A 72089-nucleotide genomic window follows, 5' to 3' on the forward strand; every position below is an offset into this window, starting at 1 on the left:
CAACCTCTTACCATTCCCTCCCACGAGATCAATAGCAACTCTTTGGCAAACAAAGTCATCTCAGTCAGTCAACTTTTATTGATCATCTACTCTGTTTCAAGTCCTGAGCACACAGAGATGAAAACAACACAGCCTCTCAGCCTGGAAGAGCTTATATTTTGGGCAGGACACAAATAAAACCTCATTTAATTATAACATGGTAAGTGATAAGTTTATTAAATGCACTGTACACTGGTGGGAAGCGATAATCCCATTGTCCAGGAGAGACCATCTTCAAGGTTAGCAGTTCATGCTTGAGAAGATGGGGAGCCCAGCAATGAAGCAGTAATACAGTGACAAAACCGATATCTAGCACTGGACAGGCACATCTATGACCAGTGTGGTGCCAAGATATAGGATATCCAATTCCTTCAGTCGTGAACAGTTGCTAAATGGCATTTCAGGCAATTTCTACAATAGATTTCCTCCTGACACTGGGAATCCACATTCCTCCAGTTTGAAGGCAAAAGGAAAAGAGTTGGTTTATAGGGCCAGCTTGTACAATTCAAACAGCAAAAACCTATGGCTTCTTTTTGGCATAATTCTCTTTCTTTCTCAACATATATTTTGAGGTAAACTTTATCATAAATTTCAGCTGTTTTAAATGTACAATTTAATGATTTTTAACAAATGTACAGTTATGCAGCCATCACCTGAATGAATTCAATATCAGAACATTTTCATCATGCCAATAAAGATTTCTTCTATGCATTTGCAGTCATTCCTTGTTCTCATCCCCAGCCATACACAATCATTAATCTACTTTCTGTCTCTATAAATTGCCCTTTTTGATATTTCATATAAATAGAATCATACAGTATGTGGTCTTTTGCATCTGGCTTCTTCCATTTAGAATGACTCTGAGATTCATCCTTGTTGTAGCATTTATTAATCCATTTTGTTTCTTAAGAAAATGATTTTTCCTTACCAGCTCCATTTCTGCTCCATAAAACTTACAGTAACAAACAATTACCCACAATTTATAGCTTTAGCTTCTCAAGCAGTCAGGCTTAGGGAGGCTGCTGCCTATAAGAAATGGAGACAATACTGATTACAGCAAGAAAAGGCTTTATTTTCCACCTCTCATATCCACTTTACTACACTGGCCAGCAAAGAAACACCTCAATCTTTGGCTATCATGGAGAACCATCACAAATCATCATTATTTCTTAGAAAAAACAGTGTCCCTTACATATTTCCCTCACCATGCCATGGATAAAGTGTTTCTTAGACTACTTTGATCTTGATTCTCTCTCTCATACACACATGCTCTCTTTTCATTGTGTGTGTATATCCTGTTGAATCTCCAACTTGTAAATGAGAACTCTTGAACTTTTACAGCAGTACAGAATCAGGACATTGCTAGCCAAGACTGTTCTAAATTATCTAACTCTACCAAAGACAAAGCCTGTAAAATTCTTCTGCTCATGTCACAACATCTAAATAGATACCAGTAGCAGAGGCACCATTAATCTTAACATGTTGTTGTTGTCATTGTTTTGGGAAGACTTTAGCCTTTCCGCTGAGCAATTCAGAAAAGACAACAATGTTTTTATACAGTTCCTTATTATTTCCGTCAGTGGAACTGTATCACCACATCATCCCACCATTTCAGGAGATTTCAATGCATCTCCCTTTGTAAAATCATGGAACAAAACAACTTAAGCACTACAGAGACTAGAGCTTTGAGTGCATAATTAGCCAAGAGAATTGTCCAACCTGACTGGGAATCATGAGCTGTGATTAGACCAGCTGTGCTTGCAAGCTAGGACCAGCATTCAATACTACCATCTCTAGCTTCATACCCAATGCATGCATTTGAATTTGCATGACTATTTCAGTCTCCGTGTTAAGAACACTATCCATCTTGCAGTAGCGCCCTAAGACCACTTATGCCATCGTTATGGACAGCTGAGAAACAATGCCATACTCAAAATCTCCACACAAAGTGACTGTGATGGTGCAAAGCCTAATTCTGTGAGCCATGCCAAGGCAAAGTGATCTTGCAGTGCTTCGATAGCAAGTTTGAATCCAAAACAATCTGGAGCAAGAGAAGGCAAGGTTTAAATTAAATAGAATTAAATTGGACAAAGAAAAGGGGAAGATAGAACCTTGTAACTGTAATAAACCTTGCCAATTCAAAGCTGAGAAACAGTGGATGGGAGAAAGAATGTGAATGTAAAACCTCCAAATCTATGAGAATCAACCATGCTCCTCGGATAGAAAACAGGGTTGCAAGCAACACAAAGAGGCTTTGACCTCAGGGTCACTTATCACTTTTCTCCCATAGTGTAAGCTTTTAGGAAAAGCAAGGGCCACAAAAATTGCCCTGCATTTTAGAAAATGTGAATCCGTTATAGAAAGGATTGAGTTAATCAAATTCCTTGGTCCATGGGACATGATCAGTTTGCACAAGGCCCTGGCCTCCTTTTATTTCTTCATTTACTTATTCTTTTTTAAAAAAAATGAATTGTGGTTAAAAAAAACTGCAAAGCACAAAATTTACCATCTTAGCCGCTTGTAAATACAGTTCAGTGGTGTTAAATATAGTCAAATCATTGTGTGATCAATCCCCAGAACTCTTTATCTTGCAAAATTGCAATTCCCATCAACCCACCCCGACCCTTCAGCTCCTGACAACCACCCTTCTACTTTCTGTATCTACAAATTTGAGTGCTCTAGGTACATCCTCTAGGTGATTATATGGTATGTCTCTTTCTGTGACTCACTTATTTCACTCAGCATAATGTCTTCAAGGTTTATCTGTGTGGTAGCATGTGTTGGAATTTCCTTCTTTTAAAAAATAATTTCAACATTGATTTTAGATTCAGGGGATACATGTACTGGTTTGTTACATGGGCATATTGCATGATGCTGAGGTTTGGGATGGGAATGATCCCATCACCCAGGTAGTGAGCATAATACCTAACAATTACTTTTTGAACTCATGTCCCCTCCCTCCCCCTTCTATGTGTCCCCAGAGTCAGCTGTTGCCATCTTTATGTCTACAAGTAGTCAATATTTAATTCCTACTTATTAAGTCAGAACATGCAGCATTTCGTTTTCTATTTCTGCATTAATTCACTTAAGAGAATGGCCTCCAGCTGCATCCATGCTGCTGCAAAGGACATGATTTTGTTCTTTTTTATGGCTGCACAATAGTCCATCATGTATACGTACCACATTTCCTTTAACAAATCCACCATTGATAGGCACCTAGGCTGAGTCCACATCTGCTATTGGGAATAGTGCTGCCATGAACAAATGAGTACATGTCTTTTTTAGAAAGGTTTATTTTCTTTTGCCTATATACCCAGTAACTGGATGGTTGGGTTGAATGGTACTTCTGTTTTAAGTTCCTTGAGAAATCGCCAAAGCAATCGCCACTGGTTTCCACAGTGGCTGAAATAATTTCTAGTCTCATCAACAGTGTATAAGCATTCCCTTTCTTCCACAGCCTCATAGCGTCTATTGGTTTTCTGCCTTTTTAATGAAGCCATTCTGACTGGTGTAAGATGGTATCTCCTGATAATTTTGATTTGCATTTCTCCAGTGATTAGTGATGTTGACCATTTTTCCATATGTTTGTTGATTGCTTGTATGTCTTCTTTTGAGAAGTGTCTGCTCATGCCTTTTGCTCACTTGTTAATGGGGTTAGTTGGTGTTTGCTTGTGGAATTGTTTCAGAGCCTTATAGATTCTGGTAATTAGACCTTTGTCAGATGCATAGTTTGTGAATATTTTCTCCCGTTCTGTAGGTTGTCTGTTTACTCTGTGGATAGTGTCTTTTGCTGTCAAGAAGCTCTTTAATTAGGTCCCACTTGTCAATTTTTGTTTTTGTTGCAATTGCTTTTGAGGACTCAGTCATAAATTTTTTCCTAAGGCTGATGTCCAGAATGGTATTCCCTAGATTTCCTTCTAGAATTCTTATATTTTGAGGTTTTACATTTTAATCTAACCCATTGTGAGTTAATTTTTGTATATGGTGAAAGGTAGGGGTCCAGTTTCATTCTTCTACATATAGTTAACCAGCTATCCTGGCTCCGCTTATGGAAAAGGGAGTCCTTTCCTTGTTGCTTATTTTTGATGACTTTGTCAAAGATCAGATGGCTGTAGGTGTGCAGCTTTATTTCTGGGTTCTCTATTCTGTTTTATTGGTCTATGTGTCTGTTTTGTGCCAGTATCATGCTGTTTTGATTACTGTAGCCATATAGTATAGTTTGAAGTTGGGTAATGTGACACCTTCAGGTTTGTTCTTTTTGCTTAGGATTGCTTTGGCTATTCAGGCCCTTTTTTGGTTCCATACGAAATTTACAATAGTTTTTTTCTAATTATTTGAAAAATGATATTAGCAGCTTGATAGGAAGAGTGTTAACTCCATAAATTGCTTTGAGCAGTATGGCTATTTTTTTTTCTTCTTCATACAAACAGAGGTTTTATTGCTTTTGGTCCACAGACGTGTTTCACATTATCTCATGGAGCAGGGCCCCTGTGTGGGGTCCCTGTGCAGTACTTGGTGGGGCATGTGGCCGGGGGAGACAGAGCAGTATAGCTGGTCAGGCCCAGAAAGAGTGAAGGAGGGTTGGGGGCTCCTTAAAACCTACTGAAAGGGCTGGACATGGTGGCTCATGCTTGTAATCCCAGCACTTGGGGAGGCGGAGGTGGGCAGATCACCTGTGGCCAGGAGTTTGAGACCAGCCTGACCAACATGGTAAGACCCCATCTTTAGGCCGGGTGCTGTGGCTCACACCTATAATTCCAGCACTTTGGGAGGCCGAGGCAGGTGGATCCCAAGGTCAGGAGTCGAGACTAACCTGGTCAATATAGTGAAACCCTGTCTCTACTGAAAATACAAAAATTAGCCAGGCATGGTAGCAGGCACCTGTAATCTCAGCTACTCGGGAGGCTGAGGCAGGAGAATCACTTGAACCAGGGCAGCGGAGGGTGCAGTGAGCCAAGATCGCGCCACTGCACTCCAGCCTGGGCAACAGAACCAGACTCTGCTCCCTCTCCACCCAAAAAAAAAGAAAAAGAAAAACAAACCCAGTCTCTTCTAAATATACAAAAATTATCCACGCATGGTGGAGCAGCTATAGTCCCAGCTACTTGAGAGGCTGAGGCAGGAGAATCCGTTGAGCCCTGGAGGTGGAGGTACAGTGAGCCAAGATCACACCACTGCATTCCAGCCTGGGCAAAAGAACAACAACAAAAATCCTACTGCGGCAGTGGCAGGTGGGGGGGCAGTGCTAACACGAAGAGGAGGTCAGGCTTAGCCCCTGCAACTCAGAATTCCACTTCCTTGTAAGGGCCTCACTTTCCCCACCAGGCCTCAGGGCACATCTGAGGGTCTGAGGTCTGTTGGTCTGAGGGTACAAGGGAAATCCAGCCACTTGGGACCCTGAGCTATTTAGCATCCTGGCCAGGCCCCCTTTCCCGGGGGACGAATTTCCCAGCACTGTCCCCACTGTCCCCGCCCCATTCCTTGGGGAAAAAAAAAAATGTATTTTTCTTTTGTTAATACATCCTGAAACGTTGTGGGTACAGAAACCACAAACTGATTGGCTGACAAAAGAGAGAAGAGGTGAGGCAATCGGGAACCTTCGGAGACCAGTTCCCTCCAAGCCCAGGTCTCTTCTCCCCAGCACAGCTCGGCCCACAGCCTGGACATGCCAGCAGGGACCCTCACCCTACACGTATAGGGATATGGCCTTGACCCCTCCCCCCACAACTCGGTGGCTCAGTCCTGCGATGGACCAAGGCAAGGGGGAAAAACACCCTGCTACCTGATCCCACGCCGCCACTCACACACCCTCAGTTATTGGCAGCACTGAACAAATTAAGAGAAAAAAAAGATGAAAACACAGAAAAAAACAAAAAAACCCAAACAGGGAGATGATGTGGGGAGAAAGCATGCTGGGAGCCTCAGTGGCCGGCCTCCTCCTGGTAGTAAGGGGATATTCAGGGGCCTCCCCTGGGCCAGAGAAGTTTCCAGCACCCAAGGGGGCCCCATTGGCCACTGCACCTTGCAGGCAGTACTTTGGGTCACAAGACCTGGCTGCTCTGGCGGGCACCCTGCGTGTAGCTCATCTGCAGGGACATGGAGGAGTTGTCACTCTTGTCAGTTCCCAGCTTGTTGTCATAGATGCACTGCAGGGTCCCGGGAGCTATCACGCCCAACTGGCTGGCACACTTGTTTGTACCCATCCGGATTCTGATGGCTGAGTGGTCCATGGGGGGCAGGATGTGGTTCTCGGGGTCATAGAGATGCCTCCTCGTGCAGTATGAGGTCATGCCCGACGGGCTGGCATGTTTGCTGGTGTCCATCTTCAACCTGATGACTCACTGGCCAGCCTTCACGGTGGCATCCTCCAAGTTCTGCTCCTGCTTCTCCAAGTACTTGACACTGATGTCCACCTGCTCTACAGCCCCTTAGTCTTGGCCTTCCCCGCCAGGGCAAGAAGAGACACCTGTACCTGCCTCATGTTCCCACTCTCAAACAGGCTGTTAGCCTCGAACAGGCCCATGGGTTCCTGATGTAGCTGACCATGGCCTTGATGAAGTTGGAGAGGTTTTCTAGCTGGTGCCAGTTCTGCATGGAGCGGTTGATCTTGGGGACTGAGCCCAGCTGTAGCTTATTCGTGAGTGTGCATAACATGATCCCCTCCATCTGGCCCTTCTGGATGTCGGGTTCGAAGGAGAGGCCGATGAGTCCCTCAATCCAGCTGTGGATCTCTGCCTCCTTCTGCAGGTCACATTTGGACAGGAGACAGTTCTTGACCTCGCCCAACAGCCAGTACAAGGGGCCCTTAATGAACTGCTTGGAGCTCATGGCTGGCAGGCGCAGCTGCAGGACGGGATGGACGAGACTGGATGGGACCACCACGGTTATTTTAACAATATTGATTCGTCCTTTTTTAAGGCTGAACGATATTCCATTGCATGTATATGTTACATTTGGTTTAACTGTTCATTCATTGATAGACACTTGGGTTGCTTGTACATTTTAGCTGCTGTGAATAATGCTGCTATGAACATGGGTGTATAAGTAGCTCAAGACTCTGCTTTCAACTCTTTGGAGTATACACCCAGAAGTAGATTTGCTGGATTATATAGTCTCCTATTCTTCATTTTGTGAGGAACTGCCATAGTGTCTTCCATAGTGGCTGCACGATTTTATTTTCTGACTAACAATGCACATGCACTCCAATTCCTCAACATCTTTGCCTAGGCCTATAATTTTCTAGATTTCTTGGTGATAGTAGTCATCCTAATGGGTGTGACGTGCTTACCTGTTCCCTTTTATCACCTTTCCCTTGCTCTCTCCTGTTCCCCACTCCCATAAGCAATCATTTTAGTGTTTGTTAAGGTTCACGTGTAAATATATCTTGCTGCTTGCTCTGCAAGCCTTTTTATTATATATAGATGGATTGTTACGTATCTCGTTCCGTTTCTCCCAATTTCTTCTGAGAACTAGCTTTTTAATGTCCATTCGCATTGCCATGTGTACTTTGAGTCCATTCCTTCTCATTGTTGCCTGGTATTTGTGTGTGTCAACTACATTTCAACAACGCCTTCCCCGGGGGTGAAATTGCTTCCAACTCCCCACCATTGCAAACACGGCTGAAGTGACCACACACCCCTATGCATCACCCTGTAGACCCATGTGAGCATTCTTTGGGTTGTATACCCAGAAGCCAGACTGCTGGGGCAGAGAGGACACATATAAGTCACGTGACGAAGAAGGGCAGATTACTTTCCAAAATGGCTGCACACGTCTATGTGCCCAGCCACAGTTTTGCTGGTCATTATGTCTCCCCATTCAAATTTTATATATTTTGCCACTCTCATAGGTGTCAAGTGATAACTCTTTACTTTTACTTTATGAATAATGAGTTTGAGTATTCTTCATGTGCTTCTTAGGCTTTTAGGCTTTCCTGTTCTATAAATTGCCAGCTCAAACGTTTCGCCTATTTTTTTGTACTAGGATGTGGAGTTTTCTTGTTGATTTACAAAAGTTGCTCACAGATTCTAGAAATTAGTCCCTTGTCAGTTTAGACGTGGCAAATATTTTTTTAATATCATAGCTGTCTTTTAACTTTGTGCGCGATATCCTTAATTGAACAGAAATATTTCAATTCATAAATTAAAATGTCAAAATAGGGACTAAAAGGAGATATCGGAAAGTTAGGTGTTACCTATTTAGATGCTTTTATTAATAAATAACGGGACATATGTCAAACTAGCATTAGCAAAAAAACATAATGGCATTCATTATGACTCTCTATGACTCTTTCTCTCTTGCTCTCATTTTCTTTCATTTCTATTTCTCTTCGTATCTGTCTCAGCCATCTCTCCAGACCTGCTCTTTTCACTTTCCCACACATATCACTACAGAGCTGTCCCATATCTCCCGAGTTTCCAACTCCTCAGTCCAGAAGAGTCCCTAGTAACCATGCATCCTGATTCCAAGATCCCGAGATAGGGATTGACAGGTCCAAAACGTTCAATTAATAATGGCTGGAAGGTGGGGTCAGGTCAGTAGAGGCAGGGCTTCAAAACACACTGATTTCCTGGCAGCTCTCGGAGAAAGAGAATCAGAGTGTGTCGATATCATATAAAGATTTCAGAGAGCCATAAAAGTTGGCAAATGAATGGATATGAGATTGGTGTGAAATTTGTCAAAACACTTGACAGCATTTTTTTGCCTTATTCTCTCTCCTGAAACCAGGGGCACCTGGACTTCAGCTCTGATTCCTGTACCAGCTGTGAGTCTCACTCTTCCAAGAATGGCCTGAATATCCTGTTGATGCCCCTGAGAGTTGGAGAATATGTCCCATTCAGACCAGCAGCTCATTTTTGCATCATGATTCCAAAGACCATGTCTCAAAATCTGGGCTCCTGGTCCCGGGCAAAGGTCTGAATGAAGAATAAATTAAGTCTTTCCCATGAAAAGCATTCCCTCTAGGGAATTGTCTGGTCTCTAAAGTCAAACTTTGATTATAATAACAAAATATATATATTCAGTCTCCATTATCCTTTTGCAAATCTGATTCTGTACCTTCTGTATATTAGATGGCTTAAATACATTAGAAATATTTTGCTTTTTTCATATACACATGCAATTAAAAAATTGGTAATATTGTTGAGTTATTGTGAGCCAGGCACTGGGCTAAATGATTAACATTTATAATTGCCATTCAGCTCTTATAATCTTCCCACATAATAGCTGCAATCCTCACAGCGACCCTAGGAGGAATTTTTATCGTCCCAATTTTTAGTTGAGGAGCCTGAGAGGTAAATGATGCAGTAATTTGCCCAGAGTTTGAAAGTAGGGGATGTCAAGCTCAGATCCAAATACATCTCATGTCCAACCTTTGTTTGTCGTCACAAGACAATATTTTATCCTTACGTGTGTGTGTGTGTGTGTGTGTGTGTGTGTGTGTGCTTGTTTCACTGGTCCACTGCTGTTATTATCTGTTTTGGAATATGACAGCTCAAAAGGTTGTAACTAGTTTCTATTTGCTTTATGTTGTTCCTCACATCTCAATTTAGATGTATTCCTATAAAAGGAATGGTGAATCTAGTGGGTAAATAATTCCCAAGAGCATATAATGCCTAGTTTGAACACTCAAGAAAATCTTCTAGACACAAATCCAACACATGAGGAGGTTTACATAAAACACAGGAAAATGTGGAAGGAGAGAATGCTCGATGAACCCAGTCAGATAGAGGAGGCTTTTAGAGTTGATGTGTCGATAGCTGCTTCTGAGAAACAAAGTACAGAACAAGAGGAGAACTCCACCCTCCAAGAAGAAAGGCCCAGTGGCTGTGGCTACTGCAAACAGAATCACTTGATTCCTGATTGTAGGGACTTTTCAGGTTGCCTTTGGGAGTTATTGCAGCAGCGTAGGAAAGGAAAAGGCTCTGAATCCAGAAAGCTCCATGACTGACCGCTGCTTTTGTTCAGCATTAGCTATTTGGCCTTGGAAAATTTACTCTACCTCCCAGTGCTTCCATTTCCCATCTTCAAAGTAATCTTTCCCTTGCAGTGCTGTTGCAAGTACTAGAAAGGATGAAAAATCCTTATGGATGGCACATGGGAGGCACCCGATAGATTACCATCTACATTGTCATCACCATTATTGTGCAATGGGGACAGAGAACATCAGGGACATTGGTGTACCCAGGTAATAATTTTCTGGGGCTATGCACACATGGCTGGGGCTCCTGGGTTCTTAAAAGTTGGCTGAGGCCTAGAAATGACCAATACATCTCTGTCTCCACTCAAAGAGAAAGAAAGGCTCTCCCACTCCCATGACTCTGGAAATCCTTCAGATAAAAGTTCCCTTCTCACTGAAGAAGGAAAATCTGTTGGCTCACGTAACTAGACAGACCACAATAGTGCTGATTTCAGGGCCAGCTGTATTTGAAGCTTAACCTCGAACTTCAGGGATCTCTCTCCTTCCCTTAATTCTGCTTCCCACCTTCCAGGTTGGTTCTACAGTGTGGCAAAACTTTCATGATAAGAAAGGTAGCTACAGCTTCGCACACTCTGCCCTCAGCAAGTATTCCTTTTCCAGTTGCTCCTGGAAAAACCAGAGAGTCACACTGCTTCGACCAGCTTAACTCACATGTGCATCATTGAACAAATTCCTGGGACCAAGGCAAGGAAATTATATTGGTGCGTTTGGACCTGCTTCCCACACACAGTCCTGGGACTACTACTGAATTCAGCCCCACCTAAACCATATGAACTGGGAGTCAGCAAAAGGAAGTTCTCCAAGAAAAACAGGTGCTATTAGCAGCAGAAGACAAAAGTGGATGTCGGCAGGCTAAAACAGCAAATACACAGCATAGGTTTTAAATAACATAAATGGAAACTATAATCACCAATATTTACTAAATGTTCGTTGTGCTCTGGGATGAGCGCTTTTCGTTAATTTCCTCATTTAATCCTTACAAAAGTGACCAATGCATATATTATTACCATTATCCCCACTTAAGGGATAATGAAACTGAAACACAGAAAGGCTAAGTATTAATCACTTGTCTGAGGTCATGTTGCTAGGCAATAGCAGGGTTGAGATTTGAACTTGAGCCATAGGACTTAAGAGTCCACACGTATTCTTGTGAGCTGAATAATTCCCCCACCTCCACACCCCACCCCATCCCTGCTAAGATATCCAGTTCCAATCCCTAGAACCTGTAAATGTTAACTTGCAGGGCTTTGCAGGTGTGATTAAGTTAAGGGTTTTGAGATGAGGGTGTGAGCCTGAATTGTCCCAGTGGGTCCCAAATGTAATCACAAGTACATTTGTAAGAGGGAGCCAGAGGGACATTTGTCAACATAGGAGAAAAGGCAATGTGACGACGGAAGCAAAGACTGGGGTGACGCACTTTGCAGATGAAGGAAAAGGCCAAGAGTGGAGGAATTTAGATGGCTTCTAAAAGCTGAAAAAGGCAAGGAAGGAAACATTCTCATCTGGAGCGTCCATAAGGAAGCTTCTCTGGTGTCTCTTCCTCTACCCTCCCCTCTCCTTTCCCTCTACTTCTCTCCTCCTTTCTTCCTCTTTTCTCCCCTCCAGATCTCCTGACACTGCTTGCATCTGGCTCCCCAAATGGCAACCCCATCTGTGTTAGGCAGAATTCTAAACTGACACCCAAAACTCCCAGCCCCTGGTGCATGGGCCTTGCATAACCCCCAGGACTATGAATACCATGGATTTCCCTGCCATGATTCAGTTATACTGTATGGTGCTTTCACCTTAAGAAAAGGGGTTTAGGCAGATGGCCCTGACCTAATCTGGTGAACCTTAAAAGAGTCTGGGCTCTCCCTGGGAAAAAGATGAAAGGCATGAGAGGAAATCAACGGAGGAAGATTCTCCATTGCTGGCTTCAGAAAGGAAGGACAAGGATTGCAAGTGGCCTCTAGGAACCAAGAACAGCACCAGTCAACAACCAGCAAGGAAATGAGAATGTCAGCCCTACAACAACTACAACCACAAGGTGAAATGATTTACCCAGGCTAGGAAAAGGCAGCGTCAAAATTCACCCTGAGTCTATATGACTCCAAAGTCCAAACTGAATTCAGTTAACAACCTGAGAGAGCTTGGAAAAGGATTCTTCCCGAGAGCACTGGTAAAGGAACACAGCTCAGCCAATGCCTTGATTTCAGCTTTCTGAGACCCTGGGCAAAGAACCCAGCCACACGTAGCCAGGCGTTAGCTGATATATGGGTACTCTTTTAATCTGCCAAATTTGTGATAATTTGTTACAAAATTAAAGAAGACTAGTATATTATTCCTGGGTCTATGCAATCTCTCAATTCAAACACTAAGTACAGTCTTTATGTCCTTGAAGAACAGAGAAAGCTGGTGTGGTGGGGCATGTCTGTAGCTTCAGCTACTTATGAGTCTGAGATGGATCACTTGAGCCCAGGAGTTCAAGTCCAGCCTGGGCGACAGCGAGACTCTGTCTCAAAACAATAAAAATAAATAATAAATAATTTTAAAAATCGTAAACAGAATAAAGAGAATCATCCTGTCCCTGGTTGGGTCAAGTGTCCACCACCAATCTAGACAGCACTGGCTGTTAGGCACAGCTGTTTTTCCACCACCTACATAGCAGTGGTTGTGGATATACAACCTCAGGGATGGGGAACAGACAAGGCAGGCGAGCTGGCTGGTGTGTTCTGCTAGTGCCCTTCCCACTTGAATGTGACCGCTTTCTATTAGTCTAGCTTCTGCCTCTCATGATGTGCATTTTCTCTCACCTAACTAGCTCGTGAGTTCGACAAAGGAAAAAGGTGGTATGGTGCAGTAAGACAAACATCATCTTAGGGGACACAAAGCACTGGGTGCAAATCAACCTGCTTGCCGTGTGAGCTGAGACAAGTCACTTAACATCTCGAGATTGCTTTCTCCATTTGTGAAACAAGAGTCATATACCTACCTTGCAGGACTGTTGCGATAATTAAATGAGATGAAATAGGTAGTGTCCTTTGTGAGTCTTTAAGAAACATCAATTTCCTTCTACCATCTTAATCCATTTTCTATGTCCACCATAGCAGCTGGCACAACAGTATAAGCTTATTCCTGCATCAAATAAAAACAATCCACACACTGATGGAGCAGGGCAACCGATGGCATGGAAGTAGCCTAATTATTAGATGAGCGAGGTGTCAGCAGAGGACAGGGCTGGTAAGGAGTCCCCTAGATTTGAGTTGGCCAAGAAAGTAACAATGAATAACAACATGACAGCATCAGGCCTTAACTGGAAGCATTCTGTACTGTGTGCCGGGCACTGTGCTGAGGGCTCCCTGGGTGTAGCTCATTTAATGCCTATCAAGGGCCGGTCATCAATGTTATCATTACTCCACTTTACACATGAGGGATAGAGATCCAGAGAGGTGAAATGATTTACCCGGGCTAGGAAAAGGCAGGGTCAAAATTCACCCTGAGTCTATATGACTCCAAAGTCCAAAGCTTTTAACTACTCTCCTTTAAAATGCTATGAACATGACGTTCCTTTTTTGGAAATAGATTTCAAGTTGGTGCAAACACCTGTACCCATGGAGACTCCAACTGAATGATAAGATATGGTTTCTTTCATTGACTTCTAAGCTCTCTTCAAACATTTAAATTTCCAGGAATTTTTTTTTAATCACAGGGAGAGAAAAATATCCAAGAAAAGGATAATGGGCTTATGTGTGCCTATTCAAAAACTCCAGAGCAGCTCCATTTCCTTGCCTAGAGGAACACTTCATTGGGGAAGTCTTCCAAACAATTTCTGCTCGATATTTAGTTGTTTAGAACATTAAGACAAAATGAGAAGACTATTTCCTGTCTGCAGAAGCCAACAGTCTCTGATTTTTTTTTTTTTAATCAGTACTGAAACCTCTCCAGTGGCTAAAAATTCTGTGCACTGCTTAAGGTATCAGAGAAAGTCTGTGTCACCCTTGAATATCGGCGTTTCCCCAAGGAACCTGGCACCCTTGTCTTTATTCCTCACCCAGGCCTGGCAGGGGGTCCTCACCTCTCCACCACATGGCTTCTCAGCTCGCCCTGGCTGCTACAAGTGCCCCAAGGCATACTCTGATAGTTTTAATAACCTTGTCCATTCCCCATTTAAGAGTCAGCCATTATTGCTCAAGCCTTTTCAAGCCAGCTGGAAATTCAACTTGGCAAGAATTCTATCCTTGTTGGACACTTCCTCCTGGTTTTTCGAACTTAGTAAAAGGAATTGAGACCTAGCGGGAAAAGCTTGCCTGTAGCTGCTTTCCTTCTAGATTGTGTATGAAATCTCACACAGGGCTGCCCTGACTCTAGGCTAATTAGGCTGTTTTATTATACAACAGAATTAGAAAAAACTAATGGCAATTTTGTTTTGAGACAGAGTCTTGCTCTGTCACCCAGGCTGGAGTGCAGTGGTGTGATCTTAGCTCACTGCAACCTCTGCCTCCCAGGCTCAAGCGATTCTCCTGCCTCAGCCTCCTGAGTAGCTGGGACTACAGGCACACGCCACCACGCCCGGCTAATTTTTGTATTTTTAGTAGAGACAGGGTTTCACCATGTTGGCCAGGATGGTCTCCATCTCCTGACCTTCTGATCCGCCCACCTTGGCCTCCCAAAGTGCTGGGATTACAGGCGTGAGCCACTGCGCCTGGCCTAGGGCACTTCTTTACACCAGCCTCCAGGCCCTTGTCTCTGAGAGTCTGGAGGATCTGCAGAAATCAGAGAGCAACACACAGAGGACTGTGATATGATTTGCTTACATGGATGTCTGGGGTGTGCTTCTGAAGTCTAGGCCCCGTTTAAATAAAGTGTTAAATAAAATCAAAACATTGGCTTATTAGAGTTTGTTAAGTGGTCAGCGAACTCCAATAACTATGTCTATGAGTGCAGGGTTGGGGCAGAAGAGCCCCGTTATCTGGGAAAGTGCCAGTCAAGGTGTGGTCCACCAATTATTGGAGATCAGCCTACCAGGAGGGAGGTACAGACATGAAAATCAGCATTTAGAAATCTCTGTAGTTATTTGACAGTACTCAGACATGTTACAAAAGTACCAGCCCACAACAGATTAGAACTACAAACATTAAAAATGAGGCTTTTATTGGTTTAATGCTTGTTTTCAATTAGTGTTTGAGAAGCGCTGGTACAGGAGACCAGCTGAAAAGAGGAAAGGAAGAGGGGAAGGAGGAAAGGAGGGAGAGAAGAAAGGCAACAGAGGTAAGGGGAGGAAAACTAATAATCTTGGAATTATATAATGATTTATAACATGCGAAGTATTTTTGCACATATTCTATCACTGGGTCTGTCATCCAAGATCTTCCTTCTGTTTTTCAAATACTCCAAGCACCTGTCCGTCTTTTTCCTTTGTTCTCTTCTTTCCCTGGTGTGTGTTCCCCTCCACTGGCTGCTTCTGTGATTATGATACCAGTTCACATGTCACCCCTCAGGGAGCCTTTTCTAGCCACCCAACCTAGGGTATTCTCCCTCATCCATGCCACCCATCGCCCTCACAGGGCCATGTTTATTTTTATCTTCTATGAAATGTAAAATGATCCCAAACTATCACGTTCATGTATTGCCATATTGACTCCAATCCATCTCCCCACTAGCACATGAGTTTCTTCAAAACAGGCATGCTATCTGTGTTGTTCACACCATACTTTTCATGGCTACATAGTGTCTGGCATAGGAACAAGTACATGAATGAATGAATGAATGAATGAATGAATGAATTGAATAATTGAATGAAAGAGGAATGGCTGAATACCACAGGTATCATTGTTTCCATTTAAAATGCAAAGAAAGTAAGAGTTTTAAGATTTTGCCCAAAAGAGTCTTTCCCAAGGATGCACAGCTCCTCAGCAGAACCAGGGCTCCAAGTGAGCCTCCTGACTCCAAAAGTAGTGCTACTTCTACCTTACAACATTGCCAGAGGTAGAAGTTTCTGGGGAAAAATCTATAGAGCCTTGTAATATCCAATAAGTCACATGGGTTGCCTGTAGCACAGTCAGCTTCTGCTGTTATAAATAAAGATCTCTTTGCAATTAAAGAGAAAACACCAAAAGCCCAGGAGATGGAGTAGGGGATCTGCTTCCTACTGGGTTGACATCTAACCCTCGCCTACCCTCCCCTCTGCCAGTTCCCCAAAAGTCCCTTAAGTGCTGTCTATAATTGTAGCCCTGGCAAATGCTAGAACTCTGGCACCAGGCACGCTGGAGTTCAAGTCCTGAATTCTAATCCTTACTTGGGCAACTTCCTACATGTCTCTCCTACTTCAACTTCCTACTTCACGGGGTATGTGTACAATTAAATGCGGTGACATAGGCAGGTGCCCCCAGGGGTATTCAACCAAGATCAATTCCCCTTTCTTCTTCCAGCTGACATCTCGTTAACATCAGCTAATTATACTGATGTCAAGTGGACCGGAGAGTGAGCACAAAATGGATGAGGATTTACAACGCACGCAGCTGCTTTACCTTGCGAATGTGGTCTTTACATTTACCTTCCCAACTAAAAAAATTAGCCAGTCTATAATCTCACATGCAGTCTCACTGCTAAGAAAATGACCTGCTAAGAAATTGATCCTTATTTACATAAAGGAGTAAATGACTGCTTCCAATACTAAAATACAATTATGTGAGGAAATTGCGTTCTTGAAAACTCAGTCTCCCCTTTATTTCTGCTTTTCTTCTCTAGCAGCTTAACAAGGAGAAAGATTATGAGCTTTGAAAACAGATAGACAAGGGTTCAGATCCCAGACCTGCTATTTGTCTTCCTATGTTTAAATCTGAGATTTTCTGGATCTATAAAATGGGCATAATACTTCTTACCTTGATACATTCTTGGTGGGCCTGGAAATTGTGCAGCACAGGCTATAGAAGCTGCTTAATAAACAAGCGCTTTAATTCCTCCTCCAAATATTTGGTCCCAATCACAGGAGAAAAGGTCTGACCACAGAAGCATAAAAGGGTGGGGGAGGGGGGACCATTACAACAGACCATGCCTAGAACATAGTAGTCACTCAATAAATATTTGATGAATGAATAAAGTGGAAGCGTGACTTGTTTGCAACTGTCATAGAGGAGAAAAGTTCATATCCTGAAAGCTGGGATGGTGTCCCAGAATTTCAACTGATGCCATTAGCATTTATTCACAAGAATCCACCAAGAACTAGAATAGTTTTGTCTAAAAGTCTTTCTTTCAGTCATCTTTTAGCTCCTCCCTAGCCTAGTTGAAGACCCCATGATCTAAGGTCAACTGTGAGTGATGACATGGTCTATTGAGTTGAAAGTACCAAAAGTAGTATGTCCCTGTCCACCAAAGCGACTCTGTTCTCCCTGGGGGAGGAGCAGGTCTCCATGGAAGGAAGATTCCAGGCTGCCACCCTCAAAGCCATCTGGCCTTGATTTAGAAACACAGCTCCTTCAAAGCAAGGCCCCACACTGCACCTGAATTTTCAACTGGGTTCAAGCCTTCCTGTCAAGAAAATGATGCCTGAAATGCCATCTTGAAATTTGATAAGAGAAGGAAGAGTTTCAAGCAAAAATTGAAGGTCCTACGAAGAACGCCCACGCTGGAGTTTGCAAAGCTGTGCAGGAATTCAGATCCAGCACTTAGCAGCAGAGATGTAGCTGTCTGTCAGACATCAAGCCTGGTTTGCGAAACTGTCAGTCACTGCTGTGAACTACAAAGTCACTGCGTGAACTGGCCAGGACCCAGGAGGATTTCCACAAAATGAAAATCCAGACAGAGCAATGCCAGCGAGTCCAGGGAACACTGGAATTCTTAATAATCCTGGTGTTCCAGGCCTCCAAAGCCACGTCAGGGCTCCTCTCCCCAAGTCCCATGTCCTCTTTCCCCATCCTCTGGCTTTGGCCTCCCGCCCCTCTTTTCTTTACCAGAGTTTGCATGATTCAGTAAATTCCTCCTGAGCACCTAGCACAGACTGTGCCTTTCTCTCCTCCTTTCTGCCCAAAGTTGTGGCCTTCGGCCTCCACTGGGCCTGATGCGCTACTTGGAGTCTTTCTGCATTTCTGTGGTCAGCACTCTCCTGTCCTCCATACAAGCAACTGTCAATCTGCACACTCATCAGAGCTTCCACCTGGGCACCACCCCCTCCATTTTTTTTTTTTTTTTTGAGACGGAGTCTCACTCTGTCACCAGGCTGGAGTGCAGTGGCACAATCTTGGCTCACTGCAACTTCTGTCTCTCCTGCCTCCGCCTCCCAAGTAGCTGAGACTGCAGGTGTGCACAACCATGCCCGGCTAATATTTTGTATTTTAGTAGAGATGGAGTTTCACCATGTTGGCCAGGATGGTCTTGATCTCCTGACCTCCTGACCTTGTGATCTGCCCACCTCCGCCTCCCAAAGTGCTGGGATTACAGATGTGAGCCACTGCAGCCGACCTCACCTCCTTCACAGTGAAAACAGAAGCCATGGGGCAAGACCTGCCTCACTCATCTACTGCCCAGTTCCCCAACTTGATATCCCTGCTGTTGCGATCACTATGGTGAGAATGTTCGTGGATGCTGAGGACCCCATTCCATCATGTGCTACCGCCTCAGGAAACCTACCCTGTAGAGTCAGTTTTTCCTTCTCTCTCCACATCTTCTCTGCCAGTTTTTCTCCATCAGTATTTAATATACTTCAAGTTATCCCATCTTAAAAACAAACGAGCAGACAGACAAAACCCCTCTTCTCTGTGGGCTGCCCTTCTGGTTGTCTCTTACCTTCTCTGGAGCCTCAGACCTCACTATTGAAACCAGGTGGACACTCATTGTCCTTCTCTTTTCTCTAATAAAATTAGGAATTAAGGATTAAAGCAGACGTGAGTCAGAGTTATTCTTCCCCTATCTGATTTACGTGATTCTGGGCATAGTATTTAATTTCTCTACATCTCAGTTTTCTCAAGTAAAGTGAAATAAATATAAGTTCTACTTATTGGATTGCTGTGCATATAAAATACGGCAATATTGATAAAGAGCTTAGCAGGGGGTCCGGCACATCATAAGCTATCAAAATGTAGCTATTGTTATTATTATTTGATTTTTTAAACTTTGTAATCTGGTTTCTTCCTTTGCCATCCCACCAGCATTACTCTTACCAAAAATTTCATTATCGCTAAATTCAATCAAAGATGATTTTTCAGACTGGGTGCGGTGGCTCATGCCTGTAATCCTAGCACTTTGGAAGGCCACAACGGAAGGATCACCTGAGCTCAGTAGTTCGAGACCAGCCCGGGCAGCATGGTAAAACCCCATCTCTATTAAAAACACAAAAAAAATTAGCTTGGGAAGCGGAGGCACGGGAATCACTTGAACTAGGGAGCCGGAGGTTGCAGTGAGCCCAGTTTGAGCCATTGTACTCCAGCCTGGGAGACAGAGCAAGATTGTCTAAAAAAAAAAAAAAAAAGATTTTTCAGAATTATCTCACTTTATCTTTTTGGCACAATTGGTGTCATTTTGCCCCGTAAAACAAATTCTCCATTCACTTGTTAGCCTCCTTCTAACATCCCAATACCTGCAGATGTCTCTCAGAGTTTCATCCATCACCTGCCTATGTTTGACTCTTGATATTCTCTTAGTAATCACACTTACTTCTACGGCTTCTAAAAACTGACAATGCCTAAATCTAAATCTGCGCTCCCAAACTTCTCCCAAGCTCTAGATGAAAACATCTAACTTCCTGTAGGGCATCTCTACTAAGATGGCTCTCAGGCATTTCCAACTGTCCCAAGCAGACATAATCATCTTCCCTGTGCGTTCCTGCATGGAGCATTCTCACTCAACTAGGTGACCTTCCAGAAACTTAGTGACACCCACTTCCTTCACTCCCCTTCATGTCCAATTCCATTTCTACCTCCGACATGTGGCTCCAGCCACTTGTGTGTCTCCAGCCCTACTGGGGCACTGCCTTGATTAGCACATAATTGTCCCCTGTCTAAATTACTGTCACAAATTTCCAGCTGATCTATATGTCGTATCTCTTCTAATCTGCTCTTTACTCTGAAGCCAGGAAGAGCTGTATTTGCCTCGTCCATTTGAGTCAGACTTTTGAAAATACAGAGAAGCACAAAGAATGGTAAAATGAACACTCATATTCCCACTACCCAGAATTAACAGTGATGTTTCTAAAACTAAAATCTTACCATATGGCTAGTCTGTAAAATGCTCATTGGTACCTCCTTGTCCTTAGGATCAAGTTCAAATTCAGTTGCAAAGTTGACATGACTCTCCACGATTTCCAGCCTCTTCTTACCTACACCTCCCTACTCAACAAGGTGAAATCCAGATCAAAAACAATTACTTGTGTTCCTCCCAAAATGCCAAGCTCCCTCTCCCCTCCAGGCCTTTCCACTTTTGAGGAGAAAGGCATACAAGGATGAGAAACTGCCTGAGTGAGGAGCAGTGCAGAAATAAACATAAGAATGTAGTTGGCAGTCAGCCCACAGAAGTGATGTTCAGAGCAGTACCTTAGATCATACAAGTGACAACATCACAGAATCTTAGAATTGCTCAGAAATTTATTTAAATCCAGCTCTCCTGCATCCACCCCTGAACTTACCCACCATGCCTTCAAAGAACCTATATTTGAAAAGTAGTGAAGAACATGCACTATATGTTTTCCATGTTATGGCTTTTTAATGTACTCAAAGGAGAGTATATTATACATGGAGACAGATGATTATAATTCTCTAAGGCTCCTGGAAGGCAGAAATCTTTCCCCTGACATCTCTCCCAGCGGGTAGAGGTGATCTTTGAATGGTAAAGGAAAGAAGGTCGGTAACTTCAATTAAGTAGTCCTTTTCATGAAGACAGAGGAAGCACCCAAAGGTTTCTGGCAATTCCTTTGTTTTATGGAGATAGTTAAAAGGAAACCAAGAAGGAAGAGAAATCTTTTCACTTCTTGTGACAGGCCTTGCAAATTGTCTTATTTTAAGGAAACACTGCCTTTCTGTTTTGCTATCCAGTTTTAGTAAATAATCCCTAGAAAATAGCACAGCACTTGTAAACCAGAATTCTCTTATTTTAGTCTGTACTGAAGTCAGTCTCCAAAAATACCTACATCATTCAATGCTTGATGCCATTTGGATTAATAGAAAAATTAGGGAAATACCAGTATATTGCACAACCACACAAGCAGAAATATTTATGCAATGGATAGCCAATGTGAAAGAAAATGGATTGTACACATAAGCTGCCTAATCTACAAGGTTGTAATGGAGATTGCTTCAATTTTTGTGGATGATTTAAGATGGAAGCTTTGTTGTTTTTTTTCAGAAGTCAATAGTTGCTAAATGATCACACCTCTGCTTCTACAATGATTTTTGTAAAATATGAGAAGGAAACCAAAGGAACTTATTGCTGATTTTTCAAAGTACTAAGGACAGAGAAAGAAAAGGAAATCTGTGGGTGAGTTCTGTATACATTATACGGAGTTTTTGTTGGGTGATTGATCATCCTCATTACATATGAGAACCACCCACCCCGCCCACCATGGAAAACATTTATTCTGGAACATACCTAACTTTCCAGTAAAGTGTAATATTTTCAAAGTGTTGCCATTTCCATTATGTAAAAAGTCATTGCCTTTTAGAACAGGTGTTTCGGAAAAATTAAACTTGTGTCAAAATGGATATTTTAATTTGTAATGGGAAGTTAACGCAGATGGCTGTAATGAGGGCTCTAAACTATCTTTTAATTTATTATTTAGAACCTTATATCATTATGCACACACCCTCAAAATGTGCAACCCTCCAAGCACAGTTTTGAGCAGATGTGCTCAAAGGTGTCAGTAACACCTAAGTGATGATCTGAACTGTGTGGCAAAGTCAATAGAAGGTTGATGGAAATGTAGATTACAATGGAACAGGCTTTTGGAAAACAATCTCCGTGCGATGTACAGGCTGTGCTATGCAGCGAGGGCATGGGCATGAGCACATAAACACACACACAGAGGAATCATTCAGAAGCACAACGAGGAAGTCAGGGCATGCGGGCTCATCCTTGTTTCTAGAAGCATCACCCATTGGAAGGGGCCGAGCTAGTCCTTTAGATCAATACAGTGGTTAGTATTTAGTACCAACTACGCAGCAGATACCATCACTGGTCCTTTAGAAGAATGATGTCATTTTATTTTCTCAACAGCCATATTTAGTAAATTGTAATATCCCTATTTTACCGATAATAAAATAGAGGTATGCTTCATCGCCAAACTACCATTTGACCTTGGAAAAAGCAGCAAGGTCATTTATTTAGGCATGTTTTCCAACCTCAAGAGAAAGCAATTGGTTTTACGTCAGATTTGTTCACTTATTTCAAGGAGTTTGTAATTGACATACAGAGAATAGCGTATTTTTTATCTCGTTATATTCTTTCTTTGACAACCATATGCTTTATTTGAAAAGCTGAGGACAAATATTGGGAAGAATGACATGGTACCAGGTATTAGAGATGGGTAAGGATGGCAAGAAAATAAGCTAGAAACCTCATCAGGTCCAAATCATGAAAACTCCATGCGCCATCTTCAGAAGGTTGGGCTTTATCCAGAGGATGATGAAGCACCTTTAAAGGACTTTCATCAGTGGCTAGTTGACTTAACTCTAGAGCGAGAAATAAAGATGGCAATGGCCCAGCACCTGTAGCATGAATGCGCATAACTGCCTCTGTAACATGTTTCTCCCTATAACCACCCCCATTTACCTTCAGATGGTTTTTCCTTGAAGCTGGAGCATTTATTTAACTCAAAGCTATTAAATGGAACTATTTCTTAGCGACATCGCTAACACTAGGCTGAATTTAAAACTGTTCCCTCTTAAAAAATTAAAAATCACAAATATGTCATGCCATAATACAACCTTTAAGCATACACAGGTCATTTAAAAAAAAAATTAAAAGTGTGTTCTTCACAAGTGTTTTTTGTTTTTTCCTTCTTTTGGACAAAGAGAAAGTTCCTAATAAGAAAATGGAAAATGCTTTTGGTGTGAGATTACCCAAAACAAACAAACAAATACACACACACACACACACACACACACACACACATACACACTCTCTCTCTCTCTTCTGCTTTCGAAGATTGAATGGAGAAAGAGTTGCTTAAAAGGAGTAGTAGAATATCTAAATAAATAATATCCCAAATATTTCCAATCACCAGAGGGAATTTCCAGTAGCCTGTGCTGCAATTTGCCACAGGCAGATGAGAACCTCTAATTCAGAACATAAGCTGAACCTCCATCTATAAAAAATTCTACAAGCAACAGCATGACCTGGCTAGAATAATGATGTATGACTTGTGGCTGAAAACATTCCACAGCTCAACAGATGGCTCTCTTCTGGGGCTTGAGACAGGCAGGCATCAGGCAATATCCTGACAAGAGTGAAATATTGACCCCAGGAGAAGAAAATCAGAGCCCAGGGAGATGGCATATCTTTTGAGAAGCACCATTTGCTAGGTGTGCCCTGCAGGAAGCTCCCCCTCGACGCAGCAACAAAGCAATTGCTTTGCTACAGACGCATGTCAAGGAGTTCGTAAAACAAAACCATTGGTGCAAGTGAAATTCTACGATTTTTTTTTAACACTGAGATATTTTGATTTTTGTTTGTTTTTCTCTGCATTCAGAAGCTAAATCTTGTTATCACACATCTCGATTCTAACCAAGGTATACTCCTCTGGCATATTCCAGCTCAAATTCCTTACATCCACAGTACAGATCCTCTTCTATACCCGGGAGAAAAATAAACCATGGCTGTTAACTGATGATGAGCCTGTGCCTGGTGCTATAAACAGCCTCACCCACTCACCCAGACAGGCACTGGGTTAGTGCAAAAGCAGGGCTTCCCCCTGCCACCCCCAATCCCAGACATATCCAAAACTGAATTCGCTGTCCTCCCTCCAAAGCCCAATTCTCCTCTTAGTTCCACAAACAGACAAATAACTACACCATCCACCCTCAGTTATCCGATCCAGAAACGTACAACTTGTTTTTGCTTCCTCTGTCTTCCCCAAGTCTCTGGCCAATAACCAAGCCCCATCATTTTGACAACCAAATCTCTCTCCTATCTATCCGTTTTTCAACAGCCACCTTCCAGGCCGGCTCCTCCCAGTCTCAGCCCTAAATCATGCAGCCTGTAGCCTGAGTGATCCTTCCCAGCACAGCTCAAATTGAGTTTCTCTTGCTAAAAGCCCTTCTAGTAGCTCTCCATGGCTTTTAGAATAAAGTCCAAAGTCTGTACCATGACTTAGGAGGCCCCTCAAGTTACAGCCCTTGCTTTTACTGGAATCTTCACTGCTCGCCATCACCCCACCTAACACCGTATGCCCCAACGAGTCTGATGCCATATGGCTCCCCCAATGTACTGTCGGCATGCTTGCCAACCGGCCATTGCCTCAGGCACGCGTCCTCCACTTAACTGCTACTTGCCCTTGAAACTCAACTCAGCTTTCTCTGCCAATAGGACGGCTTCTCTTCCCTCTATGTTCTCAAAATGCTCTTTCAAGTCATAGACCTACCGCACCATGTTGGTGTCTGGGTCCTGGTGGTATTGCATCCCAAGATTTGGACTCAGAACTGAGAACACTTTAGGAACTTAAATATTTTTGAATGAATGAATGAACACTTCTTGAATAACTGAATGAGGTACTGAATTAATAAATTGCATTTCAGATTATTCTGGCAATTGATAGCACATCTCTCTGCCTCCCCATACCATCATACGACTCTCTTCCTTCCTTGTCTCTACTGACTTTGCCACTGATCTGTTTCCTAACCTAGTCCTTCCCCAGGCCCTCTTCATGTGTCGTATGTGTGTGATATCCCTGCTGTCACCCTTGGAATTTCCATAGTGTTTCTGATTTGACCTGCCTTCTTGCTTTGCTATCCTTTTTTTTGAGTAGAGCTAGTCTCAAAAAATCAATTGTTGGTCCCAGTCACTCACTTGTCCTATGCTTGAGTCAGTCACCACTCCTGCCCCACCCTACTCAAGAAATTAGTAGTCAACATTTTAATAAACACTCATAGTTCCCAGAGTCCCATCTCAAGACTCAGACATAATTAGACCGTTTTTGTTCCCTTAAATTGTGGCTGTGATGTTGAAGCAGGACACACACAGCTTTGTGAGCAGAAGTGTCTTCTGCTCTGCTGAGGAATAAAGGTCAAAGCAGGGGTTTGCACATGCCCTTTGACCACAGGTGCCTCCAATGACCACCACCATGGCATCATCGGCCAATTTCTTGTCTTCCTGTAGAAGAGTCATACGGTTTTACGTCAGAGCTCTAGGTATCTGTGCATACCCAGGGCTTAAAATTTTGGGAAATGTTTTCTTACAAACCAACTGTTGCGGGGCAGTGTAAAGGACAGTAATTGTATCCTGCACAGAGGATCCTATAAATGTCTTTGCTACTCTGAGGGCATGCTCAGCAGCCTCAACTGCCGTCCAGTTTGCTGCCAGGAGTCAGAGGCCCTCATGGCCAGGACACCGCAGCTGAGCACAGCTCGCCTAGAGAGTGTTCACACAGCACTGACACTCTGAGGCCTCTCCCACCCCACCTCTTCAGGAACCATCCCCGCCACTTCCCCATGTGTTTTCCACTCACTCAAGTCTTGATTTTTGCCACTCTAACCTTAGTGCCGAGATCTTGGTCTTGAAATTGCCTCTGCCACTCTCAACTTGATGTTTATACATGGACTTCCAAGTGTGTGACATATGGCTTCCCTTTATGACTTTGATTGGCTCATCCTCCAGCTTAAGATTCCAACTCCATAGCATCAGCCTATCCAAAGGCCCCTGGAAAGAGAAGGAGGGCATGGTAGAGTCAAGCACATAACCACCCTGCGTTGCCAAGTGGGGAGCATTTTTCCTGGGGGGGCTCTTTACAGAGACCACTTAATCTTAGACTTGTGTAGACTGAGACCTAAGGCTAGTATTGGAAGACAGCTATATTGCAATTGACTGACAGAATAAATCAGGTGGACTTTGAAGAGCATTCATCTCCTATTTGTGCCACCTCTAGATACCCTGCTACCCTTCCTTAAGGCATTTTTAATTTTAACAGTGTAATTCTTAAAACACACAAGGTGGAACTGAAAACATCACCAGACGTCATAGAAGTGTGAGCCAGCCTTTAAGGAAGAGGATGGACTCTTGATCTGAAAAGCTATTAAAAGGCATTTTTTTTTCCAGTCCCTTCACCTGCCCACCTGATTGATTTTAAGTGAAGATGTAAGATCTCAAGGAGAAGAGGGTGCATAAAATAGAATGTCATTTTTTCTTATCCACTCTCTCACAGATAATGATGCGGGAGTGTTGGCCAGCATAGATAACCAGTGTAAATTAAGGCCGTAACTGGGAGCCTGTTAAAGGCCATCTCCACTTGCTCTTGCCTATTCCCATTCTTGCACAATACACAACACAACTTGAGAGAAGGCCAAAAAAAATTATCTCTAGAAAACTCTAGAGATGGGGGGGAACTCTAGGGATATAGGAGAGAGAGAGAGAGAGAGAGAGAGAGAGAGAGAGAGAGACAGAGAGAAACTATCTCAAAGCTTTCCAGTTCCAGGAGTTACACCTTCTTTAAAATACCATTAGAGTCCCCTGAAATAAACTGCTTTTCACTGGAACTTTAAGGGATTTCTGTTGCTTGCCACCAAGAGTGTCTGCCCATGCCTGCATCTTCCATGTGATCTTTTATCATGATTCGTGTTTTCCTGGGTTAAGCGAGACCTTTCAGCACTCATGTATTTTAACAACAGCCCAATCCTTACAAATGTCCCAGATTCCCAGTGGTTTTAAGACTGACATTTTATTACACAAATTACAAGGCTAGAAACTATAGCCCCAGTTTTCAAGAGCCTATAACAAAATAGAGTTTGAGTCAAATATCTTTGCAGTAAAGGAAGCAGAAAAGAAACACTTTAAGCCCACTGAGAGAATAAAATTGATGTCAAAGGGCCCTTACAGCTATACTTTAATCTCTACCTTCCACATCTTTCCCAATCTTCTGGAATCTTTGATGGTGTTATTTTATTTTGTTTATGCTTTTGGAAGCAGTTGGGGAGGTAAGTGGGTTTTGCCGGATTTGGGAGATAGAAAGTGACCATCAACTTTCTATCTTTGGTGACAATCTTTGACACCAAAATAATAAAATTTGAAGAGGACACTTTCCTTCTTTTCTTTCCTCTGTAAATAAATGCAGACCACGATCAAGTACATCAATTGCAGAAAATGAATGACATTTAAGAACAACGACTAGACTAAGCAAATGCATTGCAAAATACAATATGCCCAGTCAAATTAAATTTCACATCAACAACAAATGCTGCAGAGGATGTACTTACACTAAAAGAAATTTTTCTTGCAAGTCTAGAAACCTTAACTTACCTTCTTGTCTCAAAAGTTCAATTGAAGCTCCAAAGCTGAAAACACTGGGGGGAAAAGCCAAACAAACCAATGTCCCTAAAATGAGCTCCTAGACACACCTTGCCTTCAGTCGGATTCTGCCTCAATTTTTGCGTTGAGGGTTTCTTAACTTTCCATCTCTTCTATATACCCTTGTCCAACTCATCTTCCTAAGAGTCCACTTCCACATTTATCATCAGCTATAACCCGCAAACTCCTTCAGGGCAGGGCCATATCCAATTCATCTCTGTTTCCTCAGAATCCTGAGACCGCATAGAAACTGTTCAATAAACATTCACTGAGATAGAATGTTGGCCACCGGCCTTTGGCCTCAATTCCAGATTTCCCTTCCTGGCTTTTTGATCGCTTTCTTTCTATCTCTAATCAAGACTCAGCTGGATAACTTTATTTTTTAGTTCTCCTCAACAAAAGCATCCACATTTATTAAGATTTTGTTTCTGCTATTTCCTAAACAAGTGCTGCCTCTCTGCTTGTGCTAGACAACCTTTCTGTAACACCTTACCTGTGCTCCCTGAAAGTTACATAAACATACTGAAGATCCAGTTCAGCTGGGCACAGTGGCACATCCCCTGTACTCCCAACTACTTGGGAAGCTAAAATGGGAGGATGGCTTGATTCCAGGGAGGTCAAGGTTGTAGTGAGCTGTGATCATGTCACTGCAATTCAGCCTGGGCAACAGAGTGAGACTGTCTCAAAAAAAAAAGAAAAAAGAAAAAAAAAGAAAAAGATCCACTTCAAGCACCTCATTCTCTAATTGTTCCATGCAATGCTATCTCTGTTTCATGAAACTTCCAAATTAGAAGTTAAAGCAAAGTTTCACCTTCATTAGTTGGTCCTGCTCTTAAAATAGAGGACCATACCACAAATCTCTCCTGTCTGGCCCTTTAGTACAATGCTTATCCAGTGGCCATGGTCCACAAACAGGAAATGGATGTATTTCCATTGCTTCTAGCACAATTCATGGCTTAAAACCTCCCACAGCAACTAAGGAACAAGATAATTGGAGGTTTTCATTGTTTGCCTTGTCAAGTCTTATCTACCCAATATCCAAATGCTCTGATTTACAACAGGCTACTGGGGGCTGGAATTTGAATTGCCTTAGCTAATGGCTTTCCAGAGGCCTAACCATATGTGCTAGAGATAAATTTTTAAAACTCCACACTATGGGCCAGCCATGATGGCTCACACCTGTACTCCCCGTACTTTGGGAGGCTGAGGTGGGAGGATTGCTTGAGCCCAGGAGTTCAATACCAGCCTGGACAACAAAGCAAGACCCCTGGCTCTACAAAAGCTAAAATAAATAAGGAATATTATCTGGGAGTGGTGGTGCACAGCTGCAGTCCCAGCTACATCAGTAGGCTGAGATAGAAGGATCACTTGAACCCAAGAATTCGAGGTTACAGCAAGCTATCTATGATCAAGCCATTGTACTCCAGTCTGGGTGACAGAACAAGACCCTGCCAATGATAAAGTAGAAAATAAATAGATAGATAAATGAATAAATCTTTACTTCAGACAAAAAGCAAAGCTCAGAAAATTGTTTAGGGAAAGGGTTAATAGCATGGGGGTTTAATCTTGGCCCTTCTACAAATTTTAATCAAGCCAACAAATTCTTTTACATCACATCTCATTTTGATGTGCATTTGTCAGACCAAGAGAAATTGGCATCTTCATATTTATCTGAAATTTAATTTCTTCTTCTTTCTTCTTCTTTCAATGATAGTTCGTATTCTGATTTGGGTTCAGCTTGAAATCTGAGCTTGAGATATAGTTTGGGGGAATAAATAGGGGTAGTCACTGAGGTACTGGTGTTGGAAAGACAGACCAGGGAATGTGGTAGGTGTGACTACCAACTGAGTGTGTCAGAAAAAGATACGGATTTTCATAATTATCCAGAATTATTCATTTAGCAGCGGCCAAGTGAACCAGAAATGAGCAATTTAAAGCCTAATCTTAAGCCCTCTGCTCACATTTGATGTTATAGGATTTTTGTTGGGATAAACCAAATCATGTTTCCAAGAATCAAACATATTGGTTAGTGGGAAATTTCCAGAAGGCAATATCAATAAAGCTGTGTCTGCCACTCCAATTTGACACTGCGAGATGGAGATAAATCTGGCAAGGGAGAGCGGCTGCACTGGGTTCTGTGCAGAACTGATAGTGGTCCAAAATGATGAAATCATAGCATCTGCTCTGACTGGGTATAAATTGTTTAGAGCAATTTCTATGGCGACCGGGCCAAAGTCAGCACAATCAGCTGCAGATTGGAGAGTCAGAAATGTTGACATAGAGTTCGACATGAAGCAAACAAGGCATGTTGTTATAAGTCACACAGCCATCATACTAGCTTTATAAGGAAATAATTTTCAGAGATGCCAAAGGGTCAGGATATCCCATTCGCCACTTCACTATGGCAGAATATACTAAGGACACAAGGCGTTATAATACTGTATCCAAGAGCTACTGAGTAGATAGGACTCTGCAAGGAGGAGTCATAATGTTTTATTGGCCCCTGGTTTGGGATTATGAAATCCATGCTCGTTTCTCCACATATCAAGAGAGAAGCTCAAGGGGTAAAACTCCACTATTGTGAGGTCTCATTTCAGCTCTGACATCCTATAACAAGAATAAAAGGGAGGCAATGAGGCAATGATGCTTTGGTCACTCTTAAATTTTAATCATCGAAATAATAATAATAACAACAGTTAACAAGAGTTAACATTTAGCAAGTGCTTCTCTATACCAAGGACTGTACTTTATTTAATACTTAACCCAACCCCATAAGATAGGGTGGATCATTTAGGAAGTAACTCATGGCTTGGCATAATCTTTCCGGAGATCTTTTGTGTCCCTAGAACTTCCCGAAGATGCTGGCTAGAGGCAGCATCCATGCTATTATGGAAGTGGTGCTCATCTCTAACCTCAGATGTAATGTACAGTGTGAGTCCATCTTTGCCTTCCTTTTTTCTTCATCATTTCTTCTTCTTTGGTCTTGGTTAGATAGCTCTGTAGTTATAGGAATTAGATTAGCCTATGAGTGAACCCTATTAAATGCTGAATAGGAACACATCCAAACTCAGTCAAACTCAGTGCTCTTACAAGATGTAAAGAAGGAAAGCTATGACAAAAGAAATGTATTGTTATTTATTGGACGCCTAGTTTATTGGATGCCTAGTTTTAAAAAAATTTATTGGATGCCTAGTTTAAAATAAAAATAAAAATCTGGCCCACTAGCTAGGAACTACTCAGATCTTGGAAGGACTCTGAAGAATTCTTGTTTTAGAGTTGTGCTATTCTCAAATAGCTATTTTTATGATTAACTTCTATTCTGAGTAATAAATGAAAAAAAGAAATTCTTGAACTTTTCAGCAAAACAATTGCCAAGATTTGTTTTATCATAATGACTCATAGAATTACATTTATATCATCCTGACCTCAGAAGTCTTCATTCTGTTTTGGAAAGTAAATAAACTAAAACAAGATATTGTTCTTTTCCACTAAAGAGATGTTCAGTGTTCTGTTCTGGGACAAGATCAATCCATTTTTATGGTAATTGCATTCTTCACCATTGTTCTTGTCTGCATCTATCTGTCAACTTTGAGTCTGGGGTCTTAGACAATTGGCTAAAAGTTGAGAATTCAGCTGTTCATTCACTGGCAAGTTGCATTGCCTTTTCTCCCTGTATTAGTTCTTTCTCACAATGCTATAAAAAACTGCCCGAGACTGGGTAATTTATAAAGGAAAGAGATGTAATTGACTCACAGTTCTGCAGGGCTGAGGAGTCCTCAGGAAACTTATGATCATGACAGAAGGGGAAGCGAATACATCCTTCTTCACATGGTGGCAGGAAGGAGGAGTGCTAAGCAAAAGGGGAAAAGCCACTTGTAAAACCATCAGATTTCACTCACTATCACGAGAACAGCCTGAGGGTAAGCACCCCCATGATTAAATTACATCCCACTGGGTCCCTCCCGTGACACACGGGGATTATGGGAACTATAATTCAAGATGAGATCTAGGTGAGGACATGGCCAAACCATATCACTCCCCCTTTGTGATCGGGTTTTGTCACTTACTCATGTAAAAATGTTAGGATAACAGTGAAAAACTGTAGCAGTGAAAAAGAATTGTAACAAAGTAAACCCAGCTATTGGAGAGACTTCTGTAGAAAGGGGACATCAGAAGAAGATCTCATTCATTTGCAGAGCTTTTAGTGACGATCATGTGCCAGATACTACGATGTCCAGGCCTCAGGATGGAGAAGGTAGAGGTTAGCTGGTGGCAGCTTCACCTGGGGGAGCATGGGCCGTAGAGGCAGATAGAACTGGTCTTGGTCTACCCTGGGGAATAGGTGACATTCAACTTTGCACCAGCTTCTGGTGAATCACAAAGGTTACTCACTGATTTTTAAATTTTTTTTATTTTGAATAATTGTAGACACACACGTATTGGTAAGAAATAATAAAGAGATATTCTGTGCACCCCGACCCAGTTTTCCCCAGTGATAACTTCTTATATAACTTTAGTACAATATCACAACCAGGACATTGACATTGATTTAATTCACCAAACTTCCTTAGATTTCAGCAGTTTTACATGTATTCTTTGTGTGTATATGTGTGTGTATTTAGTTCTATGCAATATTATCACATGTGTAGATTTGTGTGCTCACCACCACACTCGGGATACAAAGCAGTTCTATGGCAACCATGAACCTGTTCTCCAGCTCTATCATTGTTGTCATTATATAAATGTTATGTAAGGGGAATCCATAGTGTAACCTTTGAGATTATCATTTTCAACTCTGCATAATTCACTTGCGATCTATGCAAGCTGTTGCATGTATTGGTACTTTGCTCCTTTTCATTGCCCAGTAATATTCCGTGGTATAGATGTACCACAATTTGTTGAACCAATTACCCACTGACACATGTTTGGGTTGTTTCTAGTTTTGAGCTATATCAAATAAAGCTGCTATGAACATTAATGTCAATTTCTGGATGAATATAACTTTGCATTTGTCAGGGATAAACATCCAAGAGTGTAACTTCTGGGTTATATGTTAGGTTTATGTTAGTTTTATAAGAAGCTGCCAAATTATTTTCTACAGTGGCTATACTATTTTACATTATCACAGTAATACATGAGTTTCTCTATACCTTTCCCTAATAGATGTATAGTTATATCTCATTGTGAATTTAATTTGCATCGCATTTCCTGGATAGGTAACAATGCTGAACATCTTTTTCACATACTTATTTGCCATCTGTATATTCTCTTTAGTGAAATATCTGTTCATATATTTTGCCCATTTTCTAATTGGATTCTTTGTTCAATTTTTACAGTTGAGTTTTAAGAGTTCTTTGTATAATACGTTCTAGGTATGTCTTTTGTAAACTATATGGTTTGCAAATCGTTTCTGTTTTTCTTGTTGATAAACAAGTCTGTAGCTTGCTTTTTCTCCTCCTAATAGAGCCTTTGCAGATTAAAAGTTTATAGTTTTTATGAAAATCTATTTATCACTTTTTTCTTTAATGAATCATGTTTTGGGTATCAAGTCTAAGAATGCTTTTCTAGCCTTAGGTTTTCCAGAGTTTCTCCTTCATTTTTTTCTAGAAGTTTTATAGTTTTACATGTTACATGTAAACCTATGGTCTACTTTGAGTTAATTTTTGTGTAAGGTATGAGGTTTAGATTGAGGTTCCTTACTCCTATTGTTTGCCTATGAATGTCCAATTGCTCCAAGACCATTTGTTGAAAAGACCATTTTCACCCACTGAATTGTTTTTCCACCTTCGTCAGTGATATGGTTGTGTCACCACCCAAATCTGATCTTGAATTGTAGCTTCCATAATCCCCACATGTCGAGAGGGACCCAGTAGGAGGTAGATGAATCATGGGGACAGGTTTTTCCCACACTGTTCTCATGATAGTGAATAAATCTCATGAGATCTGATGGTTTTATAAAGGGCAGTTCCCCTGCATATGCTCTCTTGCCTGCCACCATGGAAGACATGCCTTTGCTCCTCCTTTGCCTTCTGCCATGATTGTGAGGCCTCCCTAGTTATGTGAAACTGTGAGTTCATTAACCCTCTTTTTCCTTATAAATTACCCAGTCTTGGGTATGTCTTTATTAGCAATGTGAGAATAATCCAAAAATCAGACATGTCTATATGGGCCTGTGTCTGTGTTCTCTGTTCTGTTCCATTGATCTACATGTCTGTTCCTCTACAAACACTACATTGTCTTGATTACTAAAGCTATATAGTAAGAATTAACATCAGGCAATTTTCTCCAATTAGTTATTCTTTTAAAAATATTTTAGCTATTCTAGGTGCTGTGCATTTCCATGTGAACTTTAAAATAAACTTGCCTATGTCTATTAAAAACTATGCTGGTGTTCTCACTCATAAGTGGGAGTTGAACAGTAACACATGGACACAGGGAGAAGAACATCACACACCAGGACCTGGTGGAGGATGGGGAGTAGGGAAGGAATAGCATTAGGAGAAATACCTAATGTAGATGATGGGTTGATGGGCGCAGCAAACCATCATGTCATATGTATACCTATGTAACAAACCTGCACATTCTGCACATGTATCTCAGAATTTAAAGTATAACAATAAAATAAAATAAAAATGGATGTTAATGAGAATGGTTCTAGGAGAATTAGAAAGTGGAAAATAAAGTCTTTTTGCTGTTTTTTTTTTTAACTATGCTGGGCTGGATATCCACATGGAAGTTCCACCCTTTCCTAACAACATATACAAAAATTAATTCAAAAGGAATCAATACCTTATGCAAGACCTCAATCTATAAAACTTTTAGAAGAAAGCATAGAATGAAGCTGTAAGACATTGGATTCAGCAATGACTTCTTGGATATGACACCTAAGAGACAGGCAATGAAAGAAGAAATAAACAAATTGGAGTTCATAAAACTTATTTTTTAATTGTGCATTGAAAGACACTATCAACAAGGTTAAAAAAGGCAACTCGCAGAAGGAGAAAAAAGTACTTGTAAATCATATATGTGATAAGGGATTAATATTCAAAACATACAGAGAACTCCCCAAATCAGCCACTACAACAAAAACTCTTAATTTTTAAAATGGGAAAAGGACATCAGTGGCTATTTCTCCAAAGAAGATTATACAAATGACCAATAAGTATATAAAAGATGCTCATCATGACTAATCATTAGGGAAATGTAAATCAAAACTATAATAATCTCACCTCACATCCATTAGGATGGCTACTACCAAAAAAAAAAAAAAAAAAAAAAAAAAAAACACAGAAAATAATAAGTGGAGAAATGGGAATCCTTACGCATTGGTGGTGGGGCTATAAAATGGTACAGCCCCTCTGGAAAACATCACAGCAGCTCCTCAAAAAACAAAAACAAAAACATAATATTACCATATGACCCAGCAATTCCGCTTCTGAGTATTTATTCAAAAGAATTTGAGGCAGAGTCTCCAAAATATATTTGTACATCCGTGTTCATGCAGCTAAATGTGGAAGCAATCCAGTGTTCACCAACCAATAATGAATAAGCAAAATGTGGTACATACATGCAATGGAGTATTATTCAACCTTAAAAAGGAAGGAAATTCTGACTTATGCTACAACATGGATGAGCCGTTAAAATGACAGGCTAAGTGAAGTAAGCCAATCACAAAATTACAGATACTATATGCTTCCATTTATAGCAGGTTCTTAGAGTTGCCAAATTCATAGAAACAGAGAGTAGAATGATGGTTGCCAGGGACTGGGGAACAGTGAGAATGGAAAGTTGTTTTTAACAGATATAAAGTTTCAGTTCTACAAAATGAAAGGACCTATGGGGATGGATAATGGGAATGGTTGTGTATTATGATGTATTTAGTACCATTTCAGTGTATATATAAAACAGGATGGTAAATTTTATGTTACGCGTATCTTACCATAATTTTAAAAATTAAAAAAAAATCATACTAGGACTTTGATAAGATTTCCATTAAGCCTACAGATGGTTTCGGGGAGAACTGACACATTTGCTACATTGTATTTAGCAATACATAAAGCACCACCTTGATTTTAACTTTCCCCTGCAGGTTGCTTTGCCTCCGTCCCTGGATTAAAATGCCCCCTGGCTCATACCTGAGTTCACCACAGCCTTTGGACCCCAGAACTGCCCTTGCTGGTTCTGGCTCTGGCTAAATCCTCTGTGCTTGTAGCTTTGGCTACTACCTGTAACCTCAGGGAAAAACCCAGAACTTGTGTTTGAATTCTGCTACCACCAGGCGTTAGCTGAGTCACCTTCAGCCTCAATGTCCCAATTTTGGGATTCTTTCCAATGTAGACCTTAAATGGGAGTGTTGCTATTAGTTCTGTAATGTAAGCTTCTACCACTTACCTAACTCAGCGTGTGCAGATAGATTTCAGCATCTAAAATGCCAATCTGCCGTCATCTTTATCAGTCATATTTTGCCTATTTTTAATCCATCATTCCCATTTGTTGTCATCATTCCAGTCCCTAATATAATCTGCATTTTAATCTCAGATATTTTTTAAAAATGGCAAACAAGATAAAGAGCCATGGCCAGAATTTGACGTGCCACTAGAGAAATCTGTTCTCGTTTAGGTCCTTTGGTTACAGTTCACAAAAACACATTCTAGGAAATCAAAAGAAAGCCAAAGAACCATGCCTGGGAACAAGAGAACCAGTTAGAACCAAAATCAGGTACATGACAGTCTAGCCTAGGAGGCTGTCTCTGGAACAAATACACTCTAATTATCATCTGTTTGTCACTCTATTTAAGATTTGCAGAGCCCAGAGAAAGCTCTTCTTTGCTGAGCTCAGCTCTCATGATTGATTCCTGGCTGTACCAGGGCAGTAAGAAGAAGGATGTGGCCAAAGAGATGCTTTAGCATCTGTAATAGAAGGATTCCACCTGCACTTCCTGCCCCACATGAATTCAGGACACTGTCAGGAAAGGTCTTGAGTATTTGGATGCCACTAAGTGCCAAAAATCCATTCTAACTTTTTCTCATTTGATAGCGATTCACTAATAAGCACTCTCTGGTGATGGCCATTCAGCCAGAAACAGACCCACCCAATTGTCCAGGAACATAGATCCATTAGTTCCATCAAAGATGTGTTGACAGATTGATACAAAGTCTTGTTGAAATACAAGTATACAAAACCTATGGCATTCCTTGAATCTACCAGAACCTAGCATAACTTTCACACTGGCACTTAAGCTGCCACACTAGTTGTGTAGTGATCCCAAGTTCTTCACTTAACTTCAGGACTCAAGTTTTCTCACTGACAAAGGTGAGATAACGGTTCTAATCTCACATTTTGGTGGGGTTTTTATAAAGTACTATATAGCTTGTTTGCTATCTAAGTGCAAGTTATTATATAATGCCTACTGCCTCCTTAGAAGCATAGAGATCTAATGGAAGTCCCTCAGTTCTGTTTAGTTTTTTTGGTTTTTGTTGTTGTTTTGAGGGTTAAGGCGTTAAAACCAGGGAGAAATGTGGAGGGAGAGTTGAGTTGCTCTGCAAAATAGGAGAAATAGAAATGGAAGATCTCGAGCCATCTAGAGAAATCTGGAAGAGACAGGTAAGAGATAGGGCTGTGGGAGAGGGGGAACCCCTCCCCAAAGCAGCAGTGTCCTATCAGAGTGGACAAATTACAGAACAAAGGCACACTCGAGGTAGCTGAACCCAAGTGGTACAGAAAGCCAGCAGGACACAATCACTCATCTACTGCCATTGCCGTTCTAGAAAGTCACAGAAATCTTGGAGGTAAAGCTCTTTGGCCCATAAAGGTAAATTTACATAGATCTCAAGGGGCAGGAAAAACCTCACCTGACTTCTGGCCTATGGATGTTTGCATTCACATATAAGAAGCAATAGAATAGTGAACTTTCTAGTCCTTGGGTGATTTTTGCTCAAGCAGAAAAAGGGGAACAAAAGGTTCTGTGTTCTGTTATTCCAACTTTGATCTTTTATTCGTTCTTTGAGCGCATAAATGATTGTTTATCTATGTTTTCATGGGTAAAATCACTGTTGACAATTTTTTGTTTGTAGCTGTTGTTTCCTGCCGTGGATTTAACACAGAAGGCTTTCGTTTTGAACCAAATGTATCAGCAACCGGCATCCTACAACTGCCATGTGCTAGATCACTCTGTGGGCTCTTTTGCCTTATGTTCACGTAGGCTACAAAATTAATTACAAGCATGAATAGTGTGTGTTTGCCGTGTTGGAGAACCTAAGGTAAGATTGGCTGCCACCTACCTTACCCCAGAATGTTCTACCCACAGCCCCCGCAGAACATGTAGCCCCAGGAGGATATGTTTTATGTCACGCAGCCTGGCGATTCAGGTCTCAGTCAGGGGTGCAAATCTAAGGCGAGAGCAGCCAAGCCATAGCCTCTCCATGACCTCTGGAGTGGCCACAGGTAAAAAAACAAGTTATGCCAGTCAGAACAAAGGAAATGAGGATACTTGAAACAGGAAATGAGGATGATGACCGTGTACATCAAAGAAGGCCATGAAATACCTTTAGAAGCCATGAGGAATCACAAGCAAGCCAGAATTAGGAGAAAGCAAAGTCAGTAGCAAGAACAGAAGGAAGGAGACATAAGAAACCTGATTGCATTGTACTGACCCCAACCTGTTCCTGCCTCAGGTACGAGCACATACCAGCCATTCCCTTTGCCTACCTTTTACGTTCTCTCTTCTTCCTCTTCCTGTCTTCTCCCTTCCTTGCCTAAAGACAACAAGGCAGAACGATTAGAGTCCTGCCATCAGAAGAAGAAATGTACCCTCGCAATTCCCTTGTTTTTCCCTATTCAAGCTGAGCTTCATGAAGGATACATTGACCAAGTTGTCAGATGGAGGCATAATGACAACAAGCCCTTTATCTTTTCAAAATGCCCAGATAGAAATAATGTCTGAGAATGAAAGTCTTCCCATCACAGCACTCTTCTCTCTCGTTGAATCTAATTGTAGCGCTAGAGAGACTGACTCTTGTAAACCTCCCAGTGAAATGCCAACTGTAACACATCATTAGCTAAATAAGAAACAACAAGGTCAGCATGGTGTGGGAGAAACGGCAATGTTGTACTTGCTGTTAATTCAGAACTGGCGAGTTTGTGAGGAAGGGAAAAATAATTGTATATAGAAGTAATGTTGGCCGGGTGCGGTGGCTCACGCCTGTAATCCCAGCACTTTGGGAGGCCAAGGCAGGTAGATCACCTGAGGTCAGGAGTTCGAGACCAGCCTGGCCAACGTGGTAAAACTCTGTCTACCAAAAATACAAAAAAATAGCCAGGCATTGTGGCACCTCAGGAGGCTGAGGCAGGAGAATCGCCTGAACCCGAGAGGCTGAGGTTTCAGTGAGCCGAGATCACGACACTGCACTCCAGCCTGGGTGACAAGAGTGAAACTCCAACTCAAAAAAGAAAAAAAAAAAAAAATTAATGTCACTACAGGCCACCATATATAGGTGTGCATGGGAAAATATAATTGAGTGTATTTTCAGGATGTGGCAAGCGGATGTGGCTCAACCAGAGGAATTTATAGCAGCAAGGGACAGCCATAGCACCATAGACCTGCACAGAAGCTACTTTTAGACTTTGAGGATCAAACAGATTCAAAACACAGATAATGGAATAACAGCTACTGCTTAATAGGGAGTAGGAGATAAAAATGATTTGCTACACTTCGCTAGATTCCACCCCATACCTCTAACACAGCAATCCTCAGCAGTTAATTTATCAGAGTATGTGCGGTCACTGCCGATTTTAAGGGGAAGTCTATCAGTGATGGAAGAAACGGTAGACAGGAAATCCTGAGCCAACTGTTAAAACAGGAGCAAGATTTCAGAAGCCAGAGATGATACAAGAGGTGGTGAATTGATTTAGAGGAAAAAAATTCCTAGTGAAAGAAGGTCTCTTTGCCCTAAATCAGTAAAAGGGATCCATATTAAAAATTCATATTTAATTTTTAAAGTTTAAAATAAACTAATGATTATTATTTCTTATTTAATTAATAAATTAAAACAATTTTCTGAAATGGGCCTATTTTCTAACTGTGACATCAGCCATGATTATTATAGACCAAGAGGCACAAACACACTCCCTCTGCTAACCCGTCTCTTAAACAAAAGATCACCCTCCAGTGACCCTTAAAAAGATTTTGAGAAGTATAAAGTCACAAGAATAAAATCTTCACACTGACAGGATATAGGCTGGCTACAGATGACATTTCCAACCACCTCTTCTTGTCAATATAAAAGATGCATTGGATGTGGGAGGCAGATTTGTTGAGATACTCATAGACTTGTACGTGTGGCATCTTCTGAAAAAATAAAAAGGAACCAGACTTCGCATTTAAATTCTCTACCACTACCCCTTCCTTACATTTTTCCTTGCTCCCCAACTCTCACAGGAGCAGAGTAACACGGGATAAACAGAATGAGAACCTAGAAAGTAGATGATAAAAACACGTGCTCTTGAGTCATTGGAAGATTTTGATCCTAAGTAATGGGTGATTATTACTCCTTGAAGTCACAGCCAAAAACAAACTTAAAATATTCCCTCCCTTTCTCCTGGTGTCTTTTTCCTTGATCTGGCAAACAACAATGCACTAAAGGAACGTTTTCATCAATGTGTCCAAATACCTTATTCAAAGTAAGATTTTATGTGAGATAGCCTCAGGGAACTTTCTGGAAGAAAAAGAGAGCCCCCAAATTGGATGCACAAATTACTTTAAGGTTTTAAGATTTGGTGAAATATATTGTCTCTTCATGGTACCCCCAAGCCAGAAATGGAAAAAAGAAAAATTAAAAGAATCAGTACTAAGAATGGCTTTCCAGGAAGTGCAAAGGGAGTCAGTATTTCCACAGGTCTGCAAGAATGCAACAAGCAAGAAAGGCAGTGTCCCTGGCACAAAGCGACCCAGACCTCTGAGGTGCTAGCTGGCAAGTTGCCCAGCAGAGATAATAGGATGTTATCGAATTTTCAGGCATCTTGGTAGTGATGGAGGTGGAGGGGTGCTGCAAAAAGATAATGGAAGGAGCAGAATTGGGAAAGCAGGGATGGGAGGGACAGGTAAATTCTGGAAGTGGAAAATTATTTTTCAAACATAGAAAACCTTAAAAAAAATACTACTGTGGAAGTCACATACTAAAAGTGTTCTTATAGGGGGAGATGTGAAGGGTGGTACACGGGTCATAAAATAAACTTTGTGGCCAAGACCCTCTGACCACTAAAACCACAGAGGCTTAAACAGAAAAATCCAATCAAGCAGAAGGATGGTATTCTCCAAGTAATAAGCCACTTCAGTGAGTATACACACTCTAGTCCCAGGCCCAGATTCATAATAAGAGCAAAAATGTCAATACACACATATTCGGTCACACACACACACAGGCACGCACGTCCCCCCACACACACACATGGCTAGAGGCAGAGCATCCCAAGGCCCAAGCATAGGAGGAGGCAGTGGGAAAACTCATGCAGTGGGAAAACTCCTCCTTTCTAATTTTTTTGCATTTGTTTTTCATCTTCTCTCAACTTTCTTCTGACGGTGATTATGATTGTATTTTGAAATCATGATCCGCTGCTGCAGCAGTGTAATTACATAAACATGGCATTATAAATGAAGGTTAGCACCAGAAATAGCAAAGCAGAGAGGAGTGCATTTGTCTTTGTGGATAGAAGTGTATGTGTATGTGTTTATAAATACCTCCCATTTATACAACATTTGGAAATAATCTGCTAGTCCAAGCAAGGGGGTCTTAGGAAATAGAACAAAATCCTTAGTCCCATGTTCAGCTGAAGAATACAAAGGTAAGAGAGGCAGGTTCTTCCGGTCATGATAAATGGAGATTGTTAAAAGCTAGGCAAATTGAGCTCAGATATCTCTTCTGGCCTTCAGTTAAGTGGGCACCATTGGTTCTTGCAGACAGGAATCAATCTGTGTCAGTGCAGCTTATCATCAGTGCTCTTCAGCAACCCTAGAACCTCAGAGAGTATTTCTTAACCTCCTATATCTCCTTCGGAACAGGAGAAGATCTCTATCTCTCTCTCAGTTTCACTCACTTCTGTCTGCAGCACACCACTCAGTATCTTCAACCGATCAACAACAGTTTCTTTTACTCTCAGGGAAAATAAAAATTCTGAAGTGTGTACCACATACGGTGTGTGGTAGTTCTAAAACATGTTAACAAACTCTTCAAACCTTCTTTCTTCAAGAGACTGAGTTTCTTCCCCTTGAACCTGGGCTATACTGACTCACTTTGATTGACCGGAAAATGCCAGTGATGCTATGTCATCATAGTATCACTTACGACCAAAGCTAGGTCATAAGAAGGCTACTTCTCTTCGGCATCACTTCTACTGGGAAAAGTCAACCTTCACATCATGGGAACACTCTAGCAGCTTGTGGAGAAGTTGTTGCTACAGATAGGAACTGAGGTCTCCTGCCAATGACCATCACCAGTTCACAAGCTACATGGCTGAGCCACCTTGGAAATGGATCATCCAACCCCACTCGTGCCTTCAGATTATTGCAGCTTTGACTAAAAATATCTTAACTATATATAACTTCATGTGAGATCAGTGCTGAGCCAAAACCACCTGGATTAGCCACTCCAAATTCTAGTTGTAAAAAAAATGCGAATGCAGTAAATATTTGTTGTTCTAAACCACTAAATTTCGGGTTACATAGCAGTAGATAACAATACAGCATCCTCATAGTATTGACCCCCAATTGCCCATAGCTCCCACTTGCTCATCAGTTACTTCACTGTGCTTCCTTGGATCAGCTCCAAAATAAAGAATCTTCACTCAAAATTCTTCTCTCAGGGTTTGCATTAAGGGACCAAAACATGCCAAATAAGACAGATATTATTCTCACTTTAGGGATTTAAAAAGTAATATGCATAGGTTACAGATACATAGCAAATAATAGCAAAACCAGGTTTTCTGAATCCTAATCCACTGCTTCCTGATTCATTACAGCTGCATCTCCCTGTCATCCATATCCCCATCCTTGCCATTTTACGCAACGTCCTTTCTCTCTCCAAGAAAGAATCAGTTAATTTGCTCACTCACTGTGGGCCTAGACATTCAGCTAATCACAAAATTTAAAAACAAGTCTCACCAAATTCAATAATCAAAGCAGGAACTTGTAGTCACTGAAGCCTAAATGTATGTTTTTCCTAATGATACCTGTCCACAGCAGGAAGGGACAATTAGCAAATCAATGGATTATTCTCTTGTCAACAATAATGTAAAGACTGTACGTGGCTCTACCTTGTTTTATGGCTAGACTACAGGTGGTGGCCTGAAACTTGTGACCAAAGAAATGACCATGCCGTGTGGGCAAGAAATGATGAAGAGCCCATATGTGCTGTACGTTCTGTTTGGATCAAGTAAAATGCACAGCCAACTCATCTGTCAGATATTTCATCATAATCATTATTGTGTTATATGGTAATTAGGCATAAGTGGGACATAAATGACTCTTGCTAGCTGTACTTTCTATATCAAACAACAACTTTTGTGTCTTCAAATATCCATCTCCTTGACAATTTTCAAGTATCTGTCTCTACTTATTGTCACTGTGGTTGGTTTCCCCTGAGTCAGACCGGTAAAGAACACATATGGGCTTTGGAATCAAACAAATCACTCACACTGTGTGGTCTGCATCAAACCACATGACATCTCTAGACCGCTTGTGTAAAATCGAAATGAGTGCCTCTCCAGCAGGGTGACTATAAGAATCAAATGAGAAACTGAAATGCAGTAGCTAATACACTGTTAGTATGTAGCAGGTGCTCAGTAAATGTCTTCTTCCTGTCTGTTATATCAACATTGCTTTCACATGCCTTACTGAGAGGTTCCTAATCCTCTCCCCATGAGTTATTTTTTCATGACCTGTATCCTTCCCCCAAAAGCAACTGCTTTCATTCTCCAAATCACACTGACCCATCCTGAAATCTTAAATTTATCCATGCTTTAAAAAAAAACACCTCTTATCAGCTGAAGAAAAATTTATACAAAACTTTTTTGTATGTAACATGACAGATGGCTTTGGGTCCACAAGTAGAAATAAACAGATTTAAAATGCATCTGGGCATAGGCATGTCCACGCTTAGGCATGAATGAGTTCTAGTTACGGGCAATTTCTCCGGCCATTTGATCTGGTTATGGCTGGTGTGTAAGCTGAAAGAGGCTGGTCATCTGAAAACGCTAAAGAAGAAAACAGTGCTATGGCTTATAGCTGTGTTCGTCCTATAGGAGGCTGGTCATATTTTGGAATAATTTGGCAAACATGTACAGATAGTAAACGTGCTCGAAAATAGTTCATGTCCTTGTGGCTGTGTGCTCTGGGGTCTTGCAAGAACAATGAAGAGATGAAGAGTTTGCCTCTTTCAACTAGAAGAGATTTGTAAAAGCCACGTTCACTGATAGACATAACACCTCATAACAGCAGCAACAGGGTCAACTTCCACTTATTAAGGGCGTAACATTTATTTGCATACCAAGGTTAATAAATCACTTTCATGTGTTTTTCATTGGGTCCTCCCGCACCCCAAGGGAGCATTATTATTAACTCCGTTTTACAAATAAACAAGCTGAGACCAAGAGAGGTTAGATGTCATGCCCCACAAGCCCATAAATAGCAAAAGAATCAGGTCTGGAATCTCAATTCCACATTCTTTTCTCTTATCACACTCCCTTACTAATAAATAGCTTGTTTGTCTAAAGGATAAATGGAAGGTAATTTATAAATTCTCCAGCTAGCTTTTCTTGCTCCATATTGGTGTTTAAAGCCACAAAACCTCACATCCACATTACACAGGGTGGTGCAGAGGTAATTTTTAAAGAATCATATATTAGTATTTGAGAAGAATAATTTGCCATGAATAAAGATATGACTTCACAGGGTCCAGGGTAATTGCAAGCAGCTGTGGACTTAACCGTGGTAGATAACCCAGTGATAAAGGGTGCAATATTTTGAGTAGTTGAGGCAGCCAGCTTCTTTAATCGGTGCCTGTTACTTCTGCAGAGGAAGCATTCAGATCTCACCACAAAAGAGCAAACCTTCACTGGGTCATCTGTGACACAAACTGACAGTCAGAGTTTTTTTTCAACTTCTGACCACAACATGGAGACTTTTGACCACAGATGTCAGATTCATGTATAAAGCTCCCAATCCCACCAGACAAGAACCACTTTCAAATATAATAAATACAAGAATCACTTTCAAAATAAGAAAGCAAGGCATGGAGTATGACACATACAAATGGAGCCAGGCACTATGCCAGAAGTGGGGTCTCTACCTGAAAGGGAAGGCAGAGCAGTGGTTCTTAAGTCTGGCTGGTTAATAGTGTCCCCTTGGACTTATTAAAATCCCAACGCATAGGTTTCAATTTATTAACAACTGATTGTTCTAAAATAATTCAAAAACTCTGGGAGTAGAACCAAACATTAATATTTTTTACGTGGTTCCATTGTGCAGCCCCAGAGTTGAGAAACACAATTATAGTGGAATCCAAAGTATTGCAAATGTATTTGATGGAATCTCTTGAAAGCCCTAGTTGAAAACATAGGTGCGTGGACCCTAATTGATAGCTCCTGAATCAGAATTTCTAGTAAAATGAGTTGGGAAGGTTGTTATGGTTAGAGAAGTTGGGCAAAACCTGACATTATCTTCAAAAATAATCATCAACAAAGTGAGAAGACAAACTATGGAATGCATGAAAATATTTGCAAATCATATATCTGACAAGGGGTTAATATCCGAAATATATAAAGAACTACGATTCAACAATAACAGCAACAAAAAAAGGACAAAGGACTTGAATAGACATTTCTCCAGAGAAGATATACAAATGGGCAACAAACATATGAAAAGATGCTTAACATTATTAATCATTAGAGAAATCAAACTGAAACCACAAAGATAGGCGATACTGCCTCACACCTATTCCAAGGATCCTGTCCAAAAGAAAAAAAAAAAAAAAAAACAGGAAATGACAAGTGATGGTGAGGAGGTGGAGAAATTAGAACACTTGTACATCATTGGTAGGAATGCAAAATGTTGTGGACACCATGGAAAACAGTATGGAGACTCCTCAAAATATTAAACATAGAATTACCATGAAACTCGGCAGTTCCACTCCTGGGTATATATCCAAAAGAATTCAAAGCAGGATCTTGGAGAGATATTCACACCTATGTTCATCACAGCCTAATTCACAATAGCCAAGAAGTGGAAGCAGCCCAGTGAGTAGATAAGAAAATGTGGTGTCTACATGCAATGGAATAGCATTCAGCCTTTAAAAAGAAGAAAATCCTGTCTCACAGCACAGCATAGATGAAGCTTAAGGATATTATATTGATGAAATAAGCCAGTCACAAAAAGGCAAATACTGTGTGATTCCACTCATATGAGGTATCTAAATTAGCAAAACTCATAGACACGGAAAGCAGAAAGGTGGTTACTAGAGGCTAGGGAAAGGGGCGATGGGAGAATGGTTGTTCAATGGGTATGCAGTTTGGATTTTGCAAGATGAAAAATTCTAAGGATCCCTTGCACAATATATAATTAACACTACTAACCTATACAATTAAAAATGGTTACAAGGATACATTTATGTTATGTGTTTATTACCACAGTTAAACACTGAAAGAAAATCTCTTTATTTTAAAAATCTGATATTGTCCAACACTTCAAGTTTCCCTTGTCCTATCTTTTCTGCAGCCCAAAGAGCAAAGAACTCAGGGTTTCTCGAGTTTTCTGTTCTACAATAACAAAACAAAAAATGGGTAAACCGAAATAAAAACTATTTTCTCAACTGCTTTCTAAGGAAGATAGTTCTCAATTACAGCAAGTTCAGATGTCAATATAAACCTAGACAAGCTGATACATAGATTGCTCTGATCAAGAGAGGAGGGCTTTAAAGGTGACTGGGCTGGGAAGTTTTTGCATACTAAGGAAAAGAGGTGCCGGGAGCCTGGGCCTCATGGGATTCGGGAGTGAGAAGGGTGTCTCAGGCCATCTGTGGGGCCCAGGACGCTTGGGGGATGACATACTCATTGGAAACAAGGAACACTGCACTGGCTGTCATGGAATGTGGGAAGAAGGCCACCTCTGCCGCTCCTATATTGTCTTTAATAAAATGTGCCTGCTTACTCATCTTTCAGTGTGTCAGGACCTTTCTGTGAAAAGTGAAGAATAGCACCACACACTGGAGGGCTTGGGGCTCAGGCAGATGCCCGGCCCAGCCCAGGAAACAGCACTGCTGCTCATCCCATCCGCCGCCATATTCTCCAGAGCCTGCCCCCACCCAGGCCTGCCCTCTGCCTTTCTCCACTCCATTCTGCACCCCATATGGCCACAGAAGACTCCTTGCTCTCTGGCTTCTGACAAGGACCAACCAATGGGAACTACTAAAAGGAAATGTGAGGACAAGAGAAGGGAATGAGGCCAGGACGTTTTCCAAACCAAACGTCCCTCCTTTGGCACCACATTTCTGAAGGTGGCAACATCTCCCTGTGAGAGATAGGCAGCCTCTCTTCTATGGCTCCATTTCTCCTGGGGCTCCCATAACACTGCCTGCTGCCCTTGTCCCTTCAGGTCTAGGGACAGTCTAGTATCCTCCAATGCTAGTCTCCGGGGTCTCAGCATCTGTGGATCCCCTGAACCCTATGCACCCCTCTTACAGTGTCACTTTAAAATTATCTTCTGTTTCAGTGGAATTCAACTTCCTTCCAGAACCCTGAAACCTTATTGTTTGTGGGGGACAAAAAGGAAAGAATTCAATTAAGAAGAGTAAGCTACCCAAGCTCACCATGGGTTCTTAAGAGATGGTTGCACCCGAGCATGGCCATGATCAGCACCCATCAGTAACACAAGCGCAATAACAGAACACTTGAATTACCTAATCCTCTACCCAGAACGAGTCCAAGATGCTGCTTGTGTTGAGGTTTCCTATGCTTAAAACACAGAGACAAAAGCAAAAACAGCCACACTGCTTGATTGAGCTGCCAGTGTCCCCCAAGTCTTATAAGACCTTTCGGAGAAGCTCCTGGTAGGGGCCACATGTTGGTAATGCTTTATATCAGTGCTCCCAACATTTTGCCACCAGGGACTGGTTTCACAGAAGATAATTTTTCCACAAATTGGGTGGTGGAGGGGGATGGTTTCAGGAAGATTCAAGTACACTATATTTATTGTGTTTTATTTCTATTACGATAACATCGTAATATTTAATGAAATAATTGTACAACTCACTGTAATGTAGAATCAGTGAGAACCCTGAGCTTGTTTTCCTGCAATTAGACAGTCCCGTCTGGGGGTGATGGGAGACAATGACAGATCATCAGGCATTAGATTCTCATAAAGAGCATGAAACCCGGATCCCTCACATGCACAGTGCACACCAGGGTTTGAGCGCCAATGAGAATCTAATGCTGCCTCTGATCTGACAGGAGGCTGAGCTCAGGCGGTGATGTGCGTGGTGGGGGGCGGCTGTAAATACAGAGGAAGCTTCACTGGCTGGCCTGCCGCTCACTTCTTGCTACAGCCTGGTTCCTAACAGTTCATGACCTAGGGGTTGGGGCCCTCTGCTCTGTTGGGACTCTTGGCTGGGGCTGGGATCGGTGCGGGGGGGGGTGGGGGGGGAGTCCCCTGGAGATACTAGAAGGACAGAATGAGAGAGTAAATTAGCAAATAGTGAGAGGAAGGCAACTAAGTTCCAGGCAGCTACAGTGGGAAAGTTCAACATTTTTAATCCCAGAGTTCCTGCCAGAAACTGTTATTTAAACTTCTGAGCTTTCAGGCTGAACTTGGAAACGACTGTATGCTCAGGGATAAGTTCTCAGCAATGTCATGGAGAAACTGTTCAAAGGTCTTCTCAGGGCCCTGCAGGGTTGCAAGTGTCTCTGAACAACTAGCAAGGGGACACAATAACCAATTCCTCTTTTCCTACTCCCAGCCCATCGCTCTGACCCAGGGCCCTCTGTTTTCTCAAGCCTGATCAAGGACCAGAGAGGTCCAGAGAAGGACAAGGAAATATCCAGGGGTTTCTGGTAGGAGAAAAGGCAATTTCAGAACATGCAGGGAAGAAGACTGTTTGGCTTAAAATTGAGAAATGTAACCAAAGGATGGGAAAAAATCCAAACTGGTAGCCAGAAAGTAGGTGAGCTATGGAAATGAATGCAATCACGATGCATAAGTATTAAAATGGCCCCAAAGTGGCATTGTCGCTTTGTCTCTGAAAGCCACTTCACCACGTCCCATTTTAGGCAGAGAGGTTAAAAAGAAAGGCTGGGGATGGTTCTGTGCTTTGGAATTAAAACAGCATCTGTGATATTATTAGCCGGGCCAAGATATGTAGAAACTATCAATCCTTCTGCTTGGGGGAATTACTGATTGCCAAAGGGGCCCAGACAAGCTGCTTCTCCCTCCCTGAGGTCTGGCCCTGAGTTCAGCACAATTAGCTAAGTGCTTCTGTGCTGGAGAAGGCTGGGAGGGCAGCTGGCTCCCTCTTAAACACAAGGGGATTAAGGAAGAAGAACTCTGCTGTATACCTGTCCCCAGCTGGGATCAACTCCATCCACTGATATTTCTTATGAGTGGAAACACAGGGGGATGGGACTGGGCTCTTCTTTAGGATTTGGGAGGCTGGGGAAGCTTATAAACACCTTCCCTGAACAATGTTTTTAAGAACATAAAGTAAATACTCAGGATAACAAAAGAATCCAGCTACCAAGATTAAAAAAAAAAAAAAATTGGTGATGTACTGATAGTTGTGTGTCTTTATTAAACATTATATAATAAGATCTAGTGGTGGGTGAGGTAACTTAGAATTATGGAAGTAATTAATATTTCAATATATCTACAAAATAGCTGTGTGACATGAAAATATCTGCTGGAACTATTAATTATTTTATTTATTTATTTATTTATTTTGAGACAGAGTCTTGCTCTGTTGCCCAGGCTGGAAGGGCAGTGGTGTGATCTCTGCTCATTGCAACTTCCACCTCCCAGGCTCAAGTGGTTCTCCTGCCTCAGCCTTTCAATTAGCTGGAATTACAGGCACACACGCCACCACGTTTGGCTGATTTTTTGTATTTTTAGTAGAGATGGGGTTTCATCGTGTTGGCCAGGCTGGTCTCAAACTCTTGACCTTAGGTGATCCGACCACCTCAGCCTCCCAAAGTGCTGAGATTACAGGCGTGAGCCACTGTGCCTGGCCTGGAACTGTTCTATGGTGGATTTCTGGCCTACATTTATCACAGAAAGAAGTGTTAAGTTTCATTTAGATGTTAGTGAAAATAAATAACTTTTTAATCCAGATTAGATGGTAGTGAAAATAAATAATTTTTTAATCCAAGTTTTAAAATCCCTGAATTCTCTCCATGTGCCTTAGGTTAAGCTTTAAAGGTGCATGGGATGGGAAGTCTTTGCATGCTAAGGAAAAGAGGTGCCAGGGGCCTGGGCCTTGCGCGGAGTCAGGAGTGAGAAGGGTGCCCCAGGCGACTCGTGGGGCCCAGACCGCTTGGAGGGTGACATATTCATTGGAAAGAAATAACGCTGTACTGGATGTAAATGGTAATTTAAAATGACAATGACCCTCTCCCATCAGAGTGAGCTCTACATGAAAGCATGCACTCACCTTTTAAATTTAACTGGGCTAGCAGCAAATCCCTCCCCCTGCTGGCCTTAAAGTCCTGAAATTTGGAATGAAGGGAAAGCATCATAGGCAGACAATAACTCCTTTTATCTCCAAATCTGTCAAATTAATTACTGTTCATCCCCCTTCCCTGCTGCCACACAGAAACACAGATTGCACCACTTCCGTCTCTTTTCCTTGGTTCTTCCTCATCCCATCAGCGTCCTCCTATGTGGGTGTGGAATAGATGGCTGAGTCCGTGGAGCTTACCAACTGTGTTGTGAACAATCTAGGACTTTGGGATGGTTTTGCTCAGTGACATGATCAGGTTTGTATTTCAGGACAATCTCTCTGGCTCTAAGATTGAGAATATGACTCCGGTGCAACCACCGTGCTCCATCTCAGGCCGCCGTCCTTGCCCAAGTCACCACCCACCGTTGCCTGGGTTGTTGGAGTCGCTTCTTAACTGCTTCATCTTGTCCTTTCCTGCTGGCCAATTCTAGCCCGCACCTGCCTCTGTATGGTCTGCAAGCTAAAATAACTTGTGGAAATTTGTTTTCCCTCTTGTTATATAAATACCTTCATAATAAGTACCTCAGTTTTGCCTCCTGGCCCACAAAAGCCTAAAATATTTACTATCTGGCCCTTTACAGAAAAAGTTCGCTAACCTCTGCCATGGTGTATTGATGCAGCAAAGGAGAAAAGACGTACAAAGTACCTACAGAAATTGGTTATGAGTAACATAAACAAGGAACAACAAACAGCGGAAGGTCACAGGAGGCCTCTGAGGAGGAAGGCGTCTCCATGCCCCATGTTCTGGCGCAAGGTGACCTCGGCTCTGTTACCAAAAACACTGGGCTCAAGGACATAAAACCCCTTCGTGGCACTATGACGTAGCCAGACTTGTAGGCTCCTTGTAAGGTCCATGTTCCACCAGCTGCACATAAATAATAAGCAAAAGATAGCCACATGTTCTTGTTTTGTGAAGCGCCCAAACCGCCACTGTTATCAATCCTTAGAATGACACAGCAGTTCCGGCTCACTGATTCACTTCCGGCTTACTAGCTCACTCCACCATCACTCCACCCCTACCCTAGATCAAAGTGATTGTAATCAATAAATAGTGTGGCTGTTCAGAGCTCAGGGCCTTCATTGTCTCTTCTGGTAATGAGTGATGGCCCCCGGTCCCACTGTCTGTCTTTATGTCTTTTTCTCCTTCCTTTGTTGCCACCGAACTCGGGGTACCCATGGGTGACATAGGGCCGGTTCCCTACAATGTATCAGTCAGATCCAGCCAGGAAACCGAGAACAGTCTGTGCCACTCACGTGGGGGGAAACTTACGAGAGAACTGTTTACCCAAGAGTTATGAGAGCTGAGGAGCCCAACAGAACACAGCAAGGCAGCACGGAGACTAACAGCTGCAGAAAGCTGTCACCACGCTGCAGGTGGAGGAATATGGGACCAGGTGACGTAACTAACCAGGGCCAGGAAGCTGCAGGCGGTCAACAGAGCTGAAAGAGATGCTACTGCACTAGAGGGGCCACCCAGGAAAGGCGGGACTTAGGAGAGAAAAGCCTCGGTCCTCACCCCCAATTTCATAGCCGTACTTCCTATCAGCTGAAGCTACCTGGAGGGTTATTGGCAAAGGAGGCCTAGAAAATGTACGTAGTTCCCTGAACTACAGAACACAGCAAGAGAAGGAGCAGGCAGGAAATTGATATTAGAACAAACAGGCAAATGGACATCTCACTTAAAAAGTGAGGATGACACTTGCCTTTCAAATGTTCTCTAAGAGCTGGAGATGATTTAAGTCATGGCTCTGTGTTTCATTCCTGGAGCAGAGCGGTTAATATTATTCTCTTCATTATTACTAGTATTAATTAACATCTACCCTGCACTTGGTTTCCCTCTATCGAGTTGTCCAAGCTGAGCACGACGTTGGGGCAGAAGATGGAACTGTCATTGACCTGATTTACTCAGAAGTTGTGAGGAATGAAATTGGACCACATTCCTAACTTCCACACGTATCATGCGGCTGGGCCCAGCAACTTGCACCAATCTTCTCCATCCAATGAAATCATTTCAAATCACTTATTACAGTCCAGAAGGATAGTGAGATTAGGAGTTCGCAGTTGCAAAATGCACTCAGAGATGCTTTGTGCTAGTGGGGATTTTTTTTTCTAGAAGTATGTTTGTATGCTGCTAGGAGAGACATGCTTCTGTCCACCCATGCAGGCTTCTTCCTTTTTTACAATTGTCTGCTGTGCCAACCTCTAAAACCACAAGCATAACAGCTTAGTTTAACAAGCTTCCTCTTTTAAATGCCAGCCAATGAAATCAATGATGGGTGTAATAAGATGAAGAATGTAGCCAGCAGGGAAAGTTTTTGCCACCTTAAATGTCATACACGGGGATGAAAAGATGTCTAGACTGAATGTGCATTGCTAGCCCAGGATGGCCATCAAGCAGAACCTTGGGAACTGGTTTTTTTGGTAAATTGACCACTTCTGGTTTAAACTCCTGGTTTAACTCCTTGCCAGTTGAGCACTAAAACCCCATTCCTAAGAGACTTTGGGAGTTTTAGGCTTGTAGAGAAATACGTGCCTTCTTACGTCTGCTGTCCATGGAGGTTTGTTTCACCTCACTCTGCCTCTCTCTACTTATCTGCCAGGGTTCAGGCGTGGTGTGGATGGCAGCAATCATACATGCATGATTAGGCCTTACAGTCAGCCTCTCTCTGATTCTGCTCCTCCTACACCCACTTCTGGGTTAAATTTGTAAATATCATTATCAGAGCTATTTAAATTGAATCAAAGACTTCAACTGAGAATAACATTAATTCCTTCTACTTAGTTTTCATATTAATTTCCAGAACAGACTTCTCGTGAATTCCTCAAGGGCCAGTTGGGCTTGGGATAGGCTTCTGGGGAGCTGAGGTTAGAAGGAAAAACGGTTCTTATCCTAAGCTAGTGTTACCCAGACTTCAATTATTCTCACCAAGTCTTCAAGATTATTATTTCCAAATGCCACCTCTACACTTATTTTCTTAACATTTTGCTTTTAATTAACCCATATTTTGTAAAATTTAAATTTGTTTTTAATGAAAACTTTCTATTAGTTCCATAAATGAAAAAGTGATATCACTTGCCATAATCAAAGGGAACCATGAAAGAAAACGGTGTTATTACGTGGCCTGGGATGTTATTAGTAAGCCCCAAATCTGAGGCCCACTCTCTGCATTAGAAAGGAGAGAAGTGGCAAGTGTCAACAGAGCTGTTAAAGATATGCTGGCACAAACATGAAATCTTTGTCTTGAAATAGTCAGAAGGGTCTATGGCCGCACCACCCTAAAAGTGTTCGACCTCTTCTGATCTCAGAAGCTAAGCAGGGTCGGGCCTGGTTAGTACTTGGATGGGAAATAATCAGAAGGATCGAAAGATGAATGAAAAGGAGTCCATTTCCTTCTTTGTGTGATCAGTGTCATTCACTGCTGTGCCATACACTACCTAGATACTGCGCATAGTATGGGATACATAAACAGCTCTGTCATGCGTAGGCCCGTCGCAAAATGAAAATGTGGGTCCTTCTTTAAAAAATTATTAACGTACTCAAAAGAAGACACAAAAATGGCAAACAGGCAAATGAAAAGGTGGTCAACATCCCTCATCATCAGAAAAATGCAAACCAAAACTACAATGAGATACCCTCTTATCCCAGTTAAAATGGCTTATATCTAAAGTCAGGCAATAACAAATGCTGGTGAGGATGTGGAGAAAAGAGAACCCCCATCCACAGTTGATGGGAATGTAAACTAGTACAACCACTATGGAGAACGCTCAGGAGGTTCCTCAAAAAATTAAAAATAGAGCTACTATATGATCCAGCGATTGCACTGCTGGGCATATATCCAAAAGAAAGGAAATCAGTATATTGAAGAGATATTTGAACTCTCATGTTTGTTTCAGCACTGTTCACAATAGCCAAGCATTGGAAACAACCTCAGAGTCTGTCAACAGATAAATAGATAAAGAAAATGTGGTACTTATACACAATGGAGTGCTATTTGGCCATTAAAAAAAAGAAGCATGATGGCATGGTGGCTCACACCTGTAATCCCAGCACTCTGGGAGGCCAAGGCAGGTGGGAGGCCAAAGGTCTTCTGACCTTGTGATCTGTAAGAGGCAGGTGAAGCCAGTGGTAAGAGGGCTAAGGACGAAGAACCAGCAACACCAACATGCAAAAGGAAATCGGGGGTAAACTAAGGAGTGGCCAGATGGGTAAGGACTAAAAAGAGTTTTGTTGGAGGGGGTGGGAGGCAGGGTGGAAATATTCAGCCAAGATCATGTCCAGAGGGAATGAGCCTTAAGTCATTGTACAAGAAGCCATTAAGAGGAATCCCGCATTGCATAGGTGTCTAGATAAGATGACCCTTAGCCACGTCCCATCCCTGTGTTTCCACCATGATCAGAGATCAAATAGAACAGGAGTTCTCAGCTACTTGCCACCAAAGGCCCCAGTCTGCCCCAAAGACAGAAGGCAATGCCTCAAACACTGTAATCCCCAACTTGGGCAGACCACCTCTGGCTTCCATCCCTCCTTGCCACTAATCTCTCAATTTCTTCTAAAGCCAGCACAGAGGGATTAGCTGAGAAGGTTTGTGTTGAGGGGAATGGAGGCCCAAAAAAGAACAGAGGAAACAAATCTCCCTTGGAACCTGTGAGGCAAATCAGGGCTCACACTCCAGCCACAAGCTGCAGGAAGTGTGGCCCGTCGGTCAGCTATGCGGGACAGATAACAAAGAAGCCAGCTCCTCCGTCAGCCCTGAGCAGATGCCAAAGTTCTTAGCAGACGTAGCTCTCTGCTACCTGCCTGTCCACACGGCTGCCCCCTCCACCCTTGTACTACCCTCTCCAGGCACACAACCAAATTCTGTGGTTCCCTCTCTCTGGAGCATGTTCATCCTCGTCTGACTTGACTTTAAGGGTGTAGTCATGAGAAACTAAAGAGAAATAAGGTTAGATAGCACTTCCTCTGACCCTCCACCCTCACCCCACCCTCTTGGCCAGGACAGCCCCATGCCCAGGTGTCAGACAGAGGCCTCCCTGCAGCTCCCAACTTTAAATGCCTCCTAGAAGATGCATCTAACTTTCACCAACATCAGTGGCTAACACTTCCCCTTCCGCAATTCAACCCTGTTGCCTCTCCAGGAAAAGCCCCTCTTTAACCAAGACCCGCTGAGGCCACTAGCGGAATGAGGCCAGTTCCTCCCAGCTGCTGCTTGTCTGCCTTCTGCCTGCCCTGCCAGGAGCATTGGCCATGTCTCTGCAACGCTGGAACCACGGTTTTCTTGTTCACTGAAGTAGCCAAACTAGAGCGCTGCCCAAAAGCGCTTCTTCTACAACTGTCTTTAATCGTCTTACTGAATGTCATGGTACCATACCGGATGCTTCAGGGAGAAATGACTCCGAACCCCTTCCCTTAAGAAGCTCACAGTCCTGGGGGAGAGACAGGGAAGTGCTCCATAACTCCACTAGAAGTGATAAGAGGAAGTAGGAAAAGATTTCAGAGGAGGAAGCCATTAAATCCAACTAGAAACTAGCGGTTATTTCAATAACAGCTACAGTTAACACTGAAATCCTGCTATTATCTCCCAGACTATTTATTAGCTACTTAAAACATTATTGACTCTTACACCCCCTGATGTAGCCAGCCTTATTAGCCTCACTGCATACATGAAGAAACAGAGGGAGACAAAGCTTGGAAACTTGCCAAAAGCTACGGGATGCCAAGTCAATGAGATTGGATGCAGACAAGCCCCTCCCACCCCAAAACCTGTGTTTATTACCATCGTAGACAGTAACCAGACCAACACTGGCATTTACCGAGCACCAGACACTGCCCCCTGCATTTAACACACATAAAATTTTACAGAGTGGAGAAGGTATTACTTCAATTCTCCTTTTACACATAAGACACTGAGGCTCAGAGAAGTTATGTAAGTTGTCCAAGATCTCACAGAAGCCAGAATTCAAATGCAGAATGTAATTACCACACAATTTGGCCACCCTGTTTAGAAGACATAACGTGTGAATGACACCATAAAGGCTGCTGGAGAAGAAATGTTTTCTTAGTTTCAGTTCCTCCTAATAGCATGATGTGAGACAAGAATCTAGATGCATGTAGGTGATCCCAAGAAGCAAAGGATGGGGTACAGCAACCAGAAAACAGAAAGGCAAAATAAAGGTCCATTATGGGGGTTCCACCACTCTCACAAGGAGAGGTGAAAGGGCATTTCCCATTCCCCTCCAATGGCGTATGGGTTTTCGGAGCTCCCTCGAGCTTCAGGGGATCCCTGGGACGGAAAGCAGAAATACAAGACACGTGCTAGAACCCAGACACTCTGTGCAGGAAGTGAAACACAAAGCTGGCTCTGAACTGCTCCCCCAGCCACAGCGAAAGTCCTCGGCGATGTGGCAAGGACAAGAGCCTAGGTCCCAGCTGTACCTGCCCTGCAAGGGGCCAATGCCGTGGGTGGGGATACTTCATGCACAGCAGGCAGCAGGACTAGGGCAGGAGTGGAAGAGCCACGCATGGTCTACCACGCACTTATGAAGCATTCCATTGCTCCTCTGCTCATTTTCCCCAGCAACCTCCACCACACTGGGTTTACAGAAATTATAGAAATAAACTCTCGGTCGGTGCAGTGAGCTGAAGTGAAACAACCCTTGATGCCAGAGGGCAGAGGCAGCTTCCCCTTTCTTCCATCCAACCACGAAAGCAGTCCTCTGCCTTGTGCAGTGGTATTGCTGGACTCTCAGCTACTAGTGCTCTCTAAAGCTGCCAGCGTAGAATTGCAGTTGAATGCTTGGAATCTGTGTGTCCTTGGGCCAGTTATTAACCTCTCTGAACCTCAGTTTGTTTCATCTCTAAAGCAGGGCACAGATGCTTACCTAGCAGAGTTGAGTGAGGATTAGGACATTCTGGCTCTGACGCATTTAGCACTGTATGTGGGGTATAGTGAGCATGTAATCAAGAATGGTTGTGCATATTTTAACATTTCTGAGTCAATTCACTTCAGTCTCGAAGGGGAGAACTAGAAGCAGTTACTTATCGTTTGAAGAAAGACACTAATATAATGCAGACAGTGCTAGACTTGCTGGGCAAAAAGACTTCACTTCCCAGCTGTAGGATCTTAGGGCCAGTAATCTCTCTGAATTTGGGTGTTTCTATCATTAGCGGAGATAACCATTTTTGCCTGCCTCAAAACATTGTTGAGGCTCAATGGAGATCACAGATGTCAAATGCTTTGTAAGCCCTAATGTGATAGAAAAATGTTATTATTGTGATTATCCCAATGATAAGAATCACAGCTTCCCTCTCCCCAACACAAGCACATACTCGCTCTGTGAGGCTGACTGCTCCTCAGTTGCTGGAGCAAGAGCACGGCATTTTCACCTTAAGGTCACTGCCATTGAAGGGAGCATGTGATTAATATCAGAGACACTCTGTAACAGCTGCTCAGGGTGAGCCATTCATACCTTCGGTGTCAAGGACTGGGCTGCTAACTTATTTATGTATGAGGATCACAACCAGGGAAAGCAATTAGGACTTGGGCATCTGTTGTGATCCTTGCTCGCTGGACCTGTGGCAGTGAGGAACCACGGAAACCCTAACAACAGTTGCTAACTGATAACTACCATCCTTCTGCATTGGCTCAAGATCACTGACTCTTTATCTGCCAAACAAGTCATGTTTGTGCCCCAGTCCCTTGTCTGTTCCCTTCCTCGTGCCAACCGAAATTACAGGACAAGTGGCAGGAGTGCCGAAGGGAAACGGGCTTGGACCCAAAGATGTGTGTAGGGACGTGGGGGCTGGGAGATGCTTAAGTGTTTTCAGAGTTCTTTACAGCTATCAATTAAATGAATCCCTGCAACGCCCTGGGAAAGTAGTTCAATATTATTATCGCTGCATCATGGATGAGAAAACAGGCTTAAGAAGAATGGCTTGCCCAAGGCTCAGCCACCCATCAGAAGAGCTGACGCAGAATTAGATGGACAAATTCCTGACACTGAATCCTTGGCCAAGTGTCTGCTTACTTAGCATACAGCAGGTGATCAATAAATAAGGTGGACTCCTCACTGACCTGACTCACCAAGTCTTAAAAGGATGCATTAACCCCCTGCTGGGCACAGTGGCAGATTCTAGGCCCAATTCAGATCCTAAAGCCAGAGGAGCTTGTAAACACAGGTCCTCAAACCCACATAATTCAAGAAATATCTTTGGAGGCACCCCAGCTGGAAGAAAGATGAAGACGTAGCTTGGTCTTCAGAGTGCACCTTCTTTGAGCGGCCCCAAATCTGAAAACTGTTCTTACCGGAGGCACAGAGAGGTTTACAGGGGTTCCCTTCCCTTTCCCCTCCTTTATAACCCTATGGAAGCCAAATTTGGTCCCATTTCATATCTCAGAGGAGGTTAGAGATTGTATGTGGTGCAGGGAGGGCAAGGTCCGGAGTAGGATTTACCATGAAGATGCCAGAGGCCACAGGCGTTATGCCTGGGGACATGACTCTCATGAGACTGTTCCCGCCCCATGGGACATCTTTGACTGTTTTTAAACTTCCCTTGTCTCCCCAAAGTCTGTGCTCCGGTTTTCTAATCGATTCCAATAAACTCTTTCTGCTTTAAATTAACTGGACTCTCCTTTCTGTTGTTTGCAACCCTGACTAGTACAGTTTCTGACCTAGCAATGTAAGTCCTTGCCAAGAGGGATTAAAACTGCCAGCTTCAGATTTCTGTACATTGCTGGTGAGAAGGTAAGGGGCCACAACACCCATGCAGGGCAATTTGGCAAAAGCTATCATGGATCCTTTGACCCAGCTCTCCACTTTGGGGAATTTATCCTACGTATACACTTGCACAATTGTGAAAAGACTTATATACAAAGTCATTTTGCACTTGCGTGCCTATGCACCAAATCATTCTCTGTAGCGGTATTTGTAATAGCAAAGCACTAGAGAGGCTCCAAAGGTCTATCAAGAGAGGACTCATTAGGCAAATTATGGCATATATATATATGATAGAAAGTTTATCCAGTTTTTTTTTTTTCATCCGGGAACTTCTTATGTATGGCTATGGAAAAAATTCCCCAGATATGCCAGTAAGTTTAAAAAAAAAATTAAAGGTTCAGAACAGTGTATAAAATATTCTATCTTTTATAAACATAGAAAATGGATCTGCATTTGCTCTTTCTTAAATATACATGAGGCAACTCTAGCAGGTCACAAAGAAACAGAAAATGGTGTTTTCCTGTTGGAAGAGAAAAAAATGAGGCACCTAAAAGAACAAGATGACAGAATGGTTATTAAATTTCTTACTGGGTACCTTTTCAAGATTTTACAGTTTTTGAATCAGGTCAATAGGCATCTATTCAAATCATTAAATTTTATAATTGTCACCTCAAAGAGTGAAATCCAGCCCAAATTTAATTCATTTGATCACCCACACACACACCAATCCACCCATCACCCTCAGAGTGCAGCTAGGGCAAAATCGTTAATGGTGGCCACTGTGCCAGATTCCAGCACATGCAGAAGACAGGTCAAAGACTTCTCTGTGGAGGACTGACTTCACACAGCAAGAAGAGACTATTGAAAACACAGAACAGGCTGCTGAAAACAAAGTGAGATGGTTTCTATTGCAGGGGAAAGAGAAGGTTCATAGCATCTTTTGATTTATAGAATACAAAGACACTGCATTTCAGCGCATGTTCTTAAGAAATGTCTCCCCCAGTTATACAATTCACTGGCCCCTCCATGCAGACAGCCTCCTCACAAACTGGAAAATAGCCCCTTCAGCATGAGTTACTGGGAAATAAGGGGTCCCGGCAAATTATTTGCATCAGTGGAATATATCTGGGGTGATTATTCTGCAAATACTGCCTAATGAAGAGATTTGAGATTTCTTGCCTGCAGGTCCACAGATCAAACTCAACAAAGTTCCCCAAGACAAAACTTACTTATCCTCTAAGTCATCTACTCGAAAATCAATATTTCAAATTTAATGAGTTGTAAGACAAGTAAATTAGAGTTTGGCGTAAACAATATTGATTAGATTATTCTGTCAACTAGAACCCATAACTATCCTCTGTAATTAAGTATTCCATGTAGGGTACAATGCACTCAATGCTAGTTGCCTTCATGAGCATATCAGAGGTCTGCCTATTCCTGTAATGAAAGTCTATTTCATACACTGGCTGGCAGTCTGTGCCCTGCCGAGTACAGGTGTCCCTGCCCTTTTTCTCAGCAGCAGCAGGCTTCAGTGGTAAGTGGATTTCCCCAAGCACTAATCACCCCTTGCTCTAGTCACAGAGCTTCAGCAAATTTAAACATCAAAATGAAGAACGGCAACTAAAAAAAAAAAAATCATGTGGACGAAATTGCCTTCAGTAAAAGAACTTCTGTGGAATGACATGCAACTGTTGGGAGCTGTTCTTTAAAGTTCTCCTTGCCATTTGCATTTCACAGAAGCTTGGGGACGGCCAAAGTAAATTTCTCACGAAATTGACTAAAGAAGGAGCACAAGGGCAGAATCTAAAACATCTACTGTCACCATTCTACATCAAATGTCCTAGTCCCACCTCTCCACAAGAAATTATCTTGCCTATATCAATCTTTTCTGTCCCTCCCTAGGGAAACCTTCTTTTTTAAATCTGTGTAATGGCTGCTCTTTAATCAATTAATTTAGTTAATGTCAAATAGCATCGCTGATATTTTAGTAGTCTTGGGATCTCTGGAGCACAGTGCCCCCTAGTCCATTTCACTCAGGAAACGAAACATCAGAGATTGCACATAGAATTAAACACTTCGCACTTAGTCCCCAGCTGTTTTAAAAAGGAAAAACAGAAAGGCAAAGACCACTAAATCCTCAACATTGAGAGTATGGACTGGACTGATTCAGGCACCACCTGGAAGCTTTTTAGAAATGCAGTCTCTCTGGCTCCATCCCAGACCTGCAGAATCAGAATCTGCATTTTAATCAGGTCCTCAGGTGATTCCCGTACACTTTAGAATTTGAGTAGTACACCTAGGTTTGAATCAGGCTCTGTTCTTACTAGCTGCATGAACTCGGCCAAGTTATATAGCCTCTCTGTATTTCAGTGTGCCTGGCACACAATAAGCACTCAATAAATGCTAGTTATTGTTAAAGGAGACATGTTTCTGGAAGAAATGAAAGGTTCTCAGGCTTTGGACAGAGGGAGATTTTTGAGAGATAGAACAAGATATGCCTGATATAAACTGACAAAGATTTTACTGGAGCCAGAGACACAGAAATGGGTGAAAAATAAGCAGTGATACCTAAAAGGGGAGATAACTGAAGACACAGATGTGTCCATACTGCTTCTCCTCTTTGAGCAAAGAGGTGCAATAAAAGGATTTAAAAAGAAAAAAGGAAAAACCGGAACAAGATCTGGAATTTCACAGCCCTGGATTGAAACCCTGTCCCCACTATTTCCTGGCAGTATAAATCTTAGCAATTTTCCGACCTCCCTGAGCCTCTATCTTCAGTATGTGTAAATCTGATGTGGACATTGATAGTTACCTAGAGAAGTTGTTATAAAGATTTCATTTAAACTATGTATAATAAGAAATGTGTGTTTTATACAATAGCACAGTTTCTGTAATACCCGAACAGATGAACCTCTGAAGACATGGGCTAGATTTTGAGTGAGTCTCAGACCTGGCTGCACATTTCAAAACACATGAAGCTTAGTTTCTTAAAAGACCTATATCTGTGTCCCACACCAAACCAATTAAATAAGAAACTTTCAAGATGGTGCCTAACGCTTAGCATTTTGAAATGTGTGCCCAAGATTGAGTCCTACTGTGATAGAAGGAAACAAACAAACAAAAAAAAGACAGCAAAATCAGTCTGGGGAAAAAAAAAAACAGTAAACTTGGATGAGAAAAGCAGACGGGGGGAAAAAGAGGCCTAGAGAGAGTTGATAAAGGGGCACCCTGGGCAATGGTGGGGTGTCTGTAACTACAGCAGCAAAAATTGTTAAAGGTCTTATTAAAGAATAGAGAAATCCTTGGCTGGGCGCGGTGGCTCACACCTGTAATCCCAGCACTTCGGGAGGCCAAGGTGGGCAGATCACCTGAGGTTGGGAGTTTGAGACCAGCCTGACCAACATGGAGAAACCCCATCTCTACTAAAAATTAAAAATTAGCCAGGTGTGGTGGTGCACGCCTGTAATCCCAGCTACTTGGGAGGCTGAGGCAAGCGAATCGCTTGAACCCAGGAGACGAAGGTTGAGGTGAGCCGATACCACACCATTGCACTCCAGCCTGGGCAACAAAACTTTGTTTCAAAAAAAAAACAAGACTAGAGAAATCCAAAAATATTGATGTTGGCTACCCCTGTCAAATCTCCAGTGAAAGCAATCACACAGTTTATGTGTGGCATATTTGGGAGGAAATGAGAAAGACACTCAAGAAGAAACGGCCATTGACCTTCCTTTGGGTTGACATGAAAGCCGATACAGTACAAGAACACAGGCAAAATATAAGGACTCCATTTCAGCAACACCTAGAAATGGAGTCAGAGATGACCAGGAGACACAGAAAGCCATAGGAAGTTATAGAAATACTAGGGAAAGTGTTGGACTTTCCATGCCATAAAGAATAAGAGTGTGAGTCCTTTTTCTCCAGAGCCCAAGAGGAAAGGTGAACTCAGATGATTTCTGATTTACACATGGACACAGCTCACTCTAGGCAGGTGGTGGTAGCTATAATTAGTCCTGACAAGCTGAAATCTCAACTCCCTCTACATATTTGATATTTATTCCTCTGTATTATAGAAACTCTGCTAACTAATGTGGAAGTTTCAGAGAAGTTATTGTGGCAATTTGCTACTCATTGTGTTTGCAAACAGACCTTTTGACTTTAAAGTTTCTCAAATTTCGTATTAGCAAATATATCTTGGCACATGGATTTTTACAACCATTTCTAAAATGTTTAAGGAGGAGACATGGCCTCTGTTGAATACACTTCGTTAAGATCCGCAGTTTCCAGAATCCTAAGATTTGTCACCCAAGAGTCATGAAACTGACAGGGATGCAGGCTGAGAGGAGCTTTATTTACTGTGTGAGCAAGAGGCTGACACGTTCACATCCACGAGGCCTGCTTCAGCCTCCTCCAGGGTTCCCATGATGCTGTTGGCGAGCAAAAACAACTCAACAGAACTCCAATTAAATCAAGTGACTGTGCATCACATAACATTTAGGAGTGCACAGATTTTTTTCTTTATAGATGGCCTCTATATGATTAAACTTTAACACATAGAGTGAAATCATTTACAAAGAACCAACATCAGCCAGTGTTAAGCTTTCAAGACTACGATGAAGGGAAACTTCTGCTTGTGAATCTTCATCTGAAGATCATAAAAGTCATTTGTCCCATTAAATATTTGATTTTCTTGGCATGATTATTTCTATAAATGTTTAAGACTTCTGATTTCTTCTTTTCTATGAAATAAGGAAATTACTAAGGAGTAGAAAATTAGTCTGTCTGGCTGACTCATATTCTTCCTTCTAGACTCAGCTCAGATTTCTTATCCTCCAAGAAGCTTCCCCTGACCTCCAGGCCAAGGGGAGTTTTCCTGTCTCTGAGTGTCCTTAGCAGCCTCTTTGTGTCTCTACCTCACAACTTCCTATTTTCTGCTGAGGTTATCTTTATGTGTCTGTCTCCCCTATAAGATTATATACTGCTCACCATTGTATCCCTAGCACCTAACACTGTGCCTGGCACAAGACAGAAAATCAGCGTTCGTGGGACTGTTGAAATCAGCAGAAAAAATGAATGGAAGAGAATTCAACATATCCCAGAATCTTCCTTTCCTGAATAACTGAGGGAATTCGCCTGTGGTTCCAATTCCGTGGTGAGGCAATCTACTTAAAGAAGATTGTTCCTTTGAAATAATGAAACCACTAAAAATTCTCAATACCAGCTCAGGCTGTTAGCGTCACAGGATGAGGGAATTTGTCTTCCCCTTTCAGTACTGCAACCCCAGGACTCAGCACAGGGTCTGCCCACAATAGCCACCAGCCCAGGACATGAAGATGAACCACGCAGATCCCCTTCAAGGAAGGACCTGCTGCCCCTGTAGAGTTAGCCAGCGCACAGCTTTCAGCTGTCGGGGCCTTCAGAGACTGCCTCAGCTGTGCCTTACCTCACCTGATGTCATGCCCTTCCTGGGGCAGCCCCCATCCAGTGAACGAGCAAAGCAGAGGTACAAAGCACAGCCATCGTGGCTAGAGGCAGCCGTCGGACAATGCCAACAGGCAACAGCACTCCAAATCTCCCCTTCAGCTTGACTTTCCCTCTGCCCAATCCTGCTTTCTCCCCCTTTACCATTACAGGTGTTGGTTCCTAATAAATATTTTAGTCCTCAAACTCTGTCTGAATATTGCCTCCAGAAAAATCCATCCTGTGAAACCACCAATAAATGCTTGTTGAATGAAGGAATTGTAAAAAAAAAAAAAAAAAAGAAAAGAAGAAGAAGAAGAATCTGTAAGTAAACTGATGTGCAAACAAATGAGTAGAAGATGTTAACTAGAAAATATTTATCTGTGCTAAATGACTACCACTGTCAACCACAAATGCAGGTGGAACAATTAGGGTATCCCCAGAACAGATCCATACAGACATATTAGAATACAACTACCACTTCCAGAACATATCTCATGTTAAATGCTGTGCTAGCTCTCATAATTCTTTCAGCTGCCCCGTTGGGTGGAAAATCATTGGCTCTCAGAGTTGAAGGAGCTTGCTCAAGATCACATAGCTAGTCAGCTCAAAGTAGGGATGCAAATTCTTTCTGCCTGGCTCCAAAGAAAACTTCTCCATGGTTCATATCATCCTCCACAATCCATCACAAATGTTTCGGTTGGTAACCCCTTCTCAATATGGTCAAACAGACTGGCTGAAAGCAAACATTTGGCCTGAACATTTTCTTCTATCCAGCTGGCTGCTCCAATAAGAAACTATTACCCTTGTTCCAAATGCACAAGCTCATCCCTGTGTGGGCAAATAGATGCTACTTGGACAATTCCAGCTTTATTTTTGCCGTCAGTGACATACGCAATGCTGTTTTTTCCATGTCATGAATAATAACAATAAATTTCATAATGATAAAATAATTAAAATAATAATGGTAAAAAAAACTATATTAGCTTTAAAATCATGGTAAATTTTCTTGTAACATTTGTCTAAAATGAAAATGGAATATTTTCTGCTAATTATGCAATGGTACGGCTCGTTTCAAAAGCAGTTTAAGGGGAATGTAAAAGTGTACTTTTGACTAAACACAGGCAAGGACTTTCAGGTCACAATAGCACCTCCTATCCCACTGAGATAAAGTTGAAATATCACGGGAAACCAGATATACTCATTTTTCCCCAAACTTTTGGAAGAATTCCTTCTAATCACAGCAGAGAGATGGGCCCCTGTTCTTCATTCGTTTTTGTGATCCATGCTTTTTTGCCTTGTAATCTTGTACTGCCTTCCTACTCTGATGTCAGGGCTTACCCTGTGACTTACTTTGGCCAATGATATGCTAGCAAATGTGATGTAAGGAGAAGCCTGAAAAATGCTTGTCAGATTGGATTTCCCCTCATTCTTGTGCCTGTGTAATTGCCATGAGAACATGCCCAGGTTCGCCTGCTAGAGGATGAGACGTGAAGCAAAGAGGGCCCCCGCCACACTGCCCCGTTCGAAGTTCAACCTAAATGAGGGACCTATGCTAACTCTCCAATATGTGAAAAATAAATACGTATTGTCATATGCTACTAAGTTTTCCAGTAGTTTGCTACACAGAAAAAATTAACTAGTAAAACAGTCTTAGGCAAAAGACTATCGGTAGAGTTCACTTGCTTTGACTTTTGAAATAATTAAGACAGGAAAAAGGCTGACTACGGAATACATTTCTACAAGCCTTTCCTCTGTATTCTCACGCCAGAGACTCAGGGCTAATGCTGATCAGAAAATGATTTTCTGAAATGACCATACATTTTTGCCCCTTTATCAGTATTTCTCAATGTTGGGATTGTCTAATAGAAATAGAATACACACCAGATAAAAAATTTTAAATTTTCTAGTAGCCACATTTTTAAGAAACAAAATGAAATTGGTGAAATTAATATATTTTAATATATCCAAAATAGTTTCATTTCCACATGAAATCAATATTATTCAATTATTGAGATATTTCACATCCCTTTTTTATTCCTTGTCTTCAAATATGGTACATATTTTACATTTACAGCACATCTCAATTTGGACTAGACATATTTCAAGGGCTCGGTAGCCACGGGTAGCTAGTGGCTACTGTATCATACAGCACAACTCTGTAACCACTGGAGATGGTAATTATAGTGGCCCAGACTGGAAGTAGACAAAAAATGAAGCATCGCATCCTGGGATTTTAGGAGCCATTGGAAAAGAGAGAAACCAGAGGAATTGAGAATAGTCGTTATTGCAACTTATGACTTAATAATTACACATTGCTTCAGATTACTCAGAATTAATTTTCTTTATCACATTCAGAAAATAAGAAATTAAGAGCAGATAATGCAGAAAAACTTTGTCAGAGAAGTCTCTAAAAGACAATGGAAACTTGGTTAGGAGCTGTATACATATCCATCCACCCTTCAATTGTGATACAAGGAGTATGTATCATCATAGGTAGTAGACAACGGGATGAAGAAGAATTCATGTGCTTATTTGTTTGAAAATTCCAGGAGTATATATGCATATCTATATATCTACTTATCTACGTACCTATACACACAGAAACACGCAATAAAAATAGTTCTACAAGTTTGCATTATTGGAGAAGGAAAGTATTTCCCTGACAACACAAATAAATAAATAGCATATTTTTAAAAGAGTAATTACAGGTAAAAGAAAAATATTATACTCTCAATATAACTTAGAGAGGTGTAAAACCTATGAAATGAGTTAAACAAAAATGTGATGGGAAGAGGGATTTAGTTTTATTTAGTTTTGGCCTTAGACAAAAAATGGAGCCAATTGAAAAAGCAAAAGAGTTCACGAAAATTTAAAATGCAATTAAAGATAAAAAGATAAATAAGAAATGAGTAAATAGAATGAGGGTAAGACATTTAGCTTATATGTAATTGGTGACGCCAAGAGAAAATCGCAACAGTTTAAGCAGAAGCTAAAATCAAACCCCAACACTGGAACACAATGGAGCAAATGTATAAACTTCCAAAGAAAACTGTATGACCCAATAATTCTCCACAAAATAGGTTGTCAAAAGAAATATACTCTTAGACAGTAAACTGCACCATTATCTATTGCCACAATAATGCTGCAAAGCAAACAACCACAAAGCCTCCGTGAGATAAAACAATAAACATTTATTTTTGTTCACAAGATTGTGGGTCAGCTGGGGATTTCTGTGGATCTGAGTGGGGTTACTTCACATGACTGTGGCCTTGTCCAGGCAACTAGATCCACCTGATTGATGTCTGCTTCTCTCATCCACCATCACCTTAGTTTGGTCTCAGAGTGGTAGCAGGCATTCAAAGTTACCAGGCAGAGGAGGCAGATACAGGGAGGCTAATGAGGAGGACCATCAGAGCAATAATTCTCCTTGTGAATGCCCTCCAGCCGTAGACTACCAGGAACACATCTAAAAATGTTGGGTTTATTACTCACTTCAGTGAGGGAGAATTCACACCACGGGAATCGTTCACACCGTGAGTCTTGTTAGTGAGAGGGCATTAGGAAGCACTTGTAGGATTTGCGCTTTGTCTTAAGTGATTTTCGTGTGTAGGGCTTTGGTTTGGATTGGATGTTGCCCAGAAGCGAGGGTATCTTGTGACTAGGTATCTTAATAAATCTTATCCGTCTAGAATGCGGGAAGACCAGAAAAGGTGAACGCTCTACTTGGTAAAGAAGCAGCAGTCCCTTGTATTAGCCATGAGAGGGGGATGGTTGGGCACTTCTGCGGTTTGGACAATGTCCATGTTGTTTTGTGTTCAGACATGGTCATGATACGGTCTTGCCTTTGCCATGCTCCATCACCGTCACAGAGTGGCCTGGTCTGACACTGATGCTCTGTGAAGTTATTTTCAACAGGAGAGCGCTAAAGCCTAGCTGTGATGCCTCCCAGCGCGGGAGGTCAGGTTGCTTTTCTCTTCGTGTCATATACACGCTCCCAGTCGGTTACCCTGGCAATCTTACTTAGCGCTTTCATCCATCATTGCAAGAGGGGATTCAAAATAAATCGACTTGATTAAAAAAAAAAAGTTTTGGTATAAAAGCACCAACAGTAAACACAGAACCCAGTTAAACACAGCGAAATGGGATTACAATAGATCAAAAGCAGCCATGAAATGAGACATATAAGCCACATAAGAATGTAATAATAAGAATTTAGGTGTAAACCCTAAATTATACTAACAAGAGTAAAGAATGAAAAATAGAGAGTAGGAGAAATTTGAAATTACAACATCTCTCATTTTAGAGAATGAATGGGAGGTCAAAAGACAATGGTTCATTTTTTTTCCTTTATCAAGTTTGGAGAAATACAGGTGCCATATGTTTTTGAAAAACATAAGGAAAACTACTTGTTCAGCTAATAAACAGAATGCGTACCTTTCAAACGATTTCAGAAAATAAAAGCCACCCCTAAAAAATTGTACATAAGACAGAAAAAAAAAATTGAAAGCATTTTTTAAGCATAAAACAAAATGGCTGAAATAAGACCAAAAGTCCTACTCACTGTTCCTCCCTCCTTTTCATACCCTTGCTTTGGCCTTAGAGAAGGCCCTGATGTGCTGTCTTCTAAAATGCTGAAACAGCCTCCTAATCAGCCTCTCTCTGTCTCTCTCTCTGATCAGATCTTTGCAGAGCAGAGGCTGCACTCATGCTGTTATTTGTTGAGTGAGGACATCAGCAAACTGTTGATTACAGGTGTGCAATGAGGACAGACCAGAGACTGAGACAAGTATGTGAAGCTTTTGTAGCAATTTGACAACTATTTTTTCTGCTGAAACTAGTAATGAATAATTGGTGCTGGCATTTTCTACCTTTTCGTTACATTTTTCTAGTAACTCATTTTTTATTAGAGTTGCTAAAAATATCAGTCCGTAATATATAAGAAAAGGCAGAAAACAGCTGGTCCTTCGCCATGGATGGTTTGAGGAGCCCAGAGCACGTCTAAGTGAATTCCATGGAATCTGTCACTTCTCTGCCCACAGACATTCAGGGCTCCCTCTTGTTCCTAACAATGATTCTTCTTTCCCTGCCTCCACAACATTCCTATGGTCAACATCGCCTATCAGCCATGCCTCTTATTATACAGGGATTCTCAAAGGGAGAGGGCAGGGTTGAAAATGGCAGCCTGGGAGGAAACCAGTGGGAATGTGCACTGTGAAACATAAAACCCTGGAGATTCAGATACATCTGCAGTATGTGTGTCCCCTTCCCTTCCACCCCAGCTACCCTCAGGCCTCACCTCCAGGCCCTCCCCAGCAGCACCCCCAGAACTCAGGGGCTCAGAGACTGCACCCTGAATACACCCTGCAGCCCCCTGCCTGCCCCTTTTCTCCTCTTCAAAGACCGTCCCCTCTCCCCTCCACCACACTCTGCTCCTCCTTGAAGCCCCAACTCAAAAGTCATGCTTTCCTGTTCCCTCCTTCCCAGCCCCTCCCAGGCAAATGTCCTTGCTCCTTTGAGACAAAAGCTCTATATACATACCTAACTTTGACGCTGAGAATTCAATTTTAGGGGTTTTTCCTAAGGACAAAATTAGGGTTTTATGCACAAATATATCTATAAAATTATTAAATTCAGAGTAGTACGGGATTGGTTAAATAACCAACTTCTATCCATGCAATAGACTAATATACAGCTACTGAAAATGTTGAAGAAGAATGCATGTAACATGGAAATATGTCTGCAATGCTCTATTAAGTAAACAAGAAGACTATAAAACAAAATGTGTAGGTACATATATGGGAAATTTTGTTATTTAAATACAGTGATAAATATAAGCACAATATAGATCTAGTTACAGATAAAAACGCACACATAGAGGGACAGGCACAAATGCAGGCAAAGATACATACAGACGTAGATACAAACCAAACGTGAAGACGTGTTATTTCTGTGTTACGGGATTATGAGTAGTTTTAGTTTTTCTCTTTCTTCCTATCTGTATGTTCTACCAGAAAGGTTGATTAGTTTTTGCAATAAGAAAAAGAGTTAAAGAATTAATCGTCCCCCAGGCAGGTTGCCATGGAGCTCCGCACAGTCTTGGAGGAAAGCACTTCCCCTTGTACCTTCGGTTGTTTACTTTGCCGGCTCCCACTGGATGTCGTCCCGGGAGGCAGAATCTCCCGCAAACACAGCACCCTAACACTGAACAGTCTCCAACGACATGTTTGCAGCACTAAACTGAATATCTCGAATCGCCCAAAGACAAACACTGAACAGTCAGGCATCCATGCCATTTCCCAGGAAACCAAAAATTGAATTGATCAAATGACCAGGGCAGCTGGATGCATGAAACATGAGTCTTCAGTACTCATCTATCTGGATGAAGTGTGAGTTGAACTTGGTCAAGGGAAAAGTGAACAAACCCCGTCGGAGGTGTCCATTAGCCTTACGGACACTTCATGAAGCAGCCCTCCCCGGCTCTGTTTGTGGAAGAAGCCTGGGCTGTGGTGATTTATCCAGTGGGTATTGATTCTTTTCAGGCAATTCAGAGAGAAAGTTTTTCGTGAAACGGCCTGGGGAATGGAGCAAGTGGCCTGGATGAGCATATTAGCAGAGATGATTTTTCACTTAGTTCCTGTGTGTTTGTGTCTCTGTATAATAATAACGCTCTCTGACATGTGTAGACTGGCTTTCCCCTGAAGAGGATACAGTTCTTTCACACATATTGAGCCCTATTTTCCCATTTCTCAAGTTTCTCTCAGAGTGTGAGTACTTCAAGACACATTAGCTCTGCAAAGCGTCTGGACTTTTATTTACTGACAGACGGCTACTGCTGAAGGAATCATGGCAGCTTAACGCCATCTGACTATGTTGGCTTCCAGACACTTGCACCACCCAGGGCCTCTCATTCATCCTTATACACCAAGTGTGAAAGAGCTAACGGCAGGTAGAGCATCACACAGTTATAGAGACAGAGGCCCTGTGTGTCGCCTCGCACTGCAAACCTATTCTAGTGAGTTGAATGGTGGCCTCCAAAAGGTATATCCATCCAGAGCCTCAGAATGTGTTCCAAATAAGGGACACGTTCTGAGGCCCTGGATGGACATACCTTTTGGAGGCCACCATTCTTCACAGATACGATTAGGGTAAGGATCTGGAGATGAGATCATCCTTGACTAGGGTGGACCCTAATCCAATGGCACATCCTTAAGAGAAGAGAGGGGGAAATGAACACAGAAACACACGGGGAAGAAGGTCATGTGAAGACAGAGGCAGAGACTGGCGTGATGCTGCTATAAGCCAAGGACCTCCAGGAACCACCAGAAGCTGGAAGAGACTGGGAAAGATTCCTAGAGCCCTTGGAAAGAGCACAACCCCGTCTGACAACTTGATTCTGGCCTCTAAAACTGTGAGCAAACAACCTTCTGTTGTCTTCAGCCACCAAGTTCGCGGTAATTTGTCACAGCAACCCTAGGAAATGAATATATTCATAAAATCATGATTCTAGAGTACACTAAACAGATTGAAGGAATCACACGGGCTCATGGAACTGTATGTGTGTTCACAAGCATGCATGCTTATGCTTAATTTTTCAGCCCTGACTTTTTAAATATGTACTCTCACTTGTGCCATGAACAAGTAAGGGCTAAAAAAATGTGATCCCAAAAATGAGCACCTGTTTTAAATAG

General features: G+C 42.1%; 1 long non-coding RNA gene and 1 pseudogene across 1 annotated transcript; both read right to left on the reverse strand.

The window, feature by feature from the left end:
• Nucleotides 1-5300: 5300 nt before the first annotated feature.
• On the reverse strand, nucleotides 5301-6989 carry LOC116543090 (annotated as a pseudogene).
• A 15991-nt stretch (nucleotides 6990-22980) lies between these two features.
• Nucleotides 22981-38491, reverse strand: LOC116543099. Its single transcript, XR_004265472.1, has 2 exons — nucleotides 38183-38491; nucleotides 22981-25834 (listed from the first exon to the last, which is right to left on the reverse strand). It is a non-coding gene; the product is annotated as an uncharacterized LOC116543099 (long non-coding RNA).
• Between the last annotated feature and the right edge of the window lie 33598 nt (nucleotides 38492-72089).

Source organism: Sapajus apella, unplaced genomic scaffold, assembly GCF_009761245.1.
Source record: "Sapajus apella isolate SASKATOON/1434 unplaced genomic scaffold, GSC_monkey_1.0 scaffold4, whole genome shotgun sequence".
NCBI classification, from domain to species: domain Eukaryota; kingdom Metazoa; phylum Chordata; class Mammalia; order Primates; family Cebidae; genus Sapajus; species Sapajus apella.